Raw genomic sequence first — 72,089 nt, forward strand, 5'->3', positions numbered from 1 at the left:
ATCCCTTCTTCTGGGCATTTCATAACGTCCCCAATTGGATGTAGATTGCCACCCACTAGAACTTGATGCCGTTCCCCAGTACGTATTTCTAGCATCAAACGTCGAGCCACCAACGTACATGTTTCATCCACCGATAGAGTGTCTCGTAAAGGATGTGCATTCGACACCGCTACCAAACATGGGCTGTTCTGAATTTTGTAACCCGCTAACCGAGTGTCGGCCAGGGGTTGTGTATACATCTCAAACATCGGTCGCAAGTACATCAGTTGGCGATGTAAATTGCACATATAACTCAATATAAGGTGCTCCACTAGCAAGATGAGTCTGCACCATTGCCTCCAAGCTACGAGCACCTTTTATGTCGAACGAGTCATATGTCACCGGATCAACAGAAGAACAAAATCGAAACGTCATGGACAGAACTTTCATTGGCGTCGTTCCAAAAATTTTACGCCTAATTCTTTTACGAAGTTCTGTCAAATCTATATTCTGGTTAAAAACCAGTCGCACCGTATTCTCCGACAAAAAAATAACACCATTCTCGGTGTGGCAAACCTCACCATCGTAATAAATAACAGCACCAATACGTTCACTCATATTTGAAACTCTAACTTTCTTATCCTCTCTAAATTGTTTCTGCTGTGACTTATGCATTCTGAGAACATTATATGCCTAATTTATAGCCTCAGCCCAAACATGCTACTGTAGCAAAAGCGCGCCCACGAGGCCGGGATTTCACAAATTCTTCTCAAATAGCATCCTGCTAGAAGTGATTTTATACTATTTGGTCAGAAAAGTCAAAAAAAATTATTTCTTACATGACCTACTGTAGCAAAAGCGCGTCCACGAGGCCGCAATTTCACAAATTCTTCTCAAATAGCATCCTGCTAAAAGGGATTTTATGCTATTTGCTCAGAAAAGTAAAAAAAATTATTTCTTACATGACCTACTGTAGCAAAAGCGCGCCCACGAGGCCGCAATTTCACAAATTCTTCTCAAATAGCAATCTTGCTAAAAGCGATTTTATACTATTTGTTCAGAAACATCAACTCAAAATTATTTCTTCCAGGACCTAAAAACCCTAAAAAGCCTGAACCCTAAACCCTAAAAGCCAAAAAAACCTAACGTGGGAAAAACGGCAAAATCGCGTCTACGTCAGCGCGATGTCGAGGTACGCGTCAGGAAATCGCATCCACGTAAGCATCTCGCGCTTACGTGGATGCGATTTCCTAATGCGTACCCTGACATTGCGGTGACGTGGGCACGATTTCATGGAAAATGGTCCATTCTGGTAAATAATTATATAGAGGGCCCATTTCGGTAATTTTTTACAAAAATGGGCTTTTATTGGTAAATTGCCCAACTTTTTCATCTGTTTTTAGTGATTTGACAAACGATACAAACTGAAAGACTAAAAAAGATAATAAAATAAATAAATAGATGGCTAAAATGATACTTCTTGAAAAGTTAAAGGGCCAATAAAATCGTTATGACTCACATATGATTTAGTTATAATTAGACTTGAACTTATGATTTTAAAGTTTGGAGGGATTCAATCTTATCTCGTTGACATAAATTTATTTTCAAAAAATTGTTATCAATTATAATTATAATTTGTTTTTATTCTGTTTTTAGCTTTTTATTTTTTATGCAAATACACATTAAATATTTAAATTTAAATTATAATATAATATTAATTTTAAGATGAATTTTGTAATGTTTTAATCAATTTATTTTCCTTTCAAACCTTCTAACCAATTAACTTTACCTAAGTAATTTAATCAACTTGGTTCAAGGTTAATATATAATTCAATTTAATTGAATATAAATTTAAAATATTTAATTTTAATTGAAGCTAATATAATTTTTTTTTATTAAATAAAATAGATACATTTAATTTTATGGGATAAAATAAGATTTAGTTCTTGAATTTGGTAATTATTTCCAATTTGATCTCTGAATTTTTTTATCCATACAAGTCATTGAACTTGATAGTTTTTCTCAACTTAGTCCATGAACTTGGATTTTGTTAAGGTATGATGATGTGGCACTCTGAAACTATGTCACATTATCATTTGAATTTTAAAAATAAAATCTTATGATTTCTTTATTTTTTGTATTTTTTAGAGTTTATTTATATATTTTTAATTTTCAAATGATGGTGAAATACAATTTTAAAATGTCATGTCATCACTCTTGAACATAATTCAAGTTCAATGATCAAATTGAGAAAAATTGTCGAATTCCAATATTAATGTGGACAAAAAAATTCAAGACCGACTAGGAAATGTGAGAGAAACAATTTTTGATTTGAATGGCAAGAGTACTTTTTCATTGCTTTGCATTACAAATAAATACAAGTGTGTAACTAGGTGTTTGAGATAGAATACAACAGTGGTTTGAATCTTTCAAACTATTCAAAAAATAAACAAATTCAATCCTAACTGATTTGAATTAAAAACAAGAAATAAGTCATGTCAGCTAGGTGAGGAAGTTGACGTGGATTGAGTCAGTTGCTTAACACCCCCCGCAAACGGATGGGGAGAAGCACCAGCAGTTTGTCTTTCATCAACAAGAAGCGTGATTTTGACAGTGGCTTAGTGAGAGCATCAGCCAATTGATCCACAGTGGGTATGTAGGAAACAACAAGATGCTTCTGCCGAACCTGATCTCGAACAAAGTGGAAATCGAGCTCAAGATGCTTTGAGCGAGAATGAAAAATTGGATTTGCAACCAAGTATGTAGCAGCCATGTTGTCACACCATATCCGAGGAGCAGACAGTAGAGGATGCCGCAGCTCACGAAGTAGACAACAAAGCCAGTATAACTCAGAGGCAGTTGTAGCAAGCGCTCGATATTCAGATTCAGTGCTGGAACGAGCAACGGTCTTCTGTTTCTTTGAGCACCAAGAAACAAGATTGGCACCTTGATAAATAACATAAGCCGAGGTACTCTTTCGATCAAGTTTGTCTCCACCCCAATCGGCATCAGAGTAGGCAGTTAAAGCATTCGAATTAGATTGACAGAACACAATGCCATGATCAAGAGTTCCCCGTAAGTAGTGAAGAATGCGCTTAACTGCTTGCCAATGATGAACAGAAGGCGAATGCATGTATTGAGCCATTTTATTGACAGCCTGCGAGATATCTGGACTAGTGAGAGCCAAGTATTGTAAAACACCAACAATTTGTCGATACAGTGTCGGATCCTCAAATGTAGTAGAGGAAGCAGCCAAGTTAGCTTGTGGAGTCGACGGGGTTGCAACACTCGAAGCCTCATGCATATTAGCACGATGCAAAATGTCCAAAATATACTTTGTTTGAGTGAGCTGCAAACCATTTGAATGCCAAGCAACCTCGATACCGAGAAAAAAATATATAGGTCCCAAATCTTTTAGTGCAATCATCTGTCCAAGAAGATTAGTGAACCGGTGTAGAAGAGATAGGGAAGAACCAGTCAGTATCAAATCATCAACATATACCAAACAGTAGGTTGTGTCACCACCGGCCGAATAAATAAACAGCGAACTATCCACCTTAGAGCTGTAAAAACCAAGCTTCTGAAGTGCACTAGCAAGACAAAAGTACCAAGCACGAGGCGCTTGTTTTAAACCATAAAGGGACTTTTTGAGAGCATAGACATGAGTCGGTTTTGTTGGATCAATAAAACCCTGAGGTTGCTCCATAAAGACAGGCTCATCAAGTGCACCATGGAGAAAAGCATTGGAGACATCAAGTTGTCGAATGGGCTAGGAATTCGTCATAGCAATTGAAAAAACAAGACGAATCGTAGCCGGTTTGATAATTGGACTAAAAGTCTCAACATAATCAATACCTAGGCGTTGATGGAATCCCTTGGCAACGAGGCGAGCCCGATAGCGATTGATCGAGCCATCAGCTTTAACTTTAATCCGATACACCCACTTACAACCGATAATATTCGAAGCAAGAGATCTCGGAACCAAATCCCAAGTGTCATGAGACATAAGTGCTTCAATCTCTTCTGACATTGCTTTCCACCAAGCTTGGTGTTTAGCTGCCTCAGTATAAGATGTGGGTGTGGTTAAGATGGTGGAAGAGGCAATGTAGGCTCTCGATTTGAGGCTGCCAGTTTTTGAGCATGTAGTATATGGATGATTGGGTATTAGTGGCGGTCTAAAGGTGATGGGACGAGTCGGGGAAGGCCTAGATTCGACCGAGGGAGAAACAGGAGTAGCCACAATGATCTGATCATTGGTTGGGGCAGTAGAAGGCAATACTGTATCGGTTGAGCTTTGAGAAGAGGCTAGCGAAGAAGTGGAGGATGACATCGGTTGGACTGATAGCATATGTGTGGGCTGTGGTGTAGTGTTGCCGAAAGAAATAATGGAGGCTGGTGGTGGTGGAGTGCCAAGTATCGAGAGCATGTCATTGCTGTATTTGAACAAAAAAACCTGTTCATCAAAGATAACAAGTTGTGAGTAAAAAATTTTATTGGTGGATAACGATAAACATTTGTAACCTTTATGACGAATACTATAACTTAGAAAGACACATTTTGTAGAACGAGGCTCTAATTTATTCTTTGTATACGAGCGAAGCCAAGGATAGCAACAACAACCGAAAACACGAAGAAAATTATATTCCGAGTTTCATTGAAAAATAACTTGATATGGGGATTTATGGTTGAGTTTTGGGGTTGGCAAACGATTTATGGTATTGATGGCAGCAGCAAAGGCATGATCCCAATATTTAGGTGGTACTTTGAAATGATGTAAGAGTGCTCGGCCAGTTTTAGTAATATGTCGGTGTTTTCTTTCAGCGCAGCCATTTTGTTCAGGGGTGTGTGGGCATGAACTACGCTATAAGATGGCATTAGAAGCTAAGTATTTTTCTAGAGCTTGAAATTCCCCACCCCAGTCAGATTGAAACTGTTTAATCGGTTTGCCAAAATATTTTTCAACGATAGCTCGGAATTGAACAAAGCAATTGAATACATCAGATTTAGTTCGCAAAAAATAAATCCATGAATACTTGGTATAGTGATAAAAAAAGACAACATAATATAAATATCCATCAACAGAGGTAATTGGAGAAGGTCCCTACAAATCCGAACATATTAATTCAAGAGGTTCTTTTGCTTCAAAAGTAGAATCAGAAAAAAACAATTTTCGAGACTTGCTAACACAACAAGCCTCACATAACGACAAGTCATGCTTAGAGGAAGCAGACAAATTATTCAAATTTAAGACTTTGCAAATAGTTTTGGAACACGCATGGCCTAAACGAGCATGCCATGTAGACAGGGAAACTGAGTGACAAACTGGAGAAACAGGATCTGCGGCCAGCCGATATAGGCCATCTCTAATGACTCATTGATGAAATACCTGCTTCGTCTTGAGATCCTTAATCACAAAATGGTCAGAGAAAAATTCCACAAAAACATCGTTAGATTTAGTAAACTGAGGAACAGAAAGCAAATTGAGATTAGCTTCTGGAACATGAAGAATATTATGAAGCGAAAAAGAATGAGAACCAATAGTAATTGTATTAGAACCGAGACGAGAAATGGACAGAGATTTACCATTAGTGAGAGTGACTTCATCAATTCCGCTATACTCAGAGTGGAGACCAAGGTTTTCCAGTTCAGAAGTTAAGTGATGAGAGGCACCCGTATCGACAACCTACTGCTTGTCGGAGTGATGAGATGAAGAGTTGTAATTGGTAGTCGGCTTAGGTTGGGTATCATTGTATTTCGGGCTTGGACATTGTCTGGTAGTATGGTCACGCCCTCGACAATTATAGCAGGTTGGTTCGGAAGGATAGGAGCCACCACGACCCTTGGAGGAAGAGTAACCAGCTCGGCAGTTGCCACGACCCCTGCCACGAGAGTTTCCATTAGATTGTTGTCGACCGGCATAGTGGGCAACAGCCGCTGGATGAAAAGTCTCAGAGGCAGATTGTAATTGTGATTCTTTAGACAAAAGTAAGCCGTATAGATCATCAAATCAAATTTCACAGACACTAATCGTGCCTCGATGTTGCGAGTGAAGGGCCGATACTCAGGACCAAGTCCCCGTAAAATGTGATCAACAAGATCATCCTCAGAGATCGGATGATTGAGAGCAAGAAGCTGATCATATATACGCTTTGCACGATCCATGTATGTAACAATCGAATCAATGCTACGAGTGAGAGAATGCAATGAATTTTTTAAGGACCGGATCTGAACACGGGACTCGGAGGCATAGGTGGTTTGAAGCTTTGTCCACGCATCAATGGCAGTAGTTGAACCAACAACTTGAGACAGCACTGGTTCAGAGAGAGAGCCAAAGATCCAGCTTAATACAAGCTGATCTTTAATATACCAGGCCTGGTACGCCGGATTCGGTGCCCCGTTAACCTCTCTCGCCGGAGAGGCAGTTCCATCAACATGACAGTATAGTTGATTGCCATGGAGGATCGGGGTGAATTGAGTTTTCTAGAGAAGATAATTTGAGGCGGTGAGTTTAATGGTGAGTTGGTTGTGGATGGAAGGGAAAGACATAAGCGAGGACATAACAGAGGAGATATCAGCATCGGTGGTTCCCATGGCAGAAGGAGAAGGATCAGGAAAAAAAAGAAGAGAGAGAGGCGTTGAATCCTAAAAGATGGCTAAGTTGATACCATGTGAGAGAAGCAATTTTTGATTTGAATGGCAAGAGTACTTTTTCATTGCTTTGCATTACAAATAAATACAAGTGTGTAACTAGGTGTTTGAGATAGAATACAACAATGGTTTGAATCTTTCAAACTATTCAAAAAATAAACAAATCCAATCCTAACTGATTTGAATTAAAAACAAGAAATAAGCCATGTCAGCTAGGTGAGGAAGTTGACGTGGATTGAGTCAGTTGCTTAATAGGAAAAAGTTGTCAAATTAAGAGTCTAAATATTGTTACATCCCTTAATTTTATATCACGTGATTAAAATGTTATTATTTTGTAATTAAAAATAGAGAAATGAATAAACTAAATAGAGAATGCATAGATAAACAATAATTTTAATAATAAAGATATAAATTGTAGTTTTATTTAGAATTTGCTTAACAAATAGATTTGGGTTTAATTTTTTTTCAAATATGAGGAAAGTATTTAGCATTTGTGAAATCATAGATAAATGTATTTTACACTAAACTCGAGAAAAATAAATTCTTTTCAATAATCACATTAAATCTGATTAAACTCAAAATCAAATTAATTAGATTTCCTAAAAATGAAGGAAGATCTCCCAATACTACTTTTGACAAGATTTGGTCTTTTACGTTTCCTTTTTTTTTTCCCCTTTCGTCTAAAGTAACAGTGAAAGCACCAAACCATTTTGTTTAAAGCTTAACACCTTTACCTAAACTAGTCCTTCTTCAACCATTGAGTCGAAGGTTTGAGTTGAGAATTCTATCATCTTTTTTCTTTTTGAATATAAGATTTGTATCATTTTAAAATGAATGTAGTTACGAAATTTTGTTTCACAATAAGTTTAGCTTAAAATCATAGTGATTTTAATATACGGTGTTTTTGTGAAGCCTAAAATGGTGGTCGATCAATTCTATACGCTTAAATTATATATTCAACAATACTTAATTAAGAGATCTTCTTGCTTTCTTTCTGCGATCTTCTTAGAAACAGTAGCCTATAATATGTTGTATCTATGGTTACTTTTCAGAATATTACATATTGGGTTTTATTATTAATTATCTTAATGAGTATTTATATATATACTTTCTTTTTAACATTATTCTCATTATAAATTCTCATCATATTTGTTCTTTTTTATACAATATCTAGATTTACTCATAGTCCCTCCCAATTCTTAAGGAGGATAATACACTTTAGCGCACTCAAACTCACGTTTTTATTTGTTCTTTTTTATACAATATCTAGAATTATTCATAGTCCCTTCCCAACTCTTAAATAGGAAGATAATACACTTCAGCGCACTCAAACTCACGTCCTCCTGTACTTATAACAATGTCGATATCAATTGAGCTAACACTCAATCCATGTATATTTTTTTATTGTTACAAATTTTGAGAAGAGGATAAGTTGTCAAAGTTTGAATATTTGCTATTGATACTAATGAACAACCTTATCACTCCAAGTGTGACTTTGTTGATGAATATAAATTTTTAGTGCCTAGTTTCAAAAACGATATAAATATATATATGCAAAAATATATGTGCATCATACTTTATTATAAAATTAGAAGCCCTGAGTCCCAATATATTTTACAAATATATGGGCTTGGGTTGGATTCCTAGAACCTCCTAGGATTTATCAAGTTCATCTGCCCTCATGTAAAATGGGCATAAAATCCTGGCCTTAGTATGTATGGGCTTCAACACTAAAATCCAATTATCTCCCAGGCTTTGGGGCGTTGATGATATTTTTCATAAGGCTTAAGTGAGATGGATGTATATATGCAGGGGTCATGTAGGACTTGTGGTTGTGGCTGCTGCTCTTGGTTTACTTGGCCCCTGGTGCTGAGATGGCAAACTATGATAGGCCCTGTAAACTCGAAGAAGGGATCTAATGAAGCCAAGCTCTCTCTAAACATTATCCTATCCAGAATCTACTCCTCCATAATCTGACCTTTGCTTTTCTGGCTGGGATTCTCTTCTCAATCTCATGGATCACATTCAAACTCTTCTCTCACTACTTCCAAACCTCCTGCTCCCATTCCATTCTCCTTTCACTTTTCCTCTCATTTCACTCCTACTACATACTATAGTCTCAAATTCTTTGACCTTTGTGCCAATCTCCTTACACACCCCAAAGGTCCATAGATTTCACCTTGTGTCATATTATGTTTTCATGTTATTCCACATGGCATTACTTTAGATTGGTAAATCATGATGTGTAGATAAAACTATGGCTGGGACTTCAGTCCTTCAGCAGACCAACTTCTTTTCACCGCCTACAGATCCACCACAATTCTCCGAGTTGAATTTGAGGTTGAAGGAGCAACAGTGCTTATCTCTCCTCAAGAGGTGCAAGAACTTGGAAGATTTCAAGCAAGCTCATGCCCAGATCGTCAAATGGGGTTTCTTTTGGAACTCCTTTTCTGCAAGCAATCTGGTGGCTGCATGTGCTCTCTCAGATTGGGGTAGCTTGGACTATGCCTGTTCCATTTTCCAACAATTCCATGAACCCGGTACTTTTGAATTCAATACCATGATCAGAGCTCATGTCAAAGACATGAACTTTCAGGATGCTTTAGTTTTTTATTATGAGATGCTTGAAAGAGGAGTTGAGCCTGATAATTTCACTTATCCTGCACTTTTCAAGGCATGTGCCTGGTTAAAGGCAAAAGAGGAAGGAATGCAAATTCATGGGCATGTATTTAAGTTTGGGTTTGAAAGTGATCTTTATGTACAAAACAGTTTGATCAATATGTATGGCAAATGTGGGGAGATACAACATTCTTGTGCAGTTTTTGAGCAAATGGATGAAAAGAGTGTTGCTTCTTGGAGTGCTATTATTGCAGCAAATGCTAGTTTGGGAATGTGGTATGAGTGTTTAATGGTATTTGGGAACATGAGTAGTGAGGGATGTTGGAGGCCTGAAGAAAGCACACTGGTTACTCTGCTCTCTGCTTGTACTCATTTGGGTGCTTTGGATTTGGGGAAATGCACACATGGGGCATTACTGAGGAACATTAGTGAACTCAATGTCATAGTTCAAACCTCATTGATAGACATGTATGTCAAATGCGGGTATTTGGAGAAAGGTTTATCACTCTTTAAGAAGATGACCAAAAGGAACCAAATGTCCTATACTGTAATGATTTCAGGGCTTGCCATGCAAGGACATGGTGAAGAAGCTCTAGGGATATACTCAATGATGCTAGAAGAAGGTCTGGACCCGGATGATGTAGTCTATGTGGGCGTATTAAGTTCTTGCAGTCATGCTGGCCTTGTTGATGAGGGCTTCAATTGCTTTGATAGAATGAAATCTGAGCATGGAATAGAACCAACAGCTCAGCATTATGGTTGCATGGTAGACCTCATGGGAAAAGCTGGGATGATCAATGAAGCTCTTGAGTTCATCAACAGCATGCCTATCAAGCCCAATGATGTGGTCTGGAGAAGCCTTCTTAGTGCTTGTAGAGTTCATTGTAACTTGGAAATCGGAGAGATTGCAGCCAAGCATCTATTCGAGTCAAACTCGCAGAACGCCGGTGACTATGTGATACTGTCGAATATGTATGCACGAGCTGAAAAGTGGGTGGAGGTGGCTAAAATTCGGACGGAAATGGCTAGAAAAGGTTTCAACCAAGTACCAGGATTTAGCTTGGTTGAAGTTGGAAGAAGAATCCACAAGTTTGTCTCGCAAGATACATCTCATCCTCGATGCGGAAGTGTCTATGAGATGATTCACCAGATGGAATGGCAGTTAAAATTCGAGGGTTATTCCCCGGACACGTCTCAGGTATTGCTTGATGTTGACGAAGAAGAAAAGAGGCAGAGATTGAAAGGTCATAGTCAGAAGCTAGCCATTGCATTTGCACTCATCCATACGTCTAAAGGCACACCTATAAGAATAGCTAGAAACCTCAGGATGTGCAGTGACTGTCATACGTATACCAAACTAATATCCATCATCTATGAACGTGAAATTACCGTAAGAGATCGTAATCAGTTCCACCATTTTAAAAATGGAACTTGTTCCTGTAGGGATTACTGGTGAAGCGATAAACTTTTCATTATCAGGATTTTGATTCTTTCATCTGCCATGAATTGCCATTTCCTTCTGCATTAAACTCTATACATGATAGTTGTTATACAACCAAAAAAAAAAGTTATTTTAATCAAATTTTCTCTTGCAAACAATTGTATTTCTGGGAAAAATGGAGCCAAGATCGGTGCAGAACTCACATGGTGAGGAATGCAGCCATAAATCAAATGATTTTCAATCATATATTAAGAAGAAAGTTGCCAATCCATATGAAAATAGTTCTAAAAATTGATGCAAGTATTGTAAATCAGTCCGAATCGAAGTTTTCCTCTCTGCTTTTTTCTTTCAAATTCAATGGTCTTCCATGGGCCCTAAACGTTCAAGATGAATACTCAAACCAGTTTAACGAGAGTTTTACAGAAAAATTAAATCAGAATGGTTTAGCCTTAGGGCTTTACATGTTCCCTGATAAACTGTTCTACCTGTGCTACTTCCCCCTTCAAACCTGAAGCATCTGCAACGGTAACCGCGTTTCTACACTGAGTGAATGAAAATATTTCTCCAGATACTCCGAGAGTGAAGTCATTTGAAATATCAGCTGCTGATATTGCACTTCTTGATGCCCGCAGTTTCTCACTATAAAAATGGTAAAAACAGACAAATTAAGTATAAATGACATGCAAAATATAATTACAGAAATATAGAACATATAGAGAGAAACAAACTAGTGATCGTACATTTCCTTTTCTATTTGCTTTCTGATGAACTCCTTGGTATGTGCAGTCACTTTATCGGATTTATTGCAACAGATAAGAACTGGAATTTTCTTCTTAACCACACTGGCCTTGGTCAGAATATCATACAGATATCTGTTACACAAAAGCGAAAATCGTATCTAACATACTTCTTGGTAATCAGAAAGCAAAAGGAAGAGAATTGCAAGTGTAGCATATGCATTATCGTAGCTATTCTTACTCTGAAACTGAAGGGCAACTTGGTAAGAACTCCACAGCATCCACAACAAACACAATGCCAGCTGCTTGAGGCAAGAATTCATCCAGTTTGGGCCGAAGACGAGAATGACCAGGAACATCAACAAGATGAATCGACTTGATTTTTCCCTTCTATTAAATGATAGATTTATTAGAAGTGAGGGAGAGAGAGAGGATGTGGAGTCAGTTAAATACGGGACAATGATCCAAAAGTACCAATCAATGACAACAGAATGAAATAAGATGCCATATGCCACATAGGAAAACAGAAAGCATAAACTAACTTCAGAAATGCGAGCTAAGATGAATTACCTTATTACTTTCAGAGTTTAGCACGAAAGTGCCCTCATTTGGTTCCATGGATGTAACAGTACCCTGATGTGAGGAACCATCACGAAGCTGACATGGGAATAATGTCAGGAAAGTTATGAGTAGCGACAATATCACATTTCTAAGCATTTCAACTATGCTAAAAACTTAGGACATCAGAATACCTATCTAATAGTATATTGTACGTTCCACAGCCATACAGGACATCACTAGAAGAATTTAATATTTCAGATTTTAAGAGTTTGGAAAGGAACAAAGCAAATAATGGAGCTGCGTACCACATAGAAAAGAACTGTTTTACCGCTCCCAGTAAGGCCTGTGAGTACTATGGTATTTGATTTAGTGCGCTTGAACAAGCAGACTGCAAAACAAAGAGTGAGGAGTTCAAGCGGACTGCAAAACAAAGAGTGAGGAAAAGGTAAGTAAATATAACTCAAACTCCAAATGGGAAACTGATTATATCATAATATTGCCTAAAAAGGAAATCTCATAGAATGCTAAATGGGAATTCATTAAATTAAAAGCATGATAAGAAACTTCAAGGTAATATATCTTGTATATTTATATCAGTCTAAATAGGTTTTTATCAAGATGATAATCTAAATGCTTATGCATTGAGCAACTGACCAAATCCAACAACCATTTGTTAGATAAATAATCAATTATTAACTTCAAAAATCTAACAATTCACACATGAAATAAAATTTAGAAAAATCCATACATCTTTTAAAAAATAAATACATAGAAAGGGGTTTAATCACTTTTGCTACTATAAAAGAATGACATTTCAAATTCTTAAATGCATAAACAAGAAGAAATATGAAAACTAAGGAAAATACTACTGCCTAATTCTTGAAGAAACAAATAATAAACAAAATTTCTATTCCAAGATCATTATTAACAATCAATGCGGATTTACTGGAGAAAAGCAAGAGGGTAGATATGAACAAGACAGCAATAGCAGCATAGAGTTGAATTGGGGGTATTTGATGCAAATATTCAATTGCTTGATGCAACCACTGCTCCAGTTGAATCTTCCATGGCTCCAATTGAATCTTCAACTGCTCTAATTGATCCTTCCACTGCTCCATCCCTTCCATCGCTTGAGTTTCAGGTTATATGGGATATGAAACCTAGAAAACGCAAAACCCAGATTCAAAAATTAATTCTTTTTCTGAATCCTGAATTAAGAGGTTTCTAAAAGGCAAGGAAGTTTGTCTGGTTCAAGGCTAGACATTGTCTTTTCTCTTGGTAAAAAGCTTAGTTTTTCTTTAGAGCAAGACAGATTCAAAGTTTTAACATTCGAAAGTTGAAAATTTTTGGGTCATGTTCTCTTACACTCTACTAGAAATTGAAAGCAACAAAAAGGGTAGAAACCATTATAACCAAAGTTTTTGATTCAGTAGGAAAAGGATTAGCCAAATTGTGATTCAAAAATATTTTTAAAGAAGTGAGAAAAAGAAACCAAATCTCTAATGAGAAAAAAATTCGATTAAGATTAGAGAAAAATCCCAACTTTAAGTATCAACTCACAATTTCATTCAAATGGAATTTAGATATCAAAGTTGTAAAAAAAAAATACATACCTCTAACGTATTTCTCTTCTCGCAGAGAAAAAAGAAAAATAAAAAGTTTTCTTTTCTCTTTCTTCAGCTAATGGAAAAATTGAAGAACGAGTGAACTGAGGGGAAAAGAAAAATTAATCGCAGTATCAAATTTAACGGCTCGAAATCAAAGTACCAAATCTGACGGTCAAAAATGACTGAGCTAAAGAAACAAGTTAAAAAATTTCCCTGTAATACACGGTGTAAAAACCTTGACCGATGAAGAAATTTCGACCTCCAAGCTGAAACTCCCCCCTCGATCATGTTTAAATTGAGCATTCATTTCAATCCAAAGCAAAACAGGCTGTTTCTTTTATTCTATGGATCCTGTTTGACTGAAAAAACAGATCTCTAATTCCATTATCAGCCTTGTTTATTTATTTATTTATTTATTTATTTATTTTTACTAGTAGTGGTTTTTCCATTTTTATTTAACTAACTGGCATTACATCATTAAAATTTCAGTGGGTCTTTTCCCTTTATTTTACACATCGTAAGAAAGTGTTGGATACGGCTCCCTACCACATTTATAGCTGCTAACTGTAATATAGTATCTCCATGTTATGTTTTCTCTGGTTATTGGATCTTTTTTTTTTTGTGCATCTAGCAATTCAAAATTTTGTGGTCAATAGAAATATTCATATCCGCAGCTTTTGTTTTTTTTTACCAATGTTCCATTTGGATCAATGTAAAATCCTGCAATAAGCATTGGATGTCACTGAATACTGGGGAACTCTTCCAGCTTGTCCTTCATTTTCCTTTAAATGATGTTCCACCATCATCTCTCCCTGTTTATCAGCCTACAATTCCGAATCCCTTACTCAGACATATAGAGTAAGATGAGATGAACTAATAAGATCCTTGCTTGTAGCTCCGATCCGGCATGAAATTTTTTACAAATCATAACCCTATTGGCAACTAATGTACCAGAAATAATGAAAACCCGTCGACATGGCTTCATGAAGATTTTATTCAAAGTTACGGGAACCCCAGCTGCAGTAATGAGGAATCCTTCTCAAGCTGGATGTAGAACAGAAATCATTTGCATGAAGACGCTTGAAGTAGCTATCTTCAGCCCAACAAAGTGCTTGTGCAGGTCATTGCATCCTTCTTTCATGCCGATGCCAAATTGGGAGTGTAGGGAGTCATTAATTCTTATATAATTTCTATCTGCGGGGTTCAAATTAAAAGGATGGATTCAACAAGGTCATCGCTAGTCCCATGGCAATGACATTCTAGCCTGTAGGATTTCTATTGCAATCAGCTTAAAAACCTTTGAGCATTGATACGTGAAGTTGAATCGTGAAAAGCAACTTACAGTCTTCCATTGTCCAAAATAAAAGATTATCAATACAAATGTATATCACTGAACTGCACTACTACAGCTATCCTCTACTTATCACAAAACAAATGCCTGCTTAACCATGTTAAAAAGTCATGAGTCGGTGGCAGTATTCACAGGTTATTTCTTCCTAGTAAGACCTATTGCAGTAGCTATTAATATATCTTGAAGAAATTATAAAGCAGCTAAAAAATTCATGTTTCTCTGCAGGGTACTTGCATCATAATGGATCCTCCACACTATAGGTAAGCAAAATCAGGTTTCTGAAATACATATCATCTTTAGCAGCCAATAGCAAGATCAGGAGGGACTGAAGCAGGATCAAGTTCCCAGCAGTCTTTCAAAAGATCAGGGACATCATCACCATAAAGCTTCCGTGCAGGAATCTGATGTGAAAACAACCTAATGTCATCTTTTTCAAGCCATCTAATAGCCTGACATCCAATCTCCTGTCTCTTAAATACCGTCTTGAATCCATCAACTTTCTCAAGATATGCCATGCTCAATCCATGAACTTCACTATAAGTTGTTAAAAGCACAACTATGTCATTGCAGTGTTTATCTCTAGCTGAACAATTTCTTCCTGCTGCACCTAATTTAGCTTCATTATAAAGAACCCAAACTGAGCCCTTCCTCGGATAAATCCTATAAAATTCCTTTGCCGCCCTTTCACATTCTACCATGTGCGAAAAGATATTCACAGAGTTAATTGAACTCTTCCTGGCGACCTTAAATCTCCCACAGGATACATGAAATCCCATTTCCTCCCAACTAATTAACTTGTCATCCCCATTATTCTGAGAGTCCAACCAACTCATCTTCACTTCAAACGGATTTACCGAAAACACTTCCTCAATCAAACCATAACGCCTAGGCATTCCATCATCATCATATATAGCCCACACTTGCCCTTTCTTAAAATTCCTCTCAGATCTATCTTTATAAAAATCATAGAAATCCAAATCCTCCACAGCCACAATTTCCATGTCCCTACTCTTGGAACTACGGCGCTTCTCAATGTCTGAATTCACTCTCTTCCTCGAAGTCCCTTGCTTGGTGAGCTCTGAATTTTGATTCTTCTTCCCATTCTCTTGAGTCTTAGCTTCAAAATCTACACTTCTTTTCTTAGTTGAACGTGTCATAATACCCAAATTTACACTTGCCTGTGAAGGTCCCTGATTCTCAATCTCAAAATCCTTACTCTTCTCTGATGCCTTCGGTTTCTCATTCTTTGAAAGACTACTTTGTTTAGGTTCATCTCTCTCACTTTCCTTCTCCTTTTCACCTGCATCTTTCACCTTTTCTTTTTTATTCAACTTTTCCCGTCCTTGATTAGCCTTTTGCTTCATTTCCAACTGCATTTCCGCAAGTGTCATTGTCTCCTCTGCAACTTTTACCCTCTTTGACTTTGAGCTCTCCTCCATCTCATCATCTCCCACCTTCCCACCTACAGACCTTGCCAATATCTGCCCAACAGTACTCATCCTCCTTGAGCCTCTGCTCCTCAACCTCCCCACACCCCACTCACCACCATCCACTTCCTTCCCCACATCAGCACTCTCTTCCTCCTTCAAATTCTCACCACTAGCTTGCCTCCTTGAGCCTACACTTCTAGTTGTCTCACCAGTACCCTTTCCCCCCTCCAACCCAACACCTTTGGGACCATCCATCTTCCTCTTCAACCTCTCACCTGGTTTAGAAGCCAAGACATCCTCCTCTCCCGTACTTTCACCATGACCATCATCTTCTCCATCAACCTCCACAGCCAAAAAGCTCTTCTTACAACTTGGGCAGACCAAATTATGCCCCAAATACATCTTTTCAAACTTATGCAACAACCTACAGCGCGAACAGGCAGTCCAAAATGTCTCACCAACAGCACCATTATTCCCTTCCAATCCATCAAGCCTTTCCTCCTGAATCCTAATCCTAAGCTTCATATCATATTCTTTCCTCCTAATCTTATCAGAAAACATCCTAAACCCTTCACCAACTAGCTTAAACGCTTCTTCACATCCTAAAAAAGGGTTCTTGTCAGGATGCAAAATCAAAGCTAGTTTTCTATACTGTTTCTTGATGGAGTTAAAGTGGGAAAAGGGTTCTACCTGGAGAATTTTATACCAATCGGGAGCATGTTTGGGTTTGGAAGCCGCCCGGAGAATCTTAAAGGCAGTGAGCATGGAGGAGATGCCTTCGAGGTTTGGACAACGACGGTGGGCTTTCTTGGCATGTTTGAGAGCGGATTGGAGGTTTGAATTCTTGTATTTGGTTTCAGCTAGTGCTTTCAAGCGTTGTGCTTCTTGCTCTGCATCTGAGTGGGTCGTCATCTCTGAGACAACGAGGAGAAGGATTCCCTGTCGGTAGAGAATAAATTTTTTAGGTTAGGGGATGGCTTAACCACAGAGTAGTGGTTTTGTGTGTTTCGTCGGTTTGAGTTCTGTAACAAGGAATCGTAATGCCCCCTTTCTTTACTTTTTGATTTCCGATTTTTCCTGTTGGACAATAAGAAAAACAAATTAGAGCCAAAAATCAGCTAACCCCTTCCCCTCCTTTTCTTTTATGAAAATTTTAGCATTTTAAATGAGTAAAAGTGTTTTTTAGAGCCAAAAATTTTAAGCAAAGCCTGTTTGTTGAGCATAGCTTTAAAGATAAAAATGTTTTTGAAGCTAGAATTGCTTTGAAAATATGATTAGTAATTTTGAAAAATAAAATAGATAAAATATTCATTTTAGACCTGGTGAATAATATTCAAATTGTTAATATTTTCATATATGAAAAATAAATTTTAAATATTTTTTAAGCAGAAGTGAAAATACCATATGTTGAAGAAATAAAAAAGTAATTAAACTGTCAAAACTGCTTTTAGGAGAGAAAAACTACAAATTTTTAACTTTCCCATATGGGAAAAAATGCTTTTGAAAAATTAAAAATTTCTTTCAAATGTTATTTGTTTAGCATTATTTTTACTTCAAAAATATTTTTCATGTCAAATATGCTTCTAAAAAGCACTAGCCTAAGTTAATTTTAATTATTTTTTAATAAAAAAAGTATTAAGGAATCTTTTTTTAGTTTCACAAAATATAATTTACTAAAAGTATTTTTTTATCTGTATTTGTTTTAATAGAAAATAACTTGAGTAACGAAAAATAATTTATAGATCAATAGAAAATAATTTTTGTTCCAGTAAAATAATTTACCTTCTTTAAAAGCAAAAGACATTCCTTTATAAGTAATTTTATTATATTACTAATAAATTTTTAATTTTAAAATTATTTATAATAATTTCAATATTATTAAACATACATATTTAATTATTTATATTTAATAATATAATAATTTATTAAAATTTTATTTTAATAATAAATTTTAAAAATAATATTCTTCATATATTATTGAAAAATATTTACTAATATTTTAATAATAAATATATGTTACAAATATAAGTATATTAATAATAAATATTTTATAGTATAAAGGTTAAAATATTTATAAGTCCATGTACTCCTTAAAATTTTAGAATTTAGTCTCTCTAATTTTATTCTCTAGTTTTTAGATTTAAAAATTAGGTCCAATTATTAACACCATTAATTTTTTTGTTAATTTTGTTGATGTAATATTTTTAAATAAAAAAATCCACTTGGTAGTCATCTAACTAAAAAATGATGTTATATTGAACTTGAATCTAACAAAATATGTTTAATAGTGTTAACAGTTGTACTTGAATTTTAAAATTTAAAAAGTAGGATTAAATTCTCAACAATAAAAGTACAATGACTAAATTTCAAATTTACGAAGAGTACATGGGCTCATGACATATTTTAACCTCATATAAATATGAATATTTTAATTATATAAATATGAGTATTTGTTTAAATAATGATTAATTTCATTTATACCTTACAACTCTAATGTATTAATATATACTCTCATATATGTAATTTGAATTAAGTTTCAATTAGGCATTATTTATTATTAAGTTTATAAATGATATTAATTATTACAAAATGTTATCTTATTATAAAATATATTTCGATTGTCAAAAGGAAATTGTACTATAATATTTTGTAACATATTTATTTATGTCGTTTCAATTAACAAAGAACAACATTTAGAAAATGAGTTAGGAAAACTTGCTAAACAACGAAAAATATTTTATGCAAAATCATCTAAACACCAGAAATATCAGCTTTTCCAAAAAACTAATTATTTTCCAAAAATAATTTTCCGGAAGTTATTTTCTATGAAATAAACGCAGCTATAGTTACAGGAGTTGGACTGAATTTTGCTCTATCTACTTAAAAAAAAGGTTAAATTAGTTATTCTAGATTGGATAAAAAGTAAACTAGTTCTTTTATTAAAAAATTCATTCATTTATACTATTAAAAACTTATTCATGTACCAAAATGAAGCACATGTAGCACGTCACATTCACTATTTAGTTATTCCACCAACTATGCTAGTTTTTAATAATAAATGGATAATTTTTTAAACAAAATGACAAATTTGCTCTTTGGTCAAATGTATAAGAATTAATTTACCTTTTTTTTTAGTAAAGAGGGCAAAATGCAATCTGACTCCTAATACAGAGACTTCTATGGTACTTTTATTGTTAAATTTGTCATTTATAACCACATATCTATACTTCTATTTAAGCTCTACCTAAGTTAATGTCACGAGTCAGCCGACACCAACTTAGTTAAAAAAATTACTAAAATTTCCTTTAATATTTAAAATAGGTTATATTGTCCAATGGTACTTTGATCTTTTTTAATTAAAAAAAAACAATGAAAATATAGATATGATGGGATGTGAACCTAAGCTAATTGCATTGGTAAAATTTTAAATTTATCACTCAACAAAATCTTTACTTTAATTTTAATTTTAATTATTCATTTGTGTTCTACATATATGATTTATACATGCATACATGTATGATGAAATTTCTAGTTATATTATATTATGTGTTACGAGTTAATAGACACTAATTCAATTGAAAATTTCAATTAAATTTTTCAAGGAAATTGAAAAATAATTAAAATATCCATATTTTTTTACAAAATAATAATTATAATTATATGGGATAGTGGCAAAAAGTACATTGTAGTTTAATAAAAAAAAATTAATTTGATACTTGGTAGTTTTCTTTTTTTGGGTGATAAAAACAAAACAAAGATTACATCAAAATAAATTAATCGAAAGTACCCCTAGCTTTATCTTGATGTAGAACTCCTAATGCATCATGAGGGACTTCATCATAAACCTATAAGCTTGTTTGCTATCCTAAACTCAACTTAGCCAAACATTCAGCAACTCGGTTATCTTCTCTAGGGACATGCCTAATCAACTATTGTCCTTCAATTCTCATAATTCGTTGGACCCTCCTAAGCACTATAATGCCCGACTCCACCAACATATTATCCTATAGGGCTCGAACCACCTCCAAGTTATCATTATGAATCATAACTCTATTAAATCCTTACTAAGTAAAATAAGCATGCCATCCAAAATACCCCATAATTCAACCTTAAAGACTATGCATTTTTCGAGACAGTGGTTATAACCTAAGATCCAATCTCTATTCTGATCTCACAACACTCCACTAGTAAAAACACTTCCAGATCCTCTATTCATCGCACCATTAGTGAATAAGTGCACTTGATTACCTGACAAGAATGTTCGAGTACCAAATGCATGATCAATTAGCTTGGCTCCATTATGGATTAACTCATACTGTTGTGCCCAATTGTAGCAAACTTTGTTTAAAGACAAGCCAAAGAGAGAAGCTGACTCTCTGTTGCCCCTGATACTTCCATATAATCTTCTAGAAATCGTTTCTAAGATTCCAAGAATTTTCTTTTAAAGACAAAAAGGCACTTTAAACAAAAAAGAATCTTGCCATCGTACGTGTCCAAATAATCTTATCTAACCCTGATGAAGAGTGAGGGGGAAGAATACTTACTATACGCCTAACAACATCCTCTGCCAGCCAAACATGAAAAAGATCAAGATTCCAAGTTTCGTCATGTGAAACCATCTCACTAAGGGGGCAATCCAAAGAAAGATTAGCATGGACATGAATATACCTTACCAAAAGACCTATTGTCAAAATCCATGAGTCCTTCAATAGCAAATGCTATTGCCATTTCTTATTGGCCAAGCTAAATTATCATAAAACAAGGGTTAAACCTTAAAAAGAGCCCTCTAAAGATAAGAAAAGTTACTTCGCGCAATGCTATCTAGTAGTTGCTCTTTCAGATCATACTTCACTCAAAGGATTTGTACCAAGAATGAACTATCCTTGGATACCAGATTAAACCCAATATTCAACAAAAACGACATATTTTGATCTCTCAAATATTGAAACCCAAGGCCACTATGAGACTAAGGTTGATAAATAGACTCCCACCCAACTAATGTCATCTTCTTATACCCTCATGAATAACCCCAAATAAATTGTCTAACCATTCGTTCAATCTTTGCACAAACTCTCTTGGTATCATCATAGACTACATGAAGTAGTTAGAAATTGAAAGAATCACAGATTGAGCCAAAGTAACTCTACCAACTAAGGACAACTTCCTAGCATCCCAACTTTGTAACTTGCATCGTACATTTTCCACCAAAAAACTCAAAGTACTATTAGTGACCTTTTCATAGAAGAAAGACACCCCCAAATAAAAGCCAACATTTTGTATTTTATGAAACCCAAGCAACTCACTAATATTGTTGTTTAATTCATAATCCACTTCTCTAGAAAAGAAAATATTACTTTTTCAAGCACTGATCTTATGTCTAAAATACCCATAAAAGTGCTCTAAGATACTCTTGAGTAAGCGTGCTTGCTCCAACTTCGCTTTGCAAAAAATAACCAAATATTTGCAAAGAAAAGGTGAGATAAAGTAGGTCATGATCTTGATAATTGAATAGGAAACCAGTTACCAGAACCTATTTCAGAATGAATGTTGTATCCTATTCATTCCATGCATAACATAAAAAGATACTAGGATAGAGGACAGCCATGTCTAATCCCTCTAGCTGGCTTAAATTTCTGAGTAGGGACTACACTCCATAGAATACGCATTGTGGAAGAAGAAATAGCAGACATAATCATTTTCAAGAGAAAATCTGGTATACCTGCAGCCTGAAGGGAAGCATCGATAAACTCACAGCTCACTCTATCGTAAGCTTTTTCAAAATCAATTTTAATTGTCATTCATTTTCTACCATTGCATTTTCCTTTCATGGAGTGAATAACTTCCTACGCTACAAGTATATTATCCGTGATATTTCATCCAACAATAACCATTCCTTCTCCTATATAATAAAATTAAGAAAAACTAACTTGAAACAATTAGCAATAACTTTCATGACAAATTTGTAAAGGACGGAGCACAGACTAATCGATCAAAATTGGGTAAAGCTTTTAGGATTCGCTAATTTAGGGATGAGAACAATCAGAGTACTATTCAACTCCGCATCAATAGCTTTGCCTGTAAACACCCCTTTAACCCACTCACAAACATCATTACCATCAACATCCCACTGAATTTGAAAGAATAGGGCATGAAATCCATCATTACTCAGAGCCTTCAATGGCGCCATGTCAAACAATGTCATCTTAATCTCTTCATTTGTGACAACCCTATCCAAAAAAAAATCCAAAGAGTTAAGACGAGGAAAAATGACAAACGAGAGTTTTTTCATCTTGATCAAAAGAACACTCATCGTTACCAAGTTGTAGAACAATAATACGACTAAGCTTTCTCCACTGAATCATACGACTGTGGAAAAATTTAGCATTATGATTACCCAGATTAAGCCAGTCACACCTAGCCTTTTGCTTCCACATTAACTCCTTGTTACTAAGAACACTCTTCAACTCTTCCCGTACTTCTATTTTGAGCTGAGATAATCAATCAAAATTTGACTATTCCATCCCCCTTTGAATATTCGAAAGCGATTTCATTAATTACTTTTTTTAGGTACCAATATATCCATAAGCAGACTCATTTTAATAATTAATACGAGAGGTAAAATGAGATAAAGACTCAATCATATTACCTGAATAACTCCACTTGCTTTTCACAAAAGTAGCGAAATTGTGATGCTTCATCCACCCAGCTAGAAACCGAAAAGGCCTACCTCTGGAAAAGTTTAGTTTCGGCCTCATAGAAAGGATAAGAGGGCTGTGATCAGATTTAAGCCTTGGAAGATGCAACTGAACAATTTGAAAAGGCTGAAACCCAAGAATCATTAGCTAGCGCCCTATCTAACCTCTCAAATGTCCTGCCTCTATACCAAGTAAAGGATGGTCCCGTGAACCCTAAATCCTACAACGTAGTAGATTAAACAAACTTACCAAAAATAGAGCACCTTTTCCTAACAGAACGACCATTTCTCTTGTCAATATGTGAAAGAATGACATTAAAATCACTAATAGTCACCCAAGGTGATGATCCCTAAGGCATGAATTTCAACTCATCCTAAAGAAGCCTCAACTTCTGCCTGTCTGGGCTACCATACACAAAGAAAATATAAATGAATTTGGAAGGGACATTACAAAGCACTCGAATAAGAATAAACTGAGGATGATTCTGAATCACCTCAACCCAAATTTAATCCTTCTAACCAAGTCAAATACCCCTTGAGAAACCAATAACTTCAACGCGATTAAAATAATGAAAACCCAAATTAGCAACAATATTATCCATTTTTTTACCGTTGATTCTAGGCTCCAGTAAACACATGATACCCAGTTTATATTCCAAATTATACTCCCGAAAAACTCAAGATAATTTGGTATTGAGACATCCTGGATAGTTTCATAAGGAAATGGTTAAGTTTAAATCCATAAAAAAAAAAGAGACGAACCTCATTGTCTAGGAATCTCCAAGCCACCCTACTGCTCTTCCACCTTGATTGAATTACCTGCACTAACATCCACAACAAGCTGATAGGTGATAAATTCAGCCATAGTATTCAAAGACTCAAACAAAGGAACGCGCGGGCTGTCAGACGCCTTAAAAATAACTTCCCCGATAATGAATTGTTTTATTTAACTTCCTCCCATTCCGACCAACCCCCGATTTTTCCCCAAAATTTCACTCAAAACTCCGAAAAGAATCCCTACCTAAGCCCACCACCAAATCTCCATTTGTCGGTTCATAGGAATTTTTGTTTTTTATTTTCCTTAAAGGTGACTATTGTATGCTTTCCGAGGTTAATACCACTCTCCAACATTAAAATCGCAAACTCTATCGGCCCCTCTAAAATAGGATTAAAATAGGTTGTCGCCAATTGAATACTAGTAATCTGTAACACCCCCTAACCCCAAACCGTCACTGGAACAGGGTTATGGAACATTACCAAACATATCGGATAACTTATAACTAATTCACAAATAAATAACATACATAGCATACTTTAATCAATACATCACCTAGATGCATGCCACATTTTCAAAAGAAAGGTACATCACTAAAATTTCTCTGAGGTCGGGATTGCTCTGGATGCTGGACCAGACACTGGTTTTCTACTAACCTGCGCACGGAAACAACCGTACGCTGAGTATGAGAATACTCAGTGGTATTATCATAATTCAAATTAATAACATTAATCAATAAATTATATACATTCAATTTATGTCTACAATTATTCATTAATTATCTCATACTTTAAATCAACTTGACAATTAATAACAATAAGCAATATTTCAAATCTTGTATTTAATTGTACCCATACCTTATTTCACTATCTCAATTCCATTAAAATTTTCACATCTCATTCCAATAGTTCATTTCAATTCATATACAATTCATTCAATTTATCACTATATTCAATATCAATTCTATTGCAATTTGTACTCACTAATATCATATAACAAAAATTTATTCTTAATCACATCATGAACTTTGGGTTCATATCTTCAAATCTCATATCTCGATTTCCAATTCACATATCAATTCACAATTTCACTTTCTCATTTCTTTCCATAGCTCAATCAATCACACTTATTCAAATTTTCTCATTTCAATTATTTACCTCTATTAACAAGACTCGGACCTTGGCGGATACACGGATCCAACCAAACACACCAGAATGGCACCCAGTGCCTCATCAGATAGTTCGAAGCAATAAAGTGACACCCAGTGTCTCATCGACAGAGTTGAAGTAAGTTGGTACCCAGTACCTCATCGAATCTATCTGAAATAACAGTATGACACCCAATGTCTCATCGACTCAAGGTCGAAGTATCCCTGAACACTTCCAATCCTATGGCATGCCAACTATATCCAACTCAGCCCGACTAGTTAATAGGGTATTCAAATCATTTTTCTATTTCAAATTTACTTTCGATTCAATCACAATGCAATTCAAATTCAATTTCCACTTTCTAATCAATATGCAATTCAATACCAATACATTTTCCACTTTTCAATCAATATACCATCAAATGCTCATACATATCCATACTTCATTCCAATTTCATTCAATTCACATACAATTCAATATCATTTAATTCAATATCGATATTCGCCTTATTTTTATTTACTAAACATATTATTCAAAATTCAACAATTGCTATTAATAAATTCAATACCAATACGTATTTTTTTTTCAATTCAATCATAATACTTACCTCAATTTGTTTATCATGTATATTAATTTAAAATTTTAACAATTAATAATTAAATTTGAATTATGGTAATACTAACTGAAATTTTCTCGAATCACTCCTTGTCCACCTTCTCCTTTCCTTTCTCGGACAATGACTCTTGCACAACATTAGCTACGTAATTAAACAATTAAAAATCATTAATACACAATTTCATCAAAATATTTCCATTTATACCTAAACTTTACCTAAATTCTAATTTAATCCCTTATCAATACTAATTTTATTTTCCCAATCTAACTCCATATTCTCTCTTAATTCTTACTATAAACTCATTTTAACTATTCATTTTCACCATAAATTCCTAATTTCAAAATTCTCTCAATTTAGTCCCTATTAATTCAAAGCCTATAATTTATTTTACAAATCAACCTTTTACTAACTTCTAACTTGAAATTCAATCAATTTAATCCCTAATTTTTCAATTTATTCAACATAAATAACATCTAAAAATTTACTAACTTTCAAAATTTCAACTTCAATCAAGTAGTATTTTGTTCTAGGATTCCAAAAATATCAAAATTAAAAAAAATGGGGGCTAAATTGACTTACCAATTGAGCTTGGAACTTCAAAACCCCAATCCTCCTTTTTTTTTTTCTTTTCTTTCTCCTTTCTCCTTCTCTGTTTCGTTTTTCAATTCTGTTTCTTTCTCTTTTATTTCTTGTTTTATTGTTATAATAATATAATATAACAATATACTTATTATTTAAGTAAACATAATATATAATATATATTTTAAATTAAAAAATATCTTAGATATTTCTTTTCTTATGCCACCTCAATTTAGGCTGATGGCATAATTGCCTATTTGGTCTTTTTAACTTTCTTTAATCTATAATTAAACTTTTATCCCTACTTCAATTTAGTCCTTTTTCACAATAACTCCTAATTTAGATAAATTCACTTAATTAAAACCTAACTAACTACACAATTAACTTCGTAATATTTATAATAAATATTTACGAGTCTGATTTATCGGAACGAAGTCCCGGGCATACTTTTTTTTCAATTCGATCCTTTTTAATCAATTAACCATCAGAATATTAAAATTTCTTAACGAAACTTTAATACTACCCTAATGACACTCCGTAAATATTTATAAAAATATTTACGACTCAGTTTATAATATCGAGGTCTCGATACCTCGTTTTTGACCCAATTTACCTAATAATTTCTTTTAAATCACAAAATTCTCAAATTTTAGAAATATTTCTAAAATCACGCTTAACTTATAATTATTAATTAATAAATTTTATAAATTTTTCATCGGGTTTAGTGATCTCAAATCACTATTCTGACACTACTGAAAATTGGGCTGTTACATAATCAAACATGAACCAGCTCTTACCACCGCAGCAACACCAGTCGCATCGGGAAATTCTTCACAAACGATCTCATCAACATTAACTAGTTAGGCTTGATGACTCCCATCGACCTCTACAACTTGATCCAACAAAGATGGGTTCACTCCCTCAATAGGATTATTCAGTTCAGAGCTTTGGGCTAATTGTTTGGCCAATAAAAAACTCATTGATTCATTACCTTGTAATGTTTTTTTACCCTGATTATTCATTAAAGTTACAACCCTCTTTGATCCTAAAGACCCAATTGTAACAAGGCTTACTTTCTTCAATTGGCCTGACGGGCCAGCATTACCCTTAAGACCTAACTTATTATACTACCCAATCTGGGCCTCAAGACCCTCAATACCCATTTAACCCAAATTTATAACATCTCTTTGTGAATTTCTTGCTAAAGTTTCTTTCCCTTTACTGCTTGTCCCCCCAAATTCGTATCTCTATCACCAAGCTCATCCATATCATTATCTAAGTAAATCAAAGCACTAAATCGGGAACCTTCAAAATTTCTCATCTGATTTCCCGTTCCAATCACCCTAAGCTCCCTCGATTTACATCGTGAATTCTTCTTTACAAGCATCCAAGGCCTATAAGACCCACCTCTCTTTTGCCTTCATTGGCCATCATCGAATCCACCAGCGTCAAAATAGACGGTAGAGTCTCCTTTTCAGCATTAGGGTCAAGTACTTTATTTGGGAAAGCCTCCTTCATATGCCCATACCTCCCACATCCAAAACAAATTGTCGACAAGAACTTGAATTCGACTTACTAAAGGGTGTTGTTGATCAAAACTGAAGAGACCAGAAGCTTGTCCAAATTGACATACACGACCATGCGAGCAAAATGCCCTATTACCCTACTGTTGGTATTCATATCTAGTTTTGTAACTGTTCCAACCATTCCTCCAATTTCCAACTGTATCTTCCTTTTGTACATATAACACGATAAACTAGGGAGCATGATCCACTACATCACCACACTCGAAAAAGGTTGTGCAAGGTTGAAACTCATCGTCCAAGGTTGCAGCTGTAACAACCCGGTTTGACTCTAATCGAAATAGTGATTTCGGGACCACAAATCCGAGTCCTAAAAATATTTCAATATTATTTTGTGTGTTTACTTTGTGTGTATTTGATTGTGTGAAATTTTCGTGTTTTAATTTTGTTGTTTGAGTGTCCGATTAAATAAAAGGATTAAATCGCGAAAAATAAAAATTTAGGGGTTAATTATAAAAGCACCTAATTGTTGTTGTCTTTTTAAATGGAAGGATTTATGATGCAATAAGACCATAAAGGAGTGAGTGGGTGATAATGGTAAAAAATGACCTTATATTATAAGGTTTATATATTTTGTATTAAAGGTTAATATAGTAAACTAATAATTAAATAAACATATGATATAATAAATCAATTGAAGCCATTATTTTCATTCTTCCTTTGCCGAAACTTAGAAAAACAAATAGGGTTTAAAAGCTTTGAGGTATTCGGTCATTAACAAGCTTAATTCAAGGTATGTTTTACTTCAGTTTTTGATAATTTTTACGTTTTTGAGATCGTTGCTTCGTGTTCTTCAAAACCCATATCTTAATTTTGTGAATTGTGGATGATTTTGAAATGTGCCATTGATGAATGCTTGAGTTTTATGATGTTAGTAGGTGAAATATGAAATCTATTTGTTAGATTAATATATTCTGTATTGGAATTTTTAGTGAAATTGAGTAAATAGGGCTAAATTGTGAAATTAAATTTTGGGGGACTAAAGTGTGAAATAAATGCAATGTGTGGACTTGTATGAGAACCATGAATATTCGGCCCTTGTGTGGTATGGGCAAATTTTGTATAAATTGTGTTTTATGCAATAGGGACTAAATTGCAAAAAGTGTAAATATTAGGGGCAAAATAGTAATTTTCCAAATTATGTGTTTTTGACTTAAATTGAATGTGTTAATAAATAAATTATCTTATTTTGAATATATTTAGATCGAGAACTAAAGAAATCGAAGTTAGATCGGGGAAAAGCCAAATTAGTCGAATAATCGTCCGACTTCGATTTTCCATCGTCTGAAGTAAGTCCATTAGCTATTTAATGTTATTAAATCCATATCTATATGTATGAATATCTATTATGTTGTTGTTGAGCTATAATTAAAAGTAATTTAATTGAATAAATTCAAATTATAAATGGTATAAATATGTATATACAATGTTCAAATATATAGGTATAAGCTTATATAAATTTTTGAACTAAGTTAAAGTATGAATGGTATAAAATTATATATATATAAATTCAAATAATTATATATGTATCTATATGTATACATATACTTGAATTTGGTTGGTTGTATGAGAGTTATATATATGTGCACTTAAGATTCAAATATATGTAAGTAAATACATGTATAAATTCTTGCTTAAATTAAAGATATGTATAATACATATGTATACATAAGTTTCGAACATATAGATGTATGTAAAAACATTTGGGTTTGATTAAAAGTATGTATGTTGTAATTGTACAGATAATTTCGAATAAGTAAGTATATGGAGTTGGAACATCTATATATATATATGAATAAGTCTTGATTATATTTTAAGGTATAAATGTTAAAAACGTACTTGGGAGTTCGAATATATCTAAATGTATATTTGTGTACAGATTCTTGAATTGAATCGAATGTATGATTCGCAAACTCTTTTGTGATTGAATATGGACTACAATGAATGTGTGTTTGCTGTTAATAAGTATTTGAGGAAATTATTCTGTATATGGGAAAATTGAGATTTTCAAGCATAGCGCTTAGCAAGCTTATTGCCGGTGAAACATTTCAGACTATATGTCTAGCAGGCTTAATACCGGTGAAATATTTCAGACTATATGTCTAGCAGGCTAAGTGCCGGTGTACTGAATCAGGCTTAAAGCCTAGCAGGCTAAATGCCGGTGAATCTGTTTTAAGTATGTGATTAGGTGTACAATTATATGATTTTGGATATATTTAATTGATAAGTATATTTATATATATACATTTGGCTAAGTGCGTTTGATGATTATATATATACCCGGCTTATACAATTGAGAAATATATATATGCTCTGGGATTATGCATTTGATAAATATATACTTTTAAATATTCGGTACACATATTTGATTAGTAACTATATATGCATTCGAGATATATATATATACCTTGGTTTATAAGTATTTGATGAAAATGAATGCATTCGTTCATATGTATTAGATTTGTATTGGTTTAAAGTTTAAAATGAGTATTCATACACATTCGGTTATGATATGTGTATAATATATATATGCTCGGTTGTATACATTCGTTGTAATGTTGTTTGGTATAAAAATATATATTCAATTGATCGCTTTCGATAGGTATGCATATCTGTCTATAAATGAAATGGTCTGAGTACAATAATATATAAATATTAGTTATTCGTGTTAATTGAAATCTCAGTGAAATAGATTAAAAAGTAACTTTATTTATATATTTATATACATTTAGTTATGCTGTAGACTTACTAAGCTATAAAATCTTACTTTGTTTGTTTTCGTCCATTTGCTTTTATAGATTTTGAAGACACGTTACGAGCTCGGGGATCATCAGCATAGTCCATCACACTATCGACTTCTTTTGGTATTTTGTTAAATATTTGAACTCAATCTTATGGCATGTATAGGTTTGAGTACGATGTTAATTACATTTTGATTGTAAATTATAATAGCTATGCGAAAGTAATTAAATTTTTACGTTGTGATCAGTTTGGTTTTAAAAATGTTGAATTCGTTCGGTAATGCCTCGTAACCCTAATTCGGCGACGGATACGGGTTAGGGGTGTTACAGCAGCGGTAGATACTACCCGTAAATAATCCAGGGGCCTTTAGAGAGCACTTTATTATAATTACTCTTGCTTTGAAATCTAGTAAAAAAATACTCGTTTTCAATATCCATTAATTAAAAGGGTGAAGAAGGTTTCTAATGGCTATAGATTTTGTTCTGCAACGTCGAATACCCTATATTACATTCCAGGATTTTTAAAACCACTGTAGTACCCATATCATTAATCAAAATCTGGTGATCAATCCACTACTATAGCCTTATCCAAGCCCTCGTATTTGTTCGTAAAATGAACTTTCTTAGTGATCAATCCTTCCGCAAAAGAATCTTCAAACCCAACACCTTCGCAGAGAGAAGTAGCCATTGATACTTGTAGTTTTAATTTGTTTGATTTGATACTTGTATTTTTTCTCATCTAACTTTTTGATACTCCAGTCTAATGGTGTTAAATTATGTTTAAATAGACACGTGGATGATTGAAAAGGTGCGTAGGCGGTGCGTGGGCCAGATCTTAAAAGCTAAACAGGCATGAAGAAAGAATATGCAAAAAAAACAAAAAATCGTTTCCTTTTTTTTTCCTTTTATCCCACTATAACATTTTTCCCTTTTTGTACCTTTTTTTTTACAAATTTGGAAAAAAATGGTTAAAAAGTTTTCATAAGCTAATATTGTCACTCCACTATACTCTTACGTTTCTTAAACCAATGACGATAGCAAATAATAACCTACTTTCTCCTCTTCAACTTTTATGGTTAAGATTTTTTAAATCATCTTTTAAAAATCCCAAAACTTGAACCAATGCCTTGACTCCCTCTTCACTGATCTCGTAGCTCCGATGTTGGATGGTCGTGAGTTTGAGGCATGTTGTTCCTCTCACCGTAGGTCGACTTACCACCGCTAGGATCATGGATCTGAAGGTCAAAGCTTAAGGAACCTATAAATGGAAGGTGATGGTTTCTTCATTCTGTGATTTTTCTATTTTTTTTTATGGTTTTAACTCAGTTTAGGAAATTTGACTTCAAATCCACAATTAGGACACTAAAAAGATAGTGGTTTCCATCAATGATGATGGTTTTTTAGGTATGGTTCAAAGTTGATTTTAAAATATGTATAAAAAAAAAGTTAAGTTCAAAATGGAGTGGGTTTCTAAACACTAGAGTTCAAAATTAGGATTTAGGCTTTAAAACTCCTTATTTTAAATAGTGTATATTTCAAAATTTGGGTTCAAGTTTGAAGAAGGTATTGAATGAGTAAAAATATTTTACAAATTAAGTCTAGTTTTGGATTTGTTTGCTTCACTTCGATTTTGTACTTATTCTATAAAACTTAGTTGACTTTGGATTTTTAATTAATAATTTTATTTTTGGATTTGATTATTTCACTATGAATGATTTTTTAGTTTAAGAATATTTCTTCTATTAATTAAAAGAAGGGTAACGTACACCAACAATAATTTAACCTTGATTTTACTAATAAAACAGTCACTCAACTTTTAACTTAGTCACTCAACTTTAGAAAAATAACAAATCAGTCACACACTAACATTTTATGCTATAGGCCTAATGAAATAGGTAACATGGCTAGTAAAGTAGTTGATGTTGCTAATTAACTTGCCACGTTGGACATGAGGAGCAAAAGGGTCTTTTTATTCTTCTTCTTATTCTTCAGCTAACCATCAAAAGTAGAAAATTGCCAAACAAAACCTATGGCATTTTTAAGGTCGCTGACCCCCACCATTGCCATAGCCACTGCCTCTACCTCTACCTCTACCTCTGCTCTGCCTGCCACCTTTGTTTTCTCTTCTTCTTCTTCTTCCTCCTCTTCTTGTAATTCTTCTCATTTCCCCAAGCAACCAGCAACCTAATTTCCTTTTCATTTATGCTCAATAATCCTTTCTATTTCCTTTCATTTTCTTTCATTTTCCAAGCAACTAATCAAACTAAAAAAAGAAAAGCATAAGAAAAAAAATTAAAATAGAAGAAACAAATCAATTCATACCAAAAACAAATGAAACTCACCATCAATGGTGGTGTTCCGAGTCTCACAAATAACAAGTCTAACTCAACACGAATTCTAAATTGCTGATTTGGACGATTGAATCAGTGACGCCGACCTAGTTTTAATCTTGAGACCACTAAAATTTTAAAAATCTAACGCATGTTCTCTGATCAGAAAGAAAAGAAGGGGCAAAGACAACAACATCGACTGAAACCGTGGAGGAAGCCATGGGAAGAAAAAAATATTCAGAGGAAAAATGAGGAGATTTCAAAGAGAGTGAGGGATTGGATTATTGTTAATAAATGAGAGATTTTTGGATGATGCGAAAGGAGAAGACAAGAAAACGTGGACGACGACAATTGATTTCTAAGAGTGAGGGATTGGATGGCATTTCCATTTCTTTTCTTCTTCTTCTTCTTCTTCTTCTTCTTCTTCTTCTATTGCCCAACTAGGGTTCTTAAATTGGGGTCGCTTAAATGACAACAAGGACTCCAACATTGTCGGTTAAATGATAGGTCAACTCTCCATTATGTCTATAACGGAAAATGGTTACTATGACTGATTTGTTATTTTTCTAAAGTTGACTGATTGAGTTGAAAGTTGAGTGATTATTTTATTATTAAAATCAAAGTTAAGTGACTGTTGGTGTGCTTTACCCTTAAAAGAACCATGAGAGCATGAGAGTAGAAATAAGGTTCTTTTTTATTTATGTTTTTAAATAATTTTGACTAAAAATAAAAGGTAAAACTTTTATCAAGTCTCTGTTTCCTGTCTGTTTGGCTTTTTTAGTGTGGCCTACAGTGTCACGTGTCGCTCTTTTAGTAAGCCATGTGTCTTATTATGTCAGAATTTGACACTGTTACACTAGAATACCAACAAGCTAGAAGGAACAAAAATATAGATATCAAATTGAACAAATTAAAACTACAAGTACCACATTGAAAATTTTGTTAAAATACATGAAATTTTTTTTACCATTATCCTTAATTATAATTGCAAGGATTTTTTTTGTATTAAATAAATCTAAAAAAATAATTACATATCATGATATTTGAACATGAAAAACCATGAACATCATAATCTTAGTATACTATTTTAACCAAAACAATTTTTCTTTTTCTTTTTATAAATATATGTTATATAATAATCTAGTTTTATATGAAGTCTCTCAAAATGTTTGTCAAGACACATAAATGCTCACTTGGTATAGGCTTGCAATTTTAAACTTGTTTTCATATCACAAATTTTTAATTCTCCACATATTTTGTATTTAGAAGGATCATTTTGTTATCAACTAAGTATTTGTCTTGTAACAACTCGATTTTCAATAGTAACGAAAAATATAGTTTCATAAACTCATTTTCATAAAACGAGTCCGTAAATATTAAATAAGAATATTTATGAAATTAATATAAAAATATATTAAAGATTTGTCTAGTAATTTTTTTTGAATTAATACTTAATTAAGGTTTAGAGATTAAATTGTAAAAAATCAATCGGTATAGGTTTTTAATTAACCAATGACTTGAGGATTTAAATAGCAATTAGTCAAAGATTCAAAAAATTAAACTATTTTTAATTGAAAGATAGTGGAAGATGATGATAATTTCCTTAAAGTTTGATTAGTGAATGATTAAGCGAAACAAATAAGATTTAATTAATTAAGTTAGAGTAATTAACTTTTAAATCAGGTATAAAAGCCAAAGTTAGTGGAAAAAAAATGCACATTTTCTTCTCCATTCACCGTCTACCATGGTTGAAGCAAGAATAAAATCCTTTCAAGTTTTGAAAACATTCTACCATCAATTAAATGGTAAATTCAAGTCATTTTCTTGTACTTTTTATAGATTTAAGGTCATGAGAGCTTGATTTAGTTAACTCATGTACTAATTTAAAAAGCTGTTAAAGTTTTAAAAAGTTTCCATTGTTAATTTCTTGAATAATTAGTCTAGTAATTGATAGATTTTAAATTTAAAATATGAAAAAGATTAGATTTTAAAGTTAATTTAGCTTATTTTAACTGTGTAACATTAGAGGCCAAATTGAATTAATGTAAAACTTCTTATGAAATTATTTAGAAATAGAAAATATAAAGTTCCTAATGAGACTGTATGAAACCAGATTTTAATTTGAAGCTAGAAATTGAAAGTTATGCTTATTCTGAGTTTAGAGACTAAATTGAATAAAATATAAAATATGAGGGGAATAAAAAAATAGAATTATATAAAATCATGCATATCATGGTATAGTGTGAAAATGTTTATTTTATGGTGTATGTGATTTTGTGTTTGATTTCACATAATAAATACTTAAATATAATTAGAATTCTATTGAATTTGGCATGTATGGCTAATTATGGATTGAATTGAAATGACATGTGAATATTGGTTAATATGCAATAGTTCAAGGTACAAATATGAAAATTGATTAATTACGGGACATGCAAATGAATTATGTGATCTGGTACAGAGATTGGTAATGATGTACATATGGAAATGATGTTCGTGTGAACTTAGTAAAATGTTATGATACGTTTGCAATTCCAATAGGGTTATACACGCGCTTGATCGGGGATATTTTAGGTTATAACGAGGTCTAACATTTTTTGTAGATTCTCGGGTTATATGTGATCTAGGTTTATCCTGGACGGGTAACCTAATATAAGTCAACTTGTGTGAGCAACCTTGATATTATGTCAACTTGTGTGAGCAACTTAATTATCTGTGTATCCAAGTATGTTTTACTATAGTTCCATCGGATGATAATCAATTAAGTTGAAATAGAAAACTTGAAAGTGAATTGGAAATGAAATAATATATACTTATAGCTTGACAAATGACATGTGATTTCCTTGATTGGTAATGTTGATATGTGTCTAGTTATGCTAATATGTGCCAAGGATAGCCATGTTGAATGTCAAAATGATTAGTAGATACCATACTTTTAATGATTAAGGTAAGTATGATAATTTCATTTTGAACTTATTAAGCATTGGTATGCTTACTCTAGTTGTTTTTCCTTCCCTTATAGATTGACATATTGCGGAACTTGTCGAGCTAGATCAGCAGAGGAATGCACACTATCAAAAGGCGGTAGATATATATTCATTTTGAGTCTAGACATTGTGGCATGTATAATGACCTTTGTTGTTCAAATGGTCAATTTAGAGTTAATGACTTTGTGTTAATGTGATAATGGTTAAAGTAGTGAAATAGGTTTAATATATGATCTAACTTATGCATGTCTTGGTCTTGTGTGATGCTAGAAGGTGTAATAACCTTAATTTGTATGGTTTTGCATATTAAAGATTGCAATTATGATAGTTGGAATGGCTAAATTGTTGAATGACTTGAGAAATGATATAATTGAATGATAAGAATGAGATGTAATTGAATGTATGTTTTGTGTGCTTCATGTTGTAACCATTTAAGTGCTAAACTTTCAAATTGTACTAATATGACAGTGTTTGAATTAGCAAATGATTTGCTTTAGATATGTATAGTTGATATGGAATTGATCATGCCTTAAGGTTGAAAGGTTGAATTGTATAATGTTGAGTGGTTGGTTTAGGTACTTATATGCTTGAATTGAGTTTGTTTGACATGGTTGAAAAGCATAATATTTGTAATAGGTTGAAAGAAGTCATTTGAGTGTTGGTTTGAAAGCAAATGAATAGATACCAAAATGTTAAGTTGCCAAAATAGGAGCAACGCCGTGACCTCGAAAATAACTTTTAGTGTCAGAGTGTTAAAAGTCTACAACTCTTTTCAGTTTTACAAGATTATGTTTTGTAAATTTTAAATTTTAACTAAACATTAGTTGTTATTAAGTACTATTATAATGTAAATTTTGGTTGCCAATAATAAATCTAATTTTTATTGTATTTTTCTTGAAAATAACTTTCAAAACATCTTATTGAATCAAACCAACATAAAAAAAACCAAATATTTTTCAAAAATAATTTTGCAAGAGCTGTTTTCACTTTTCAGTTAAACAAATCCAAGTGAAAAACGCCACAGTAACTGCTTGAAGGACAAAACAGAAATTTCGCTGGGTCAGGAAAAATAGAGAGGAGAAATAGACTACAGTACGGCGAGTTACAGAATTACTCCGTGAAACCTTTCTCCCTTTTCGATTCCATTTCCACCCCCAAAATACAATTTAACAATCCCTAAAATCAAACCCCAACCTTTACATTTTCCCATCGGGATAAAAGAAGAAAGAAACACGGGCAAATTAGACTTTTAGTCTCCCAATCGTGCCCTAATTATTTTCCCCCAAATTGACATCTGTGCCTTTCTCCCCCACCCATCTTACTTCAATTTCAACCTCCTTAGCTTCCGAAATTTTGCTTCTATTCAGTGGATCAGGCTTGGGTTTCATTTCAATTTGGTTTGTTCTTCGAGTGGTAATTCAAAATTTAAATTTATTACCTTTTTGTTTGTTTAATGATTTTGTAAATTAGTCAACAGCAAATTTATTTATTTTTTAAATGCTTGTTTCTGTTTTCTGCTGGATGCATGTTACCTCTTTCTCTTTAATGATATCTGCTTGTTTACTGAAAAAAAACAGGAAAAAAAGAGATGATATTTGAACATTTATATGCTCAGTTGTTTTTAACCATTTAATTGTTTGTAATGCGAATGGGGGAAATTTGTTGTTGCAATCGAGAGATTTGAGAGAACTTCTGAATCAGCTAGAATCCACAAAATGAGCTGTTTGGGTGCCGAGAAAATGACTTGAGAGAATTTTTCTGTGTAATATTCATTGTTATGAAAATGAAGTAGACTGTAATATATATACAAGCAGAAATTAGTTCCAGCTAAGCTAACCTACCAGCTGCAACTTAGCTCACCAACTAACTCTAACTAACTTCTCCATAGCAGACTAAGCTGCTGTATAAACCGTAATATTTGTGATTGGGGCTAAAGAAATCGCTATGTGCATTTTATAGGTTTTTTAAAGGCAAAGCTTCAGTGTTAATATTCGTTATAATTTTTTGCTAAAAATAGTTTAGGGTTAGATAAATTGCATTGTTTTGAGTGAATATACTATATAGTGAGGAAAAAGGTGCATACTGCCGTATTGTTATTGAAGTATGTATTTTAGTTGTAGGATGGTTTGAGGGGCTTTTAGAAGTTGGTTGCTGGATATAGAGAATGGGCAGCAGTGAGATGGATAAAGCTGCAAAAGAGAAGGAGCCAAAGACGCCGCCTGCTATTACCGCGCAGGTATACTTTTATTGTTGTTTGAAAGTTTTGGTTTTTTTCCCCTGTCCCTTTTAATGATTTTCTTGTTTTTCAGGAGTCGTCATCGACCACTAACTCGGGTTCAGTAAATGCCGATTGGTCTGGGTTTCAGGTTTGTTAGATAAGATCTTTAGTTTCATTGCTTTATTGAGTTTCATATGTAATTCAAATAATTACATGTGGATTGTTGTTTGCTAACAGGCATATTCTCCCATTCCTCCACATGGGTTCTTGGCGTCAAGTCCCCAAGCTCCCCCATATATGTGGGGAGTTCAGGTACTTATGATTTCTCTTAGAATGATTCATTGTTATGATAGTTAAACTTTCTCTCTTTCATTTGTTAAAGAGCTTTAAGATCTTGTGGCATGATTAGCTCTATTAAGATTTAATGACTTAATGTACTGGTTCATAAAGCTTTAATGTAATTCTTTCTTTGTTGCAGCATATTATGCCTCCCTATGGTACCCCACCACATCCTTATGTTGCAATGTATCCTCACGGTGGAATATATGCTCATCCATCCCTTCCTCCAGTATGTTCTCTTCCAGTATTCTTAGATTTTATTTCTAATATCATAATATCTCAAGACTTGGAGCCATCTTTTTGACATGTTCTAATCTTTGACAGGGATCTTATCCTTTTAGTCCTTTTGCTATGCCTTCTCCAAATGGCATTGCTGAGGCTTCTGTAAGCAGTTCATCTTACTTTGTCTTACGATTAGTTTTCTGGAAAGGTTTGCCTTTATGTCCATGCTTCCAAAGGATTGACTCTAGAGATTTTATGCAGGGAAATACTCCCGGGAGCATGGAATTGGATGGCAAGCCTCCTGAAGTGAAAGAAAAGTTGCCAATTAAAAGATCAAAAGGGAGTTTAGGCAGTTTGAACATGATTACCGGAAAGAACAATAATCTTGGTAAAACATCAGGAGCTTCTGCTAATGGAGGTTACTCTAAAAGGTATGCAGCAAAGAAACGGTCTTGCACTTATTGTATAGTTTTTGGTCGTTAGTTTGTGTTATTGCTTGTTACAAGGACTATTTCTCACATCAATTGCTTGGGGAGGGGGTTATTCTTGACCTGCATATATAGTCTTATGGAGAAATTTAATAGAACTGAGTAATATAAAAAAGGGCCTATGAAACAAAGCAGTTGCAATTGGGTTCACTGAGAAGTCAATAAAGTCCTTTATTGAAGAAGCTCTCTCCTTTAGCTCCATCCTGAATAAATCTCCCATGTTTCTCTCTTCATTTATGGTGTACGAAGTGTTAGAAAGTTTAGAAAGGCGTTTGTAAAAGTCATTGTTACCATCCAAGGTATGAATCAACTTATTGTTCTGTTTGTTTTGTGGCTTGAAAGGTTCATGTTTTAATATGATGTAGGCCGATGTTATTTGTTCTTGCTTTGAGCCTTTTAGTTGGGTATCAGAGGTCATATCTGGATTTTTAAATGCATCAATTCATCTGAGCATACACTATTTGCTTGTGCTTGCTATCAAGATTATTGCCCTACTTAATTTAGCTGACAGTGGAATAATTGTTATGCATGTGTAGTGCTGACAGTGGAAGTGAAGGTACAAGCGAAGGCAGTGATGCAAACTCCCAAAACGTCAGTGCAAGGCCTCTTACCTCATTTATTAGTTTATTTTTTTGAACTGACCTTCTCTTTTTATTAGTTTATTATTTTGAACATGATTTGCTCATGTATTTCTTCTATATTGGAGGTTGTGAACACCCTGCCAGAACGGTAGGATTTCATGACAGGAGTTTGCAATTTCATGACTGCCCCACCTCAGCTATTAATTTACCCTACAGTCTGGATATGTATACTCTAGGTTTTGAAGTGGATGCGAAGATTGATGTTTTAATTGATCAGCCTTGCCTTGAATCCCTCTTTTTCTATTAAATAACCCTAATAATGTTGATTGCCTGGGAAAGGGAATAATCCTCAACATAAGTTGTTTTGGATGGAACTGTATCTAGGGTTCCTTCTTTCTCTTTCCGGAAGTCACAATACTCTTGTAGCTTCTCAATTATGCTGTTCATAGCTACTAGGAGTTAACCTGCCTGCTGATCAGATTAATTTCTTTTATCTGTTACATGGGAAACAAAGTTTAATGGGCCTTCTGTACGTCCTAAGAAAAACATTTTGGAGTAAGGTTATTGAAGAAATGCTAAAGCTGTATTCTATAATCATCTCAATTACAACTCCTCATGTGCTGCAGCTTCTTTTGGAACTCTTCCAAGGATGAGAAAACTTTAAATGTTTCATTTTTATTCAAATTCAGCCATTCACCTATATTGCCATTAATTTCTTTTTTTCAGGTCAATATTATGCTATAAAATGTTATTTTCTTCTTTTTTAGGATTCACAATTGCAGTCTGGAGATGGAAAAGATTCTGGAGAAGGTTAGTGTTATTGACATGACATGACATGACATCTTTTTGCACTGTATTGTTGCCATTTGTGTTTGTTCTGACTTCTGAGGGAATGTCTGCAATGGTTCTTATATAGGTGAAGCATCTCAGAATGGACGCTCAGCTCATGGTCCTCAGAATGGAGGTCCTAATTCAGCCCATTCAGTGGCAAATACAGCACTGGCCATTGTACCTATATCAACTACTTCGGCTGCCACAGCTGTTCCTGGTCCAACTACTAACTTACATATTGGGATGGATTACTGGGGTACACCTGCTTCATCTAATGTTCCTGCAATGCATGCGAAGGTTCCTTCAACCCCAGTTGCAGGAGGAATTGTAACCCCTGGATCACGGGACAATGTCCAGTCTCAGCTTTGGTTACAGGTTTTTTCTCTCTGAACAATATAGTGAAATTCAAGATCTCCTTAAGAGTCAATTAATTTTCTTTTGGATGTGGTGCTATGCTTTTTTCCATGAAATGTCAAATTTCAAACTAAATTTATTGGAATATAATTAAGGTTTTTCTCCTCCAAGGAACTGCTACATACTTTCCTTGCTGATATTCTAAGAATGTGTTTTTGTATTGCTTTTTCTTTTGGTGTTGTATGTAACTGGAACTATTTCTGGTTTTATGAATTTAGGATGAAAGAGAGCTTAAAAGACAGAGAAGGAAGCAATCAAACAGAGAGTCTGCTCGGCGATCAAGGTTGCGTAAGCAGGTAATGAAGTAGCCTTTAGAAATTGCAGATTTTATTATGGTTATCTGCCATTAGAGGCTCAGAAATGAGTTGTTTATCTAAGATTCTAAATGCTTACTATTGAATCAGGCGGAATGTGATGAGCTGGCTCAACGTGCTGAAGCCTTAAAGGAAGAAAATGCTAACCTTAGATCAGAAGTTAGTCGCCTCAAGAGCGAGTATGAGCAGCTTCATGCTGAGAATGCCTCTCTTAAGGTCATAATTTACTCTTGCTTTGTTTTGCAAAATATTAAAACTTGTTAGTATGTTTCTATATTTCGAACTGTAGTCTGCCTTGTCCAAAGGCCTATTTGCATAGAATTGCTTTCTAATATCAGTTAGATAATTGCAGGAGAGGCTAGGGGAAATCCCTGGGCACGAGGATCTGAAGTCTGGTAGGAATGACCAACATAGAAATGAAGATGAACAAACAGAGATTGTGCAGGGTAGTCACTAGGTTTCATATACCCTGTTTCATGCCTCATCCAGGAGCACAACCTAACCAAATTAGCTACAGAAGGTTTTTATTTTGCATAGCATGTTTAAATTTTATCAAAGCTGACCTTGATAGTTTTTAGGCCCCTTTATCCTCTTATAATCCATCACCAGTGATTTGGCTTGCGTTTACAATGAAAGTCTTAGGATGTTATGTAGGGTCAATATCCTGTCATACCTTTCCCTATTGAAAGAAGGGTACAGTTTAACTTTTCAAGCTTGTTTTATGTTAAAATATGATTGATGAATGTTTTAACTGTGGGAAGTAATGAACTCTGATTCATTAATACTTTGGTGCTGCCAATTCATTTGTTATTCTCTTTCCATTGTCTTGAATTTGTTGTGTATGGTCTATGTTTGCTACTATTGAGCTATTCTTACAGCAAATGGCACAAAAGCGTATAAACAGCAACCCGTACAATGCTTATGATTCATGTACTAGAAAATTGATAAACATAGGGGTGGCAAAGATCCCAGAACAATGCAACAAAACAAAAGATACTGTAACAAAACAAAAGATACTGTTACACACTGGTCATTCAATGAATTTAGACACCCTTATTGCTACTCTTTCCTTTTGTCATAAGCAGCTATATTTTGGGATTCACATTCAGGGCTGAATAGGCGAACCAACAAAGCAGATGCCGAGCTGACAGACACAGCTCCACAGGCAGCCCACCGAAGACTTCTTGGAACAGTAATTCTAGGGCCTGCACATTACCATTAAAAAAAAAAAGAAGTTTATGATGACAAAAATTCAGGATACAGGAACAGCAAGAAACTAACATTGAACTTATGTACATCATAAGCAGACACCCAAAGTTACGAACATATTTAATATTTTGGAAGGTTAGTGAGAGAACAGACCGTAATGCAATCTACAGAGAACCCAAAACCCTAGAGCTCCTCCGACCGTAAAAATCCCAGCCGTTTGTCTCATTAACCTGGAACAAGGCTTTGCATCTGATCTCATCAATTCACCATCCGACCAGCCAAGCGCACGCCTCAACGCCATCTGTCAACGCTTGTTCGATGTTACCTAATGCTATCGAACCCACACAAAATCGTCTTCTTTGCTTACTCTGTCTTCGCCTTCGTTACCCGGACTCGGCAATTTGGGGTGCCGTACCCGTGTCGACGCGATCCAACACGGTACACGCGTCAGATCCGGAAAAAACCAGCAGACACGGCGGTGGGTGAGAACAGAGATGAGAAGAGAATAAAAAGAAAAATAAACTGATTTGCAGAGACGAGAGAGAGTAGAGATGCACGATGGTAGGAGGAAGATGATGGTAGATATTAGGGTGTAATAAATGCAGTATCTGTATTATTATGTTTAAATATCCCAAAAGTCCTTATACTTTTTAAAATTTTAAATTTTAATTTTTATACTTTAATTTTGACATATTGAGTCCCGTACTTTTTAATTATTCTTTCTAATTTTCCGTTAAAGTTAAATGATGGGGCTGTTATAAAAGGTAAAATGACCTTTTTAGCCTTCAACAATTTTATCAATTTAATCTTTATCCTTAAAAGTACGTAAAAATTAAAAAGAAAATCATATTTTAAATAAAACAAAAAAATAAAAGATTTAATATATATATTTAAAAATATATTAAATAAATAAAAACTTTTTAAAATTTAAAAATAATTCTAAAATATAAAAAAATATAAAAATTCAATGTTATCTAAACTAGACCGAGCCAACCAATCAAACTGAGAACCAATTGAGGAATCAGTTCAATGAGAGGTGAACCAATTGAACCAAGTTAAAAAATTTGATTGAACTGGCAATTGAATCGATTTTTATAAAATTTTAATATTTTTATTTTTAATAGTTTATTTATTTTGAATTGGTCAAACCGGTCAACCAATCGGCTCTCAAGTTGAATGGTTCGACAACTGGTCTAGTTTCAAAAATATTGCCAAATTTTCAAAAAATAAAATATTTATTCCTTAAATAAAAGGTGTTCATGAGCTGTGTAACCCAACTAGCCTAATAAGTCCGACTCATTTTGGGATGATTTGGACTTATATTTTTAATCTTGGGTTGGCCCAACTTGGCCCATTTTATTATTTAAAATAATAAAAAATATAAATTTTAAATTAATTTTAATTTTTATAATTAGATTTAAATATAAAATAAATTGTTATTATTTTTAAACATTGAAATAGTCCATTATGGCGAAGCGAACTTGAAGTCGAAATTTTTTTAAGTAAGGCCTCAGTCTGCCCTCACTCATAAAATTCTCTAATGGTAGTAACGTCTCTCTAAAGTTTGAATTATTTATTCAGTCCATAATAAATCATATTTGAACATGTGTTTTTTAAATTTAATTCAAATAATTTATGCACCACAAATAATTTTAATTAAATTTAAATATAAAGTATATGAAACATTAAAATAATGATACAAATTCTATATTGATTCGAATTAAATTTAAATATACTTTCTAATTTTTTTTGGTTCAAAATACACTATAAAAATTTCAAGACTTAATTTATTATTTTTGTATTTTTTTGAAAACGGGTCCACTTCTATATGAAATTCTTTTAATATAGTGTATTTTGAAAAAAAAATTAATATGAATCGATTCAAAGTTTGTATCATTATTTAAAATTTATTTTATACTAATATTTTATATACTTTATAATTAAATTTACATAAAAATATTTTTATATATAATTTATCCAATTTAACTAAATTTATGGAGTAAATAATAGATTTTATGAATTTTTGGATGTTTTCATATTTTTCATTTATTAAAATTATTTAAAATGATTTTCTAGGAAAAAATATATTGTTAAACTTTTATGAGTTTTTAATTTTCACATTCCTATATTTTTTTTATTGAAAATACGAAAAACAACTTTTAATTTTTAAATCATTTCTGTAATTGTTTATGTACTTTTAAAGAGTAAGGATCAAATTGACAAAAATTGTAAATATTGAGGGTTAAAAAAATATATTCTTTTCTTATAATAGCTATTTCAACAATTCTAATAGCAAAATTGACAGACAGACCAAGTTTTTTAAATAAAAAAAAGTATATGGACTCAATGTCACAAAATTAAAATATAAGGACTATATTTTAAATTTTAAAAGAGTAAAAGGATCTTTCATGTATTTAAACCTTATATTTACAAGCATAGTTTTAGATGAGAGAGAATAATATATACAGAATAGTTTCTTACCTATGCCATGGATTTAATTTTATGTATTAATTTAGATATACTATTAAGAATTTTGTATAAAATTTTTTTGCACGAATTAATTTTACGTATTAATTAAAACATATTAAATTATTTAAAAATTTAAACATCTCACGTTAAGAAAGTATATCATATAAATAATTATACGAGTATTATCCTAATGTTTTTACTTTATATTATTGTGAAAGTATATCGTATACTCGTAATAATTTAATAACTATTAGAGTTATTTTAGAGGGTCTCCGTTTAGCATGGGAAAAATTATTAAGACAGGTTGAGTTGAAATGCGACAATACTCTTCTAATAGAATCTCTGTTGGCAAGTGGAGTTGTTAACAATTCGATGGCTGAGTTATGTTTATTACTGTCAAAGCCATTTTTTTGATAAAATGTCAACTTTTATTTTGATAACGAAAACGAAAATGGGAGTCGCACCAATCTTTTTTGATGAGGTGTGATCAGGTCACCTCGTAAAAAGGTTGTTTAATAAACAGTTTGAATTTATTAAAACAACGCTTTTGGTCTGCGAAATTCTGAAAAACGGGTTCAGGAGTCGGTTATGTACGAGGAAGGATTAGCACCCTCGTTACGCCTAAAATTGGTATCTAGCTGATTAATTAGTGTCTTAGTGTCGAGAATTGAAAACTTTGAAGAGATTTAAAATATGGTCCTTTGTTAAAATATCGAAAATTTTCAAGAAAAACGGCATATTTCACGTTAATCAAGAAAAAAATTATGTCCCGTAAATTATGACATAATGTCTCAAATTCCCGATACGAGAATAAATGCCGAAAAATTTACTTATTTGAAAGATATTCCATTATTTCGGTTTTATAAAAGACCATACTCCGTAAGTTAGAATACGATCTTTTATTAATTCTGGAGATTATTAAAACTTATGTTTTAAAAAAGATTCGTATGTTCGAATTTGTCGAGAAAAATCGAAACCCCGTAAGTTAGGGTATGACATTTTCAAATCAAAATACGAATTTTTTACTTATTTTTAAAGTCATAATTTATGTAACGAGTAAAATTAATGTAACACAAATTGGTAGAAATAAAACACAGGGTTAATATGCATAACAGACTAATAACAAATGCGTTAATATAAATAACAATAGTACGAGCAAAGATAAGATAAATAAAAAGGTAAGCTATTTATAAAAAGAGTAAATAAACGAATAAAAATTAATAAAGAGTTTAAATAAAAATTGAAAATAAGCAAACGAATAAAAGAATGAAGATATTAAATAAAATAAATTAAAAGTGATGACAATAATAATAACAATGATAATCCAAATTTGAAAGTATAAAAAAGATAGAAATAAATAAGTAAATAATAAAATGAGAATAACTATATTTAAAATATTTAGATAAATAAATAAAATAAATATAATAATGCAAAACTAATTAATAATGCTATTGTAATAATAAGTAAATAAATAAAAGAAGAAAGAAAAAATAATGACAATTAATTAATTAATTGATTAATTTAATAACAATAACATAGTAAAAATGGAAAAAATGACCAATTTGAAATTTAAAACAAAATTCGGGGGCAAATCAGAAATAAATAAAAGGAAAAGGACTAGATTGAATGTGCAGATAAGAAGGAGGGACTGAATGGGCAATAATTCTCACACTCCAAAACGCAGAGCTTCAAGGGACCAAATTATAAATCGAAATAAATTACAGGGCAAAATTTAAAAATAAAAGGAACTTAATTGCAAAATAATTTAAAAGCGGAAGGGATAAAGGTGAAATTAGCCCTTCCGTTAAAAACATGCGGATCTACCAGGCGGATCAGGTCGAATTTGGGTTGGACGCAAAACGGCGTTGTTTTGGCCACTGGTGCTTAAGTCCAAAAGGGCACCATATCACACCCTATATAAATAAATAAAAAGAAAAAAAAAACATTTCAACTTCATTTTTTAAAAAAGAAGTCTGAGAACTCTCTCTCTTCTCTCAACCTTTTTCCCCTCCCCTATCTCCGGCCTTGGGTTTCGGCCATGGGCCGCCATAGGCGGTGGTCAGAGCGACGTGAAAATCAGGTTTTTTAACCCAGTTTCAGATCCCATTTGGAGGCCCAGTTTTCTTGACCCAAAAAGCCGAAGAAGAAGATATCTTTCACACCCTTTTTTATCCGATTCCGATGACGAGAAGGGATTTCCAGCAACGGGACTTACGGGGCGATTCTAGGTATTCTCCTTTCCCTTTTTTCCCTTTTTTCTTTTCGTACCTTTTTTAAAAACTAAAATAAAATAAAATAAAATAAAAAATAAAGAAACCCTAAGTCAAAATAAAAAGGGTAATCACTTCTGTTTCCCTTTTCTTTTATTTCTTTCTAATCTGTTCGTAGAAAAATACATTGGTTCGATCTGGTTTTTATAGCCAAAAATATAATATTTGCTACTGTTCATTACTGTCTTCTTCCCCCTTTTGCACTGCTGTTGCGTGTTCCTTTTCATTTTACAGGTAGCATTGGAGCAGGTGGGCAGAAGGCGGCAGAGCAGATGGCAGCAGTAGCTGTGACAACCTGATTTTGACCCTAATTGGAACAGTGGTTTCAGGACCACAAATCCGAGTCTGAAAAATATTTTAATATTATTTTTTTTGTTTTTGTTAATTATGTGTGAATTTACATATGTGAAAGTTTCGTGAATTTATTTTATTGTTTGTCTGCTAAATTTGAAAAAAAGAACTTAATCGTGTAAAATAAAAATTTAATGGTTAAATATGAAAGTGCCTAATTGTTGTTGTCTTTATAATTTGGAGGTTCTATGATGCAATTAGCCCACTATATAAGTTAGTGGATGAAAATGGTCAAGAATGACCTTATATTATATGTTATATATATTAACTTATAAAGGTTAAATTAGTAAATAAAATATTATAATGTATTTATAATAAAACAAAACATAAATTAAAAGCATTATCATGTTCATCTTGCCGAAAGTTGCTAAAGAAAAAGAAAAGAAAAGAGCTTTGAAGCATTCGGCCATTACTAAACTTAATCAAGGTATATTTCGGTTTCGGTTTTTGATGATTTTTATGTTTTTGAGATCGTTGCTTCGAGTACTACAAAGCCCATGCTTGAATTTTTGAATTGGTTGTGTATTTTGTGATATGCCATTGAAGAGAGCTTGTTGTTTTGTTGTTAGATGATGGAAAATAAATATATGTTGTTAGATTTTCATGTTTTAATTAGTAATTTTTGATAAAAATGTGTATTAAGGACTAAATTAAGAAAGTGTAAATTGAGGGGTCAAAATGTGAAATAAATGAAATGTGTGGACTTAGATGGACTATAGGAATATTCGGCCCTAGCATGATAAATGCAAATTTTGTGTATTTTGTGTTTTATGCAATAGGGACTAAATTGTAAAAAGTGTAAAATGTCAGGGGCAAAAAGGTAATTTGCCCATTTATGTGTTTTTGGATTAAATTGAATGGAATTATGTTTAAATAAGTTTAATTTGAATATGTTTAGATCATGAACCAAAGAAAATGGATTTGGATCGAGGAAAAATAAAAATAATCGAATAGTCGTCTATTCCGTCCGTCGATATCTGAGGTAAGTTTATAAGCAAATAGATGTTATAATTTTTAATTAAATGTGAATTATATGTGCTGAAATGAATATGTGAATAAATATATGTATTAGCCGAATGTGTACAAGCTTGGCAGCTATGTTTATGAATTCGTTTCGACTGAGTTACGACGTCCGAAAGCCCCGTATGAACCTTAAGAATAGTTAGGATACATATGTCATGACATAGGGTTTCGATATGTATTTTCGTGTAAGACCACGTCTGGGACGTTGGCATCGAATTGTGTATACGTGTAATACCATGTCTGGGACATTGGCATCGTATTTGATTTGTGTAAGACCTTGTCTGGGACAGTGGCATCAATATGTGATTACATGTAAGACCACGTCTGGGACGTTGGCATTGTACGAGCATTCCGACTATCCGAGTATCCTTTTTAATTCCGAATGGTTCAACGGGTAAAGATAAGTTGTGTACGAATGTTTAAATCAGGCTAAGTGACCAGGTATGTGATAATTGGTTATCTATTTGAAAATAAGGTAAGTTGTATACTTGAATTGATGATATGAAGTTATGTGAAATATGAATTATGTGGTTGCATATTTGAATATATATGTATTCGGCCTTTGATGTATATGTGTATTGAGGAAAGTGATGATTAGTTATATTATCAATTGATTATTTGGTAAAGAGAGAAGTTATTACAAATTATATAAGTTTTGATATATAAGTTGATAAATTGAATTATATGTGAAATTATAATGGTTTATTACTAATTGTCTAGCTTAATTTATGTAAATGATTAATTGTTTATTTGCTTATGACTTACTAAGCTTTGATAGCTTACTGTGTGTAATCGCTTTCTGTTTTATAGATTTGGAAGTTGGTTATGAGCTCGGCGATCGTCAGAGAAGTCTATCACACTATCGAGTACTATTTTCGGTATTTTACTAAGTTTGAAATTGAACTTGTGGCATGTATAGTCTAGTTAATATGTTTGATTTCGGGTATGTTAATATGAGCCATGCGAAAATGGCTTATTTATTTTGTTAAGCATGTTTTTTATGCTTTTGAACAAGTGTTAGATATGTTGATTTTGGTATCTCGGCTATGGCATATTTGTTTATGTGAATTATGTTTGATATGTTTTGTTAAGAATGTGGTAAATAATTCGGCATAGTTGAGCTTAGATGAAGCATATAAGTGAAGTGAGTTTGGTATATATATGTTATGGTGTTTTAGTCACGTGCTTCGGCAATGAGGTAAATGATATTCAAGCTTAATTAATCTTGGTTATGTGTTATATATATATATGATATGTGTGATATGTTTAGTTTTGGTATTGGTGTTTCGACTATGGTTTATTTATAAGTAAATATATGTGAATCCTGTTTGATATGCTTTGTTAAGTTATTGTTATGTAATTTAGTAATTAAGAGAACTCGTTTATGGCATATAGGTGAAATGCTAAGTAAATCATAGATGAAATGATTGTTAAATTTGGTTTGTAAGAGTATATTTACATTAATAAATTGATTTGAAAGAAACTAGTAATGTGCATGTGTATGTACGGTTATAAGGTATGGAAGAACATGTGTATATTTGGTCATGATCTAGACCTATTTTGGAAGTGTGTTTTATGCTATAAATTGGTGTATGGATATAGGTTTGGAAAATGTGAAGTGATATGTATGATTTTATTATTTGAATCAATATGGTTTGATTAGGAAATGGCATATTTTGACTTATGATTTAATGGCTAAATCTTGTACAATTATGAGGTTATTTATGGATGCCAATTTGTTATGAAATAAATTAGGAACGTGGAGTATTTAATAAAGTTACGATTTGCTCATGCAAGTGGACTTAATATTCGATTTTGTATTTGTAAAATGATATGAATTGTATGGATTTTTGGATATGGCTAAAATGGTGTATTCATATGCGCAAACTTGTAATAGATAAATATGCATGTTTTTGGTCTTTTAAATGATATATATAAATGATTTTTAAAGTAGGCTTAAAATTTATGAATAAGATACATACAAATTCGGGTAATGATAGTTAAGTGAGTAATACAAGTTTGGATTTAACTTTTATAAATTTATTGGATTAGTCGATTAAAGGATAAGTTGATTTGTATTGAGTGTGTATAGCTTATGATTGAATGATTTCATTGAAATGGGCATATGTGTATAATATAATGACATTAAAGGTATGTAAGGCTAAAATATAATGTTACTAATGTTGCATTTGTGATTAGACATTAAGTTGTATACATATTGGTTTCATTATGTACATATGCAGAAGTTATGAAATGCAAAGTTTGATATTTAGATAATGAAATTATGTACGTACATATTCCCTGTATATGAAAAGTGAGGATATATGCTTGAATATGATTTAATTATAAAAATGTCGTTAATACGATGGATTTAGGGAAATCAAATATTGAAAGTATTATATACTTGAACATGACTCTAATATATACAAGTTTGGTTCGAATTTGTTAATTATAGAATATGTTCGATTGAGCTTTGATGTATGTTTAAATTGAATTAATTTGAATTTTGTAATGTGTTTATTTCTAATACATGCTTAGTAAGGTATGATTGATTTGAATTGTAATTATCATATATAAATTTGAATTTAAAATAATTGAATTAAGGATATTCAAGTTTGATAATGTTATAAATGTATCGTTATTCTTTGGTGTATGAAAGATGATAAATGACTGTGTTAAACTGTGTCTTGTTCGGTAATGCCTCGGACCCCTAATCTGGCAAAGGATACGGGTTAGGAGTGTTACAGTAGCGGCTGCGGCTAGCTTGGGTTTCAGCTTTTTTGAAACCCTAGTTAGCCTATTGGGTTATTGGGTTTTGGGCCTGTTGGGCTGGGTTTTTGATTTGGGCCTTTTGGGCCATTATTATTTTGTAATGGATTGTTTATTTTTTATTTGGTTTGGTTTTTGTTTTGGCACTAGGCCCGGGTAAAATTGGGCTACTACAATTACATTGTCTCTTAGGCAGGAATTGGAAGGTATGTGTTTGTCATGTTCCAAGGGCGCATAATGAAGTTGTAGATCATATGGCTAAGTGTGCGAATTTTGGATTTATGAGTTTATATGTGTTTGATGAACCGCCATTATCTGTTCGGGAGTTGTTATTAACTGATTGTAACAGCCGTTCACGAGCTTAAGTGCAGTTTTGATGTAATTGTAGTTTGTTATTATCTTCTAAAAAAAGTAATAACTAATATTGATCTAATAGTAAAGAGATTAAAATAAACTTTTTAATATGATACAAGTACTTGTAATAAACTTTCACCTAAATCAACCTATTCCAATCCAGTAAAAGAAAAGCTAAACTCACGAACAAAATAAGTTGGAGAGAAGCCCAAAAACTTCCAATATCATCTTAACTAATACCATTTCATCAAGCAATTTACCATTCAAGTCCGACATTTATGGTTATCAAATTGCCAAAACATACACTTATGCATGTATAAACATTAACACTTGTTAATTCAAAGATTAATCAAGCTCAAACCAAACTATCCATTCAAAGTTAACACATATCTTAACTCCTATGTACATGCCACATAATCGAGCTTAAAATGAGCAAAATTCTACCGGGTCGATAGTAGGATAGTGTGAGTTTCGAAGTGATCCGATCGACGTGTTCTGCAAACTGACAATCTACAGAAAAAGGAAAACAACTAGGTAAGCATTTCGAATGCTTAGTAAGTTCAAATGGAATTTACCTTACTTACCTTAACTTTCACAATAATGTAAGCTATTAAAATTTAACGGTATAATACATTACAAACTTTGGCACCTTATACTTTCATGTTCAAATCAACAATATAACCAATAGGTTAGTTTATTTGCATAACAAAACTATGGTACTCAAATCATAAGCATATACAACCATTCAAACCATACTCAATTTGAAAAATAACAACTCAACACGTGTTCACACATTTCAACCATTTCGTTTCCAATTTAAATTATCATTTTGTTTTTGTTTTGCCCAGAGAACCGTAGTAAATTGAATTTGGATACACGAGATTTATTTGCTCACACGAGCTTCAGACCAAGGTTGCTCACATGAGCTTAGTTTGATGCTGCTAACATGAGCTTTTGAGAATCCACAACATACGTTTGATCTCAAGCCATCGTATTAATTCCTAATCAAAACACCCATTTCCCTTTTTGGAACATAAGGACATGTCATTCGTATCCTAATCGTTTACTAAGTTCACACAAGTTCTATTACAATATTCAATTCATTTCAATCCCTGTAATGTTGTCATATACATATCATTCAAGTATATAAACATTCCACATCCATTCTATACATCGTATTCACTTGTAATAATATATTTCTCATACTTTACGATTTAGTCTTTAATATGCCAAAATCGTCAGAGTTACAATTAACCTAAACTAACAGACAGTATAATATATAGTTCAAACACATCGTAAATAATATAGTAAGTTCCATATGAACTTACTTGGCACAAACAGCAACAAACGAAACGTTGAGGACTAATACGTAATTTTTCCTTTTCCTCGATTATCCTCTAGTTTGTTCAATTCCCAATCTATATGATAATTCATTTTAATTTATTAATTCCAAATACCTTATAACATCCTATTATATGCATATGATAGTTTAATTCCATTTTTCAAAAGTTTCCTAAAGTTTCACATTTTATTAAATTTAGTCCCTAAAATTGAAATTGCTATAACTTTCAAATTTGAGCCTTAATTTTGAAATCGATCTCAATTTCATCCTTCTACAGCCTTCTATTATCCACAATTACAGAAATTCAACATGAATTTTGAAATTTATGCACTTTAGTTCCTATGTTCAAAACTAGCAATTAAACTTTACAAACTAGTCATTTTTCACTTTTAAGCTTAAAATCTAACAAATTAATACCAATTTCATCAAGTATTCAACAATGGAAAATTTTGAAAAATTTTCCAGTTTTACAAATTGGTACATGAGTTAGCTAAATCAAGTTTTTGGAACCTCAAAAACATAAAAGTTACAAGAAAAGGACTTAAAAATCATAACAAATGAGAGACCGAATGCTAAAGCTTCCAAAACCCTATTTTTTTCTCCTTTGCATGTGAGATTGAAGAAGAACTAAATGTTTCATCTTTTTTCTTTTAATTTCACTTATATGGTTAATTAATTTAATTAAGATTAGCCTAATTAACCTTAATCACTAAACCTTAAGTATAATCAACAAAAATAAGAGGGTTCCAACCAATGCCACTACCGTTTACCCCTTTTATAATGGTCCAATTACTCAATTTGTCCTTCAAGTAATTAAAAATTCATAATAATTAACTTTTATCACTTTCACAAATTAGTCTTATTAACTATCTGATTGACATAATTAAATGACCAAACTTTAATTAAACTTTATACTAACGTCCTAAATATTAAAATAATATTTATGGAATCGATCATTGGAAATTGAGTTTCAAAACCACTGAAAAACTGGTTGTTATATTTTAAAACTCCACAAATATGGTCAGGGGATTGACAAGTGTCGATATAGTAAACTATTAAAAAAAGAAACATGTGTCAATTTTTTAAAGTTGCTTGTGGAATAAAAAGTACACTACTAGTATACCAAATATTCACCCTATATTTATAAAAAAATATTAATTGAATCAACTTTTATGATATTACAATTTGTTAGAGGTTACATGCTGGAGTGCAGTTAAGGCGGTTAAGTATTTATATTATTATTCAAGAGTTTAGTTGAGGAAATGTTATTTATCAATCAAGTTTCAACTCAGTTAAAAATTATCAAAAACTCGTCCCTTTTAAAAATTAGCAAAGATAATGATGGTGCTTTTATCTTTTTATATAAAATCTGGAAAATTAATAAAACCTAAAACACCATCATCTTTTATGTGTAAACTTTATTATTTCAACCAAAACTTTGTTTAAATATATTTTACTTCAAATTTTAATAAATATAATTGTTATATAAAATGTTCAGACGTATCATAATTGTATCCTAATTTACTATTTAAAAGTTTGGAAATTAAAACATGTATTAATAAAACAAGCCTCTACCCAGATTTTTCCCCAAATTAATCCATGGGAAACTGTTAAGAAGAAAAGAAGTTTGAGATATGGGAATGAAAAAGTATCCATAATTTTATTTTGGAATAATGGTAAATTTAACCTTTAATTTTATATATATTTTTGGTTAATTTGGTCATTATTCGTTTTTTAGCTAAATTCAACCATTAACCTTTAAAAATGTTAATTTATTTATTTTAACGGAAATGATGACAAAAATATTAATTTTTTAATGATGTTGGCATGTCAACATGCGTGGTAGTCCACGGATACTTCACACTAACATGTCATTATTATTTTCTTATATCTCATATGAACAAAGAATTTAAAATTTATAAAAATATTCAAAAAATTAAAAATTAAAAAAAATCTAAAAATTAAAAAATAAAAAATAAAAAATTCATGAAAGTTCAAAAAAATTAAAATGAAGTACTTATAGATTGCCATTCGAGCTGTTAATTTCAAAAATTTAACATTTTAGTTAGTATCTTGATTAAAAGAATAACTCGACTCTTTTTAAAAAGTTGAGGACTAAATTTAACTGAAAAAAGAAAGAATAAAGATAAAATTAAGAGCTAAATTTGATGTTATATTTTTTTATTTAAATTATTACATTTCAATAAAGAAGTTTGAGACATTTAAAAAAAAATATTTCTTTAAAATCAGCAGGCAGGAGGAGAGGTGTGAGTCAAATGTCAAACTCCTTCCTGCGGCGGCTGATATTAAGGAGAAATGGTGGTGTTAGATTTTATTTAAGGAAATAAAGGGACACATGAAAATTAAAATCAAACAGTCGAAATTTCTTCTTTCTGCGGCTGCTGCTGACATTAAAGAAATAAGTAGACATGTGAAAGTTAAAAGGGGAGGAGGCATACAAGTGGATATTAAAGAAATAAGTAGGTATATATATATATATAAAATTCAAAAAATTAGCATGAAATACATATGGATGGTCATAGGGGCGCTATATTTAAAAATTTAATATTTTCATCAATATCTCTATTAAAAAAATAATATTTAGACTCTTTTTTTAAGGTCAAATTCTTTTTAAAAGGTTAAAGGTGAAATTTAGTAAAAAAAAAAAGAATAAGAGCCAAATTGACAAAAAATATAAACGTTAAGGGTAGACCTACTCATGGTGGCTCGGCCCGAAGGCCCGATCAAAAGTGGGGGGGTTTGGGCAAAAAAATAAAGTCCGTTAAAAAAATAAGTCAAGCCTCGAGTAAGGCATTTTTAGCCTATTTTTTTTTCTATTTTGCTATCATTTCACTATTATGTTACTATTATTTTGTTGTTATTATTTGGATATTATATAAAACTTGTTTTGTTGTTAATTTTGTTATTATTTTAGAGGCATTTGCTTGTTAAGTTGCATATATCTTAGTGTTATTTAAATATACATATTTTTAAAAATTTATTTTCAGGGAAATATTTATTTTAATATTTTTAGTATTTTTTATGTATTATATATTTAAAAATTATATAAAAAATTAATACGGGCGGGTCGGTCTAAGCCCGGGTTTTAGTATTTTTATCTGGATTGGGTTTGGACAAAATTTTATGCCCATTTTTTGGGTCGGGCCTAGCAAACGGGCCTAAATTTTTTGTTGGGCTCGGCCCGACCCGTGAACACCTCTAGTTAATGGTCAAATTTGTCTATAATAAATAACGAAACATTTAGTTTGTAACTAATTAATAATAAGAACACATTAAATATGTACAATATTAAAATGAAAAACATTAGATTAACTTGTGACACCAACTCAATCAACAAAATTATTAATATATATGGTTAATGTGCATATTAAAATTAAAATGTATAAAAAAATCAAAATAAAATTTTAAAGAGATTAGCATGGTTCAAAAATAACCCATATAATATAACTTATTTTAAAAATAAAAGAATATCAAAATAATTTTCCAAACTTGGAACACCATCTCAGAGATTTAAATAATATTATTTTTGTAATTTAAAGTTGATACATTCTCTCGAATTTCCATTATGAATATATTCATTTCCACGCAATTATGAATCCACAACAATGTGTATATTGTTTTCAAACAATGAAAATTAGGGCCTAAACTAGGAAGCTAATCTTGTTAGGATAAGGGGTTTCCATTAAAGCTCCCTTTGTATTTTATGAAGAGATTATCCTCAGTTTTTCTTTTTCACCGCTGTTAAACACCAGTGGTGAGATGAGCCAAACCCTCCTTTCTCACGGCTTGCACCCTGTATTCTATTCTTACTTTTTAACTCCTCCATTGCTTCTATATACTATTGCTGCAACTTTTTCCTTTTTAATTAAAAATATATAAACAACTTCTTCTTTATTATATGAAATATTGATTTGTATAGTAATTTAATAAATATATAAATTTGATAGGAATCAAAAATAATTTTTATAATTAAACACTTTTATATGAATAATATTCTTTTACAAAATTTTAATATAATAAAAAAATAAATACAAATATAATTTATGATTTTTTTATTATAAAATTTTAGGTATTTATTAATAAAATTATTGTTCAACATAAATACAAATTTAATATGTATTTTATAATTTAATATAAAATATGATTTTAATTATTATTTAACGTATTTTATTTTAAAATATATTTTTACATATACATATAATTTAATATAATTAATTATTAATAGTTATTTTTCATTTTCACCTCACACTTATATAGTTATAGTTGTGTTTAAATCAAAGTATATATTTCACTATTCATTTTAATGTATCGTCATCCATCGAAAAAGAGTTTTTAAGGTTTTGAGATTCTTTTTACTCATGCGTTTCGGTAAATAAAGAAAAGAGCGAACAGTCTGGGAGTCGTGGAAGATCCTTTTTTGCTTTACCTACAATGCCCCTCGATCCTTAACCAAGATTACAAGAGTCAAACATTTGGGATTTCCCATAATATTTTTATGGACACCAAACGCCAGCTGTTTTACCAAAACCTGTTTGATTGGTTGTATAATATAATATAAATATTCTTTGGCAATCAGTAGGTTTTTGGTTGGTTGGTCAATTAACTTGTTTTAATATCCTTTTCTAGAACCATACATACACATAATATGCCTAATTATATAGGGTTGTTTGATCAGGGATTGGACCTTAGCTCCTACAATATTCAACCTATAGACTTTAGGTAAACATGAACCAAGTAGGAATAATATGTATGGCTGGTTCGCAACAATTTGCCAAAACCATAGTGTATACATACATTGCATGCTTGCTACAGGCTAGGGTACCTAACTTAAATGCCTCATTACAAAGTCTTAACAAATATTCACATGTTCTAACAAATCCCTAAATATCAATTACAATTTTAAATCAATTTAAGAGATTACCAAATCCATCATTTCTTTTCTTTTTTATATAATATGAAAATTTTAATTAATAATACAAGTTTTCGAAATTGATTGAGTTTAGATGTAAATAAAGAAAAACTTTTAGTGTATAATGCTGCATGATAATTTGCATATGTATATTATATTATCTCCACGTCATCTTAGTTTCATTGCAAGAAATGCCCTTCCTTCTTAGTTTAGTTAGCATGCTCCTTCATACTATATCTTATCCTTTACTAGCTAAGAGGAGATTAACGATTCACTATAATTATCATTTTTAACTAATCCGTAGCTCTTAATAAACAATACCTTAACAACAACAACAAAAAGAAAACTATTTCAACCATTATCAATAAAAAAATTTATATATATATAATCATCTCGCGGATGAAATACTGAAAAGCGAATCCATTGGGTGTGCTAAAGTGTGTCCATTTGATCAATTTTAAATTAAATTAATTTAATGTCCCAACTAAAATCAAAGGGGTATTCCAGTCAGCACAATTGAAAAGAATATATATTTACAATATTGCAGCCGTTCTCATCTCGTTAACTACCCTTTCTTCTGTCTTCTGCCTTGGTGTCTGTATAAATATAGGAGACGTACACAAAAAGCAAAAAGGTAATTGAATTAAGTTATGGGTCTCTTAAGCTGCTCTATTTCTGAAACCATAACCCCTTCCCTCCTTTTCTTCTTCTTGTTTTGTTTCATCGGCTTCGGTACTGCTACTTTCAACGTCACCACCCTCGCCTTTGATGAAGGTTACAACCCTCTCTTTGGCGATGGCAATCTTGTTCGTTCCCCGGATGGTCATAGCGTCCGCCTCCTCCTCGACGTTTATACTGGTAATTACATGTGCTTGATTATTATAGAATATTTATTATAAGATTCACCATGCAAATCTCCTTTTTTTTTTGGGGGGGGGGTATTGATTTGATATGAAATTCAGGGTCGGGTTTTATTTCGTCTCGTATGTATCAACATGGATTTTTCAGTGCCAAAATCAAATTACCATCAGACTATACTGCTGGAATAGTCGTTGCCTTCTATGTAAGTTTTTTATTTTTTTTCTTTTCCCGTTTTGGTCTTGAATTTTGATTCATCGTCACAATAAAAACTTAAAATTCCAGATTAACAAATCCTTTCTAAAAGCTATTCATACAAAGAACGGGGAATTGAATATGAATCATGGCGGCGGCTAACGGAATTGAATTGTTTTATTTGTGTCTGGTGCTATGGTCAAATCAGACATCAAACGGTGACGTATTCGAGAAAAACCACGATGAATTAGACATCGAGTTTTTAGGAAATATTGAAGGTAAACCATGGAGATTCCAGACAAATGTGTATGGGAATGGCAGCACGAACCGAGGCCGAGAGGAACGCTATAACCTTTGGTTTGATCCATCAAAAGAATTCCATAGATACAGCATTTTATGGACAGCCAAGAACATCATGTGAGTTGCTTTAAACACCTTATTTCTCTCTTTCTGTTTTTTAATCTAACCTTGCTCTAACCCGTATGTATGTGTTGTTCCTCACTTTATATGCGCATATGTTTAGTATGATGTTTTGACCTTAGTAAAGAGAAAACGAGAAAAAGTAAGCTGGGTTTTGCGTGTGGATGTTTCTAAAGCATGGGGATCGGCATTGCCTTAAAATAAGAGAAACGATGGATTTTGGCTGCTTTTTTATGCTAAAAAAGAAAATGATATTTTAAAATTTTTGAGATATATATATATATTTGTCGTAATCTTTTATTTATTTATTTTATATTTAATACTTATTCGCCCAACATATTAATCTATATTTTCCCACGTAATTAAATTTCTAGAAAGAAATGAAAAGGTGTTCTGATTTTAGGTTATTTATAACCGGTTTTATTTTATTGACATCAGAAAATGACTAGTCAACCCCCATACCTCTTCGTTTTCTATTTATAAGACATTTACACGACTGACTTAAGGAGTTTGATTAATTAATTAATTACATTTCATTCAAAAATTCACTCATCTACACGTGTTGATTTCAATGTCGTGCGTGTTTTTATTATTTTTAGATATTTTACAAGTATTTATTGGTTAAAAGTTATATATTTTTCATCAATATTTAAAAATTAAGTAATTTTGATCCAAATATTAGTTAGGCTACCAAACTTAGATGCCTTTAGATTCTTAAAAGCGATAAAAAGAAAGGCCATAATTCTACCTAACAAATGCTTATCCCAAACTTCTCAAGGAGTTAACGATAATTGCTTTTTATCTTTTTTTCTCCATAGTATATTATTACTAAGATGATGTGTTGATTTGGGGTGTTGAATTTGTGATCAGATTTTATGTCGATGAAGTTCCGATTAGGGAAGTGGTACGCAATGATGCAATGGGTGGAGACTACCCATCAAAGCCAATGTCTTTGTATGCAACAATTTGGGATGCCTCTAGCTGGGCCACCAACGGAGGAAAATATAAAGTTAATTACGAATATGCCCCTTTCACTTCCGAGTTTAAAGACCTAGTCCTTGACGGTTGCGCCATCGATCCCATCCAGAAATTCCCCAACTCCACTGCCTGCTCCGAGACAGATACCTGGCTCGAGAGCCGTGACTACGCCGTCATAACACCGAAAAGCCGATCCGCCATGCGAAGATTCAGGCAGCGTTACATGTACTATTCATATTGTTATGACAATGTGCGTTACCCTATAACACCTCCCGAGTGCGCAGTTGATTCAAACGAAAAACAAAGGTTCCGTAACACCGGGAGGTTGAGATTCGGTGGAAGCCATAGGAAGCAAGCGAGGATGGAAAGAGCACGCCGAAAGAGAAGGTCACGGGCTGCTTCCGTCTCCGATGATCAAACCGATATGTGAACATACCATTGAGTTTGTAAATTAAAAATGTCATTGTCTCAAAATCATTTTTTTTCAATCTTATTTATTTCATACATATATATATGTTAAATAATTGGGTTTGGCAGTTTTTTTTTCCTTGACCTACCATGGTTTGTATTTTAGTTGAATGATTCTTTTTTTTTATTTAATGATGGAACCGAATTCCATGCAACATAATTAATTTAATTTTAGCCTTCTCTGTTAAAGTAGGTGCTTGAAATTCAAGCATTGGCCATAAAATTTGAACAGAGTCTATCTACTTTTTTGATAGACTTGTTTAACGGATATGGAGAAGACAACATAGGGATATCTGAAAGTGAAAGTCCAGCATAATATAAAACAAGCTCTATCAGCTAAATTTTAATTCTAGTGGAGATTTGGCAAGTCATTTTAGTGGCAATCCAATCACATGGGACAAGAAAGATGCTTAATTCCTTTCCGTTTAGTTGCTTGCCTCTATGGAAAGAATACACATATATAATACTGCAAAATGAAAACTACGCTTATTGCGAAACGAATTCAATTAATTCGTACACATATTTTAGGTCTAATTATGCTGCCAGTCTCTTCACTCTTTGAACATTTGAAATTTAGTCCCAAGCTTTTTTTTTTATTTATTACCAAAAGTCCCAAGAATTTAGTCCCCATTTGATTTATTAAGTGTAGTCCAATTAACAACATCATCTAAGGAATTCCTTTAAATTGGATTATATGATGTTTTTAAAATAAAAATTTTGCTCACATAGCTAATATTATGTGTAGGAAGTCAAATAAGCAAAGAAAAATGTTCAAGTATGGGGTTTTAAGGTTCGTTCCGAATACAGGATTGTAAGGTTTTTCATAATTGTTTCAAAGAAGATGGATATATATTTGCTTAAATGGCTCCCTTGCAACTTTAAAATGGCTGTATGAGTTATTCTTTTAAAAAGAACAAAAAATCAAATATAAAGGAAGTCCTTTGAGAATATCATCAATTGGAATAGATGAACTAAATTTCTGAAATTAAAAGTATAGAATTAAGTTTTACATGAATAAGGAGTACAGGGACTGAAAACAAAATTAGACCTGTATTTAAACACCTTTAGTTTATTTCTCTATTAAAATGAGTCTGGGCAGGGAAAATGACAATTCAAAAGTTGGTATTGCTAATTCAAGCTAGTGCTAATTGTAATTATGATAAGAGATGATGGAAAAGCATCCATGTCCAGTGCCACACTACCTAAGACATTGCTCCCACCAAGACCAATGAAAAACTCTGATTTTTAGTCAATTATATATATGTATATATATACTTTCCCCATTGCTAAATTCACCCTTCTTTTTTTTGTTCTTTTACAAGTAGGTTAAATTGCATGTTCTTCATAGATTGAGAGTCTTCAAGTGTCATATTTTACCATTTCAAGACAAAGGTCTTTTACTTACTACAAATTTATCGTAAAATACGATGTGATCTATAATTTGCTTTATTAAAACATTTCATTTATGTTGTGTGAACGAGAAGAAAACCCCCATTGGATGGATGAAGACGACATTGTTTTATTTAATAGCTAATCTAATGGTGAAAGTGACATTAAGCTTATCTTATACAAGAAACTCAGATAATGTATTATTAGTATCAAATAGTTTCAGTGTTACATCAGTATTAATGTCTTACCTAACGTAAACAAAACCTCAATTTATTATTATTTTAATCTTTTGGATTTGAGAATATAAATTCTATAAGTTTTGTACACATCAACTGCAACTAAACCATAAAAAACAATTCGGATCGGGTTGGGTAATGTAAAATTTTAACCCCATTTTTTAAGTTTGGGTTCGGACTAAAGTTCTGTCCATGTTCGGTCCAGATTAAAAATGTTAAACTCAAGCTCAATCTTACTCGTTCGTATTAATTTTTTAAATTTAATTTTTATGTAAAAAAAATTTAAAAAATATACTAAAAACATTCAAATGTTTCTTGATAAATTAAAAAATACATTTAAAAAATTATTAATTCGCCAGAGTTTTGTCTTCTTTTATAAGTCACCAGAAAAAAAGGAAGAAGCATCAAACGTCAAATTCAATGTCAATGTGGCTAGATGTCTTCTACTTTAATTAGTAATTAAAGGTTTTATCTTTATCATGAATATGAATTAGTAATTAAATATTTTATTTTTATTATGAGTATGAAATAATTTTAAAACTCGTTTAAAAATCTTTCAAATTTCAGAATACTAACCACTACACTATAGCCAATTTGCTAAGGTTTGTCATTTCTCTACATTTAGTTGGTGTTTCTCCTGAACAATTCCATTGCAATTGTTATATACAAGATCTTTGTGGGTTAGTTGAAGTCAGCTGTATCTCATGAATGATATGAGAAAGCAAAATGCAATGAATAAGGAACAGGTTGAAGTTGGAAAAGGTAAAAGAGTTGGGTGGGTTTGGCTAGTTGTTCCAACTATTAACAACCCTCATCCAAAATTCTAAAGGCCATTAACGTATTTGTCACCATTTACCAGCCATTGGACTATTTTATCAACTGGCTTCCATCGTAAGAAAGCTATTTTTGGAACTGTTTAACCCAAGACATTGAATACCATATAGTCTTCAAAGGAAAGTTTTCTTAATTAAAATTTGATTGCCACGTAAATCGTGAAATTGTTTAATTTTCAAAAAGTAATAATTTTTAAGACATCGAAAATAAAGTGAAGGAGCAATGAAAAATACTCTTAAATATATTTTTTAGTTTAAGAATGTAATACATTTGGATTATTACAAACGATGGGAAGACCTCCTCCAAATTCAATGGTACAGATTGAATTACATCAATGATTGAGATTAGTGTTTATCTACCATATAAAAGTTCTAAAAGTTTTAAACTCTATATTATAAGATTAGTGTCTATTTATAATAATTATCATGGTAACTCTAATTTTATTGATAAGTAGATGAGCTTATCAATAAATTTCATGAATCGAATCAATTTAAGTAGGTCAAATAACTCTCGTTTACTTCTGTATAACAGTTTTATGCGCAAATAAGCCTCATTACATTGAACACATGTGGTCTCCAAAGGAAAGCTTCTTTAATTGAAACTTGATTCTAGCCTGTACTCCATTTATCGTATTTTACCATTTCTCTGTTGTTTCTTAAACTGGGCACACAAGGGAAAGGATCTGTGTATTGAAAGCTCTGCAAAAAACAAAAAAGAGCTTACTTAATTTCGATTTGAGTAAAAGTTGGCAGCGACCCTACTCAAATCATTAGGATATTACATTTGGACCAATCATTTCACGTCTTTATTTTACCCCATGTCTTACAATGAACGGAAACATTCAATATTGGTGGTAATGAGGGACCAGTACCAGTTCAAGTGAAACTTTCAATAACCTGTTTCCACACAAATGAAAAGTTTGGATTTTCTTTTGCAATTTATTACATTCGACATGACAGTCTTAAGAACCGCATTTGTTTCACCATAAGCAACTTGGTCATCCCAAGGATAGTTTGATCCAAATTGCATGTAAATGTAAGGTACGCTGATTCCATTCAATTTTCTGTTTAAAGGTAGAAATATGCTGTGGAAGAAAGAAAATTCAAAACAAAGCTTGAGGAATGAATCATTAATTTTCGTTTTAATTTTATTTTTAACATATAATAAACCATAAAACTAAAATAGTTAAAGGCGCTTATGTGAAACTGTGTTAAATTAGTAAAATAGGTCAATTTTTTTCATGAAATTTAGAGAAATAGGTCATTTTTAGAGAGTGTGTGTAAAAGTGCGTTCAACTGGGCGCGCTTTCCTCCAACAATAATTTCCCCCAACAGTAAAATTATTCCCAGCCCAAACGGTAACTTTTTCTGTTTTAAATACCAAACCATTTTCCGTTATTTTCATTCAAATTCAACTCTCTCCATTCTCTCTAAACTTTCAATTCTCATTATTCTCTCAACATTAGTTCCAAATTTTCCAATAAATTTGTATAAAAATATTCTAGTTTTACTTTATCATTTCGTAAATTATTCATTTTGATTAATTTTTCACAAATGACAAGTTCTCTTATTCGTTTCGACGACAAGCACATTTCTACAGCGCAATTAGTGATTGTAAGATTTTTTTATTTTCATTAATTTTAATTTTATAATTTTTTAAAGTATTTTGTTGATATAAAGGTGGATGATCGTGTAATAGCTTGTTTTCAGTGGTATCGAAAATAGTGGTTTCGGGACCGCGATTCCGATAAGTGAGTCAGTAAATGCTATTTATTTAAGATTTACGAGTATTTACTGGAGTCATACTAAAATTTGGTTAAGAAATTTTAACGTTTAATTAGTTAATCAAGTAAAAAGGATTAAATCGTAAAAATTGCAAAAGTTAGTTTCTATAAATTAAATGTGTAAAATTAATAATGATATTAGAGTAGAGGGATTTAATGGGTAAATTGACCTTTGGATGTGTAGTGGACGGTTTATACATGCATTTTAATTATATTATATGTGGTGTAATGGCAAAATGGTAATTTAGTAAAATTATAACATAAACAAATAAAAAAACAATTCTTATCATCTTTCTTCTCCATTACCACCGAAAATTGAGAAGAAAAACACCATTGTTGCAACTTTAAGGTTCGATATGAATTTTTAATCCGTTTTTAGTAGTTGTTGTGTTTTTCTTATTGTATTAACTTAGTTTAGTTAGCTCGAGGATTAAATTGTGAAACTGTTAAAAGTTTGGGATTTACTATGAATATTTTTAATGTGTTTTTGAACCTTTTTGATGGATTCATGAATTGAATAGTTAGATATAAATATTTTGTTAAGTAATTTTTGATAATTTTTAAGATTTAGGGACTTATTTATGAAAATAGTAAAAGTCCATGTAGATTTTATGAAATGATGATAAATATGGGCTGAGTTGAGAGCTTAAAGAATTCGGCTAGCATAGTTGGTAGTTTAAAAATGGAAATTTTGCAAGTTTCGGGTTTAGGGACTAAATTGTATAAAAGTTAAAATGTTGGGGCAATTTCGTAAAATAATTATGGAAAGGCTTAATTGTATAAAATTGCTTATTTGAGTGCTGAAATGGTATTAATTGAATGAAACTATTATTTAGATCAAGAAACGAACCAGTTGATGTTAATCGCGAAAAAGTCAAAGTAGCAGAGTAATTGTTGGTCTCGTGTTGGAGTCGGTTCTACCTAGGTAAGTTCGTATTTCAATTAAAGTAGCTCATTTGATTTATAGAAGTGAATTGATATTTATATGTACATATCTATAAATTGGTGATATAATTCTTTGATTTGAGAAAAGAAAAAAAGACCATGATTGAAAGATATCATGTCATTATAATCGAAAAGGAAAATACCATGGTTGAAAGATACAATGGCATTAAACCGGAATAACCCTAGTTGAAAAATACTATAACACTATACCGAAAAACGATCAAGTCCATAGGTTAAAAATACTATGACATCATTTCGGGATTGTGTAAGACCTTGGTTAAAAGATACCATGGCATCCTCAAAACAATGAAAAGATTGAAAATGATATCAAATGAATGACTATTATGTTAATGATTTAAGGTTTGTTTTGTGAGTAATAATTTTTGAATACATAATGAGGTTTGGGATTCATGTATGTTTTATGTAAAGTAAATTTATTAATCAAGTTGTGTTTACATGTATTTTAATTTACTAAGCGTATTGTGCTTACGTGTCGTGTTTTTCTTGTAGATTTTGTGAAGCCTAGTAGATCGGAAGTTCAAGTTGGAGTATGCACACTATCCATCTCTTATTTTGGTAGATGTTTTGAGTTACTTTGGAAGTTGGTTATGAATGACATGTATTAGGACTTTTGGTTGACATTCTCCATGTTGTTTGTGTTTGGTACTTATTTTGGTAGCATTTTTTGGTCATGTATATAAATTTGGTACATTGATCTAGTGAATTAGTTGTAAAATACTTTAGATCTCTTGCTTAATATTTGTGATGATGTATATATGTAAGTTGTATAAATGTGTATGGAGTGAAATGAAAGTTTGAGTAGTTCAAAGTATATATGTATTTAAGGTGTTAGTTTGATTTGAAATTGTGGATTCTTGAAAGTAGACATAAATGGTGTGATTGATTGACAAATTGACTATGTGATTAGTTTGCTTATGATGAATATAGGTGCAAATGATTTTGGTGCTTGATAAGTGTTTGAATTGGTTTATTTTGAGTTATAAATTGTGGTGTCAATGAGGGCACATTGATTAGGCACCTAGGTTGATTGATTTTTGGTATGTTTTGATGTCTTTGAATGTGTTTTAACCATATGAGAGTATCTTGAATTGGTTTGGTTTGGTGCCTAAACAATTGGGTTTGAATTGGCTTGCATTAGGTGTAACTTGTGAAGCACACGGTCTGGGATACGGGCTGTCACACGAACGCATGCCACACATAATCACAACACACGGCCATGTGTCTTTTAAATTTTAGGTGCAGGATGAACCACGCAGTCTCAGAGAGTTACACTGCTTGGCGACACGGCCGTCTGGCCAAATTTTGAATGCACACACGGTCTGGCACACGGCTTGCAACACGGCTGTGTGACCCTATTTCGAATACCCACACGGGCGGACACATGGGCTGGGATAATGTCGTGTGTCACATACATCGAATACTCACATGGTCTAGGCCATGTCACATGGCCGTGTGACCCCTGTTTTCAAAAGTTCATATTTTTTTCATAATTTTTTTGTTGTGCTTCAAAATGGTCCCTGAATGTTCCCAAACTATTTTTAGGGCACCGTAGGCTCGGTTTAAAGCCCGTAAATGTATTTTTACTTTAACTAAAATGAATTATTGAATGTTTTATTTAATTTTATTAAATTTTTTTATTTGAAATTAAATGTTCTTGTTTATATAGTAATACTTCGTAACTCTACTCCGGTGATGGAGACGGGTTAGGGGTGTTACAGATTGGGTTTTAGAAGGGTTCATATACAATTTATCCAAGAGCGCACCCAATGAAATTTGTGGTTATTTGCAAAATGCGAGATTCTTACATGCGTTTCGTATACTTAAGGGTTGTAAATTGGATCCCATACTTATTAGTGCGTTGGTGGAAAGATGGAGACCCGAGACATACACATTCCATCTTCCATGTGGTGAGTGTACAATCACACTTGAGGACATAACTTTACAACTTGGTTTATTAGTGGACGGGTCAGTCGTTACAGGGGTAGTGGTCGTTCCTAGTAAGGAGGACCTTTGCGAGACATTTTTAGAGAAAGTGCCGAACAAGTTTCAAGGTGGCTGGATAGAGATGAAATGATTGGAAAATAATTTCAAAAACCTTCCTAAGGACGCAACTAACATCGAAAAAGAACAATACGCCTGAACATTCATCTTGAGGTAAATCAGGGGCATTCTAATGTCTGATAAATCTCGAAATTTGGTGCACATAAGATGGCTACTACATTTGGTTGACTTCAAATAATATAGTTGATTGAGTTGAGGATTAGCCATGTTGGCCACGTTGTACAGAGAGTTGTGCCAAGAGAGGAAACCGGATAAGATGTCAATCGGTGGTAGCTATCATTTTTACATTCCCGAGTGGACGCCTCTTATACATTCCCACTGGTGAAAAAGGTATAATTAATTTGATAATAATATAGTTACCATAGTAAATGTTGTTTATTTATTATATGTTTGAATTAACATATTGTTTAAGTAGGTGGAACCATGTGCCGAGTTATGTGGGATTACCAGAATAGGTTGAAGATATCCAGTTGCTGTTAGATCAACGCTCGGATGTCATGATTTGAAAATATACCAAAATTTATAATAATTACGCAATGATTTAGAATTTAATATTTTGTAGATAAAAAAATTATAACTATGTACTACAATTTGAATGGATGCCATATGCCGATCCAATAATCGTAGCATGCGTTTCGCCCAATTTTTTTTATCATTCGGAGTATATGGGATGTGAAGGTGCCATTGGTAGTTTACGTGATGGTAGAGATGCATGAATCTGATCGAGTGATACGGTAATTCGAGTGGAGGTAAAATATTCCACTAGCATCGCAAGACATTAAAGCACTGCACAAGCTTGATTTGTGGGGGAAAATCAACAAAAATTGGCAGGAATTCCACAAAGAATATATCAACATTTGGGATTGTAAGAACGACTTCATACCTATGAGCGAACCTTTTTTCAAACTAGAGACGATGATCTTTGCGGGGTACATGCCATGGTTTAGACTCGGCGGCAACCTATATCTACAGTCGATGGAGGTGAGGAGTAGGCAAATTTGTTCGAAAAGGCCACGATGATCGCCCTAGAATTGTAGGTCTAGAGCAAGTGGCACGACGGGTTCATCATTGGCTCCAACCCAAAAAGGGACACTGATGTCTGCACCACATCCTGATCAGTTCCCTTAATATATTCTTGTTCCTTTTATTAACACCATGTATTTTACACAAGCATCACAATATACACCACTGCAACATCCTGCATCTACACCTCCTATAGACGTGTATTTTGTGGCACCTCCGTCCCCAGCATATTACACCCTGGTGCCGACATCAATGTTGACGTATCCACCAACAACAACAATTCTTGGATATTATGCACAACTGGGTTGTGAGACATCATACAGTTATCCGTCGATAGCGTTGCAAACACCCTAGGCATCATTTTTTTATCAAGGTGGCTCATCTCCGTAACCATCGTATTGTAGAATGGAGGAGACATAACGGGAGGCTAGGATGACACTGCACTTAATCATGAAAGAAGGAGATAAAGATGAAGACGAGGGTCGAGGTGAAGATAAAGACGATGAAGAAGAGTTGACACCTCAAATTGTACGAAGAAATCTTCTCCGCAACCGTCAGCCACCATCCTGCACACATTCGGCCCGGCGACGCCAATGGTTTTTTTCCTTTACTTTTGTGATGAAAATATAATTGATATCAATAAAATATGGTCATTTTTATGCTTGTGTTGCAACTCATAATTCACTTTTTAAAATTCTAATCTATATATTGAACTGAAATTTTCCATCCATAATATTTGATACCAAACATTTAATGATGATTTTATAAATATTTAGAGATAAATTATTACACATGGTTTATCCTTATTTGTTATTTCACTATGGAAAACAAAATAGTAAATGGGCAAAAATTATCTATCACTTAAGTTCTATGAAAAATTCAAAGTAAAACATGTAATATGACCAAATGATCTTTAAGGTATACAAAAGAAAAAACAGATTTTGTACAAAAAATACGAATAATAAATTTGTGTACAATAAAAATGAACAAAATTGTGTTAAAAATGAATAAAATATGTTAACGAGGTATTATCCTCAATGCATCCCTCAACTACGAACATGTTGCCTTTATATGCATTGGGTTCCTACAATAACTGCATAACCTTTGTTGATTGGTCCTCTCCCGAACATCCATATTGTTGCGTATTCGAGTAGAATTTGGCTGACCTTTTGGGAGGTGACGCGACCGAATATTTGATACCAACTTGAACGAAGCCCTCGACACTAGAGGCCACATACTCTCATCTGAGACTAATGGAAATTCAGATATCTATACATTGTACATGCGTTCTAGTTTGTACACATCATTAGTATATGGTGTATTGTATTTGTACATTCGCATATGCATCAATTGCAAGTGCACATGAGAATCAAAGTGCTTGGAATTTCCCATAATCACAAGTCCATCGTGTTAGGAAAACATGGTATGTTGCCAAGGTAATATCTTGGTCGGGTCTACTGTACTCTGCAACTCAAAATGCTAGGTTTGGATGCGAGTGACACCTACATAGTGTTTGCTCTCTTTGCATTTTGTTTAATTTCTTTTGTGACATCCTCACATCAAAAGTGACTGTCCGCTATTTGTCCAGCATATGTCTCTACCCACTTTGGAAATAAGGCTACCGAACGAAAGTATGTTTCTTTCACAACAGAGGTTATCGACAAATGGCATGTCCCTTTCAATACAAAATTGATGCATTTCGTTAGATTCGTTGTCATGTACCCGTATCATAGACCCCCATCATGTAATTGTGTCCACTGGTCGAAGGGTTTGTTAGTGATGTATGTCGTACTGGTGCAGTTGATGGAAACGGTGTTGGACGTGTTCGTACCATGTCGAAAAAAGTATACCCATGAATGCAAAAAACGAATGAAATATGGTATAACATGATTGTGGAAATAGTGGCAACTATATACCCATGTCAGTGACTTGATCCAGCTCATTATCCGAATGTCATTTTGTGTAGTAGTTGGAGCTGACATGTCTAATATAGTACTTATGGTGTGTGCGATCCCAAAGGCTACCATGCCATTAAATTATGGCTAAGATTCTGGGTCCTTTGTCAGAGATGACGCATATGTCAAGCTGCGGGACAATATGACAACACAATCGGCTAGGGAAAAAATCTAATCATCTGTCTTTTCTCTAAACGTTTTTGCAAATGCTATCGACAAAATCCTCAAATTACTATCCTGAGAAACGACCATCAACAACCAATGCCCATACCTCATGTACAGCCAAGTGCCATCAATTTGTTCCAATGGCTTGCAGTACTAGAAAACTTCCCTACATTTGTTGAAGGTAAAAAAGAATCGATGGAAAACTCTTTTCTAGGGACCAAACAATCGCGAAAGTATGCTGGGTGCATTTCCAAATCGGTTACGAAACCTGATGTATACCAATCCAGTACCTAACACCATTGCCACAAATCATTATATGACCTGTCCCACCTGTGAAACAACCTTTTCATAGCCTTTTGTTTTGCGACCCATGCCTTGTAGTACGATGGCATCTAATCGAACTAACTACAAATATTGGCAATCAACAACGGCACGGAAATCCTAGGACTCACTTTCACCATAAGTAAACTTATGTTAGCTATTATGTCAGAGTAGAAATTGAATGCACTGAGTGAATATTGTACCCGAGTGTTAAGTTTTAGGTTACTGAGATAGCCCGATTGATGGACGGTTTGGCCACCAAAGTCATAATCAGTGCCTAAAACTGAAGAATTTCTTCCCATTGATGATTTTAGGACATCATAATGTGATCTTTGTAACAAAGTAATGAACCCACCACAAACCGTGTCATTGGACTTTCTTCTTCTGCTTTGGTTCCAACATTAGTCGGAATATTGACCGAAGACTGACCAACTCTATCAACTTCGACAAACTCGATATATAACTCAAGTATAGCATATCCACTTGA

General features: G+C 32.7%; 6 protein-coding genes and 1 long non-coding RNA gene across 14 annotated transcripts; 4 read left to right on the forward strand and 3 right to left on the reverse strand.

Annotated features, from left to right (window-relative positions):
• The first annotated feature begins 8,577 nt into the window (after positions 1-8,577).
• LOC107930645 (pentatricopeptide repeat-containing protein At1g31920) lies at positions 8,578-10,741 on the forward strand. Its single transcript, XM_016862330.2, has one exon. It carries the CDS (start codon positions 8,885-8,887, stop codon positions 10,700-10,702), a length of 1,818 nt encoding a protein of 605 aa, XP_016717819.1. The 5' UTR covers positions 8,578-8,884; the 3' UTR covers positions 10,703-10,741.
• Positions 10,742-10,993: 252 nt separating this feature from the next.
• LOC107930646 (signal recognition particle receptor subunit beta) lies at positions 10,994-14,098 on the reverse strand. Of its 4 annotated transcripts, none has more exons than XM_041098454.1 (7): positions 13,597-14,098; positions 12,961-13,144; positions 12,291-12,405; positions 11,995-12,081; positions 11,666-11,814; positions 11,428-11,559; positions 10,994-11,326 (listed from the first exon to the last, which is right to left on the reverse strand). In XM_041098454.1, exons 2-7 carry the CDS (start codon positions 13,110-13,112, stop codon positions 11,137-11,139), a joined length of 825 nt encoding a protein of 274 aa, XP_040954388.1. In that variant the 5' UTR covers positions 13,113-13,144; positions 13,597-14,098; the 3' UTR covers positions 10,994-11,136. The 4 variants fall into 4 exon arrangements, with proteins under 4 accessions (XP_040954388.1, XP_040954389.1, XP_040954390.1 ...); XM_041098455.1 differs by having other exon boundaries at positions 12,291-12,373; positions 12,932-13,144; XM_041098456.1 differs by lacking the exon at positions 11,428-11,559.
• An 813-nt stretch (positions 14,099-14,911) lies between these two features.
• LOC107930644 (uncharacterized) lies at positions 14,912-17,577 on the reverse strand. 2 transcript variants are annotated; one of them, XM_016862329.2, is made up of 2 exons: positions 17,064-17,577; positions 14,912-16,975 (listed from the first exon to the last, which is right to left on the reverse strand). In XM_016862329.2, exon 2 carries the CDS (start codon positions 16,932-16,934, stop codon positions 15,240-15,242), a length of 1,695 nt encoding a protein of 564 aa, XP_016717818.1. In that variant the 5' UTR covers positions 16,935-16,975; positions 17,064-17,577; the 3' UTR covers positions 14,912-15,239. The 2 variants fall into 2 exon arrangements, with proteins under 2 accessions (XP_016717818.1, XP_016717817.1); XM_016862328.2 differs by having other exon boundaries at positions 14,912-17,517.
• Positions 17,578-28,432: 10,855 nt separating this feature from the next.
• LOC107930640 (uncharacterized) lies at positions 28,433-30,766 on the forward strand. Its single transcript, XR_001693049.2, has 3 exons — positions 28,433-28,501; positions 28,972-29,057; positions 30,567-30,766. It is a non-coding gene; the product is annotated as an uncharacterized lncRNA (long non-coding RNA).
• A 6,167-nt stretch (positions 30,767-36,933) lies between these two features.
• On the forward strand, positions 36,934-42,015 carry LOC107930649 (bZIP transcription factor 16). 4 transcript variants are annotated; one of them, XM_016862337.2, is made up of 13 exons: positions 36,934-37,239; positions 37,941-38,062; positions 38,136-38,192; positions 38,282-38,356; positions 38,523-38,612; positions 38,708-38,767; positions 38,867-39,036; positions 39,630-39,684; positions 40,442-40,484; positions 40,591-40,880; positions 41,138-41,215; positions 41,324-41,449; positions 41,586-42,015. In XM_016862337.2, exons 2-13 carry the CDS (start codon positions 37,991-37,993, stop codon positions 41,688-41,690), a joined length of 1,221 nt encoding a protein of 406 aa, XP_016717826.1. In that variant the 5' UTR covers positions 36,934-37,239; positions 37,941-37,990; the 3' UTR covers positions 41,691-42,015. The 4 variants fall into 4 exon arrangements, with proteins under 4 accessions (XP_016717826.1, XP_016717827.1, XP_016717828.1 ...); XM_016862338.2 differs by having other exon boundaries at positions 37,947-38,062; XM_016862339.2 differs by having other exon boundaries at positions 36,934-37,223.
• Positions 42,016-42,130: 115 nt separating this feature from the next.
• On the reverse strand, positions 42,131-43,127 carry LOC107930651 (uncharacterized). The gene is made up of 2 exons (XM_016862341.2): positions 42,596-43,127; positions 42,131-42,438 (listed from the first exon to the last, which is right to left on the reverse strand). Exons 1-2 carry the CDS (start codon positions 42,741-42,743, stop codon positions 42,293-42,295), a joined length of 294 nt encoding a protein of 97 aa, XP_016717830.1. The 5' UTR covers positions 42,744-43,127; the 3' UTR covers positions 42,131-42,292.
• Positions 43,128-58,515: 15,388 nt separating this feature from the next.
• LOC107930656 (probable xyloglucan endotransglucosylase/hydrolase protein 30) lies at positions 58,516-60,937 on the forward strand. The gene is made up of 4 exons (XM_016862357.2): positions 58,516-58,808; positions 58,913-59,013; positions 59,212-59,420; positions 60,294-60,937. Exons 1-4 carry the CDS (start codon positions 58,601-58,603, stop codon positions 60,829-60,831), a joined length of 1,056 nt encoding a protein of 351 aa, XP_016717846.1. The 5' UTR covers positions 58,516-58,600; the 3' UTR covers positions 60,832-60,937.
• The last annotated feature ends 11,152 nt before the right edge of the window (positions 60,938-72,089 follow it).

The sequence above is a fragment of the Gossypium hirsutum genome, chromosome D08, assembly GCF_007990345.1.
Source record: "Gossypium hirsutum isolate 1008001.06 chromosome D08, Gossypium_hirsutum_v2.1, whole genome shotgun sequence".
Lineage (NCBI taxonomy): Eukaryota > Viridiplantae > Streptophyta > Magnoliopsida > Malvales > Malvaceae > Gossypium > Gossypium hirsutum.

Bases quoted from the DNA above. Each gene is read 5' to 3' on its own strand.
- LOC107930645 (XM_016862330.2), top strand. From the start codon at position 8,885: ATGGCTGGGACTTCAGTCCTTCAGCAGACCAACTTCTTTTCACCGCCT.
- LOC107930646 (XM_041098454.1), bottom strand. From the start codon at position 13,112: ATGGAAGGGATGGAGCAGTGGAAGGATCAATTAGAGCAGTTGAAGATT. The intron at 12,406-12,960 runs GTTCATATCTAC...TTTGTTTTGCAG, and splicing joins TATGCTGCTATTGCTGTCTT to TCCGCTTGAACTCCTCACTC. The intron at 12,082-12,290 runs GTACGCAGCTCC...TTCCCATGTCAG, and splicing joins AAACAGTTCTTTTCTATGTG to CTTCGTGATGGTTCCTCACA.
- LOC107930644 (XM_016862328.2), bottom strand. From the start codon at position 17,285: ATGACGACCCACTCAGATGCAGAGCAAGAAGCACAACGCTTGAAAGCA.
- LOC107930649 (XM_016862337.2), top strand. From the start codon at position 37,991: ATGGGCAGCAGTGAGATGGATAAAGCTGCAAAAGAGAAGGAGCCAAAG. The intron at 38,063-38,135 runs GTATACTTTTAT...CTTGTTTTTCAG, and splicing joins CGCCTGCTATTACCGCGCAG to GAGTCGTCATCGACCACTAA. The intron at 41,450-41,585 runs GTCATAATTTAC...AGATAATTGCAG, and splicing joins CTGAGAATGCCTCTCTTAAG to GAGAGGCTAGGGGAAATCCC.
- LOC107930651 (XM_016862341.2), bottom strand. From the start codon at position 42,743: ATGGCGTTGAGGCGTGCGCTTGGCTGGTCGGATGGTGAATTGATGAGA. The intron at 42,439-42,595 runs GTCTGTTCTCTC...GGTAATGTGCAG, and splicing joins TCTCTGTAGATTGCATTACG to GCCCTAGAATTACTGTTCCA.
- LOC107930656 (XM_016862357.2), top strand. From the start codon at position 58,601: ATGGGTCTCTTAAGCTGCTCTATTTCTGAAACCATAACCCCTTCCCTC. The intron at 58,809-58,912 runs GTAATTACATGT...TATGAAATTCAG, and splicing joins CCTCCTCGACGTTTATACTG to GGTCGGGTTTTATTTCGTCT. The intron at 59,014-59,211 runs GTAAGTTTTTTA...TGGTCAAATCAG, and splicing joins GAATAGTCGTTGCCTTCTAT to ACATCAAACGGTGACGTATT.